General features: G+C 41.6%; 2 protein-coding genes and 1 long non-coding RNA gene across 4 annotated transcripts; 2 read left to right on the top strand and 1 right to left on the bottom strand.

The window, feature by feature from the left end:
- The first annotated feature begins 26,420 nt into the window (after nucleotides 1-26,420).
- On the top strand, nucleotides 26,421-32,778 carry LOC115777960 (uncharacterized). Its single transcript, XM_030725985.1, has 8 exons — nucleotides 26,421-26,470; nucleotides 27,104-27,189; nucleotides 28,340-28,678; nucleotides 29,100-29,429; nucleotides 30,167-30,268; nucleotides 31,482-31,793; nucleotides 32,095-32,454; nucleotides 32,620-32,778. Exons 1-7 carry the CDS (start codon nucleotides 26,421-26,423, stop codon nucleotides 32,442-32,444), a joined length of 1,569 nt encoding a protein of 522 aa, XP_030581845.1. The 3' UTR covers nucleotides 32,445-32,454; nucleotides 32,620-32,778.
- Nucleotides 32,779-35,704: 2,926 nt separating this feature from the next.
- Nucleotides 35,705-37,741, bottom strand: LOC115777956 (uncharacterized). Its single transcript, XR_004019718.1, has 4 exons — nucleotides 37,668-37,741; nucleotides 37,397-37,503; nucleotides 36,680-36,772; nucleotides 35,705-36,582 (listed from the first exon to the last, which is right to left on the bottom strand). It is a non-coding gene; the product is annotated as an uncharacterized LOC115777956 (long non-coding RNA).
- A 410-nt stretch (nucleotides 37,742-38,151) lies between these two features.
- LOC115777953 (uncharacterized) lies at nucleotides 38,152-54,199 on the top strand. Of its 2 annotated transcripts, none has more exons than XM_030725979.1 (9): nucleotides 38,152-38,257; nucleotides 38,356-38,506; nucleotides 39,047-39,394; nucleotides 40,100-40,378; nucleotides 40,468-40,575; nucleotides 44,122-44,448; nucleotides 47,729-48,061; nucleotides 50,562-50,888; nucleotides 53,996-54,199. In XM_030725979.1, exons 2-9 carry the CDS (start codon nucleotides 38,470-38,472, stop codon nucleotides 54,085-54,087), a joined length of 1,851 nt encoding a protein of 616 aa, XP_030581839.1. In that variant the 5' UTR covers nucleotides 38,152-38,257; nucleotides 38,356-38,469; the 3' UTR covers nucleotides 54,088-54,199. The 2 variants fall into 2 exon arrangements, with proteins under 2 accessions (XP_030581839.1, XP_030581838.1); XM_030725978.1 differs by lacking the exon at nucleotides 53,996-54,199 and adding an exon at nucleotides 50,972-52,485.
- Nucleotides 54,200-72,089: the final 17,890 nt, after the last annotated feature.

The raw sequence follows: 72,089 nt of genomic DNA, 5'->3' as shown, positions 1-72,089 counted from the left end.
ATAAAAAACAAATTCCTCAGGCAAGTAAATGTATGTAAGATAATATATATGTGGCATATACCATGAATATCCCAACACATGTCAGAAATCTCTGGTTACGATTCTCTAACTTTTGGTTTTGACGCTCCCTTTCTTTTGGTTGAGGTGAACGTGAACATCCTGGGGCGGGGCCTAAAGATGAACGATGTAACACATGTCCCTATTGGTTAGCGCTGACTAAAGCGGCAGACTCTGATCCCTCCCACCTCCAAACTTTGCCGAGAACTGCAGGGCTTGCTTTGTTTCAGTTACAGGACATCAACACTAGAAAAGAAAGGAGGTAACACAAATTTACACTGTTTAACAGTCCATCCTCTTTTCAAAGAAGAAAGTCTTACACAACTTATGAGGACAGTCGATATTATCTTGTGTGTCGCGGCATAGGACAGCATGCTAGCATCAGGTAGAGTGATTAAACTAGGCTTGTGTAATGTTCGCCTGTCTTTATGTTGAATCCGATAACAAGCGCACCTTTGTCGAGTTGCATTAAGCGTGGCAAAATACCAAATGTTCCTGGAGGAAATATGTTAAACTGTTATGTAATCAGTGTTCTAGCTAGCAGTTGATCGCCAGGTGCTGCACCGGGGGCTCTGCTGTCACTGCATTTAGCCCCCCCCCCCCCCCCCCCCTCCCCCGCTCTATAATTTTAATAGCTGGGTCAATATCAGTATAAAGTACCTTTTGGTGTCCTCATCAGAATCAATAAATTATTAACATGTTACAAAATAATGAAAATTTTAGGTATTATAAATGTGGATACAGTGACACACACACATCAGTAGAACAAGTTTCTTAAAATTAATTTGACTAATTTTATACCATTTTCTTTGGTTGGATGGATCTGTTTTTGCTATGTCCCACACGCTAGTCTGCTCCTTTCAAGCAGTGTAATAATAAAGTATTAAATGGCACAAAATGAAAATACTTTTTATATGTTCTTATTACTCTTACCAAATTCTTGGGTTAAACAGACCATTTTGATTTTTTTGTCTCTTTTTTAATTATTTTATTATTTTTATTTAACATTTTGTGCCCGTCCCTAAAACTACTGTCCACCCTGTCATCATGGAGTAACTGCCCCTTTAAGAAACCAACAAATGAAATCAGTAACATCAACAGCTTGAATCTGTCTTTCTTCAGTGGAGGTTCAAACAGCTGCTGCAGCTACAGTGAGCAGCTCCACTTATATTTCCTAATTTTCATGTGATTATGTTGGTAGTTAGATGTGGTCAACCTTAACATGTCCACCCTGTCAGAGGACAAGCTGATTAATAGAAAAGGTTTTCAGAAAGTTTAAATATATTTTGAAAACAGCATGTGGTCTCCTTCAATAATCAATAACTTTGGTAGCTGATGGTCCACCATGTGCTTCTTAGATATTAAATTACTCCAAAAATGTCCACCCTGTCACCAAATCCTGCATGACAGGATTTGGTGACAGGGTGGACAAATCCTGCATGACAGGATTTTATTTATTTATTTTTTTACATATTTTGATGAGATGATGATAATTTAAGAGTTCTTTGAACTTTTTTTTCTCACATAAGTCTCATACTTCTATAAAGATCAATCATTGGTGAGTTTTGTGTTGTCTTTTTAGAGCAATGAGTCCAGGTGGAGCAGAGACAGCACGGCAATGTTGGGAACACCAAGATGCCCCAGACAGAGGAAGAGATGAAGACAGAAACACTGGAAAGAAGAAGAAGAAGAAGAAGAAAGGTATCCCTGAGCCCAGTGAGACGGGAAGGGGGGGAAATGGAAAAAAAAAAGAGAGAGAGAGGGGAGTATCCTGCTGCCTTAACTTGCTGTGGGAGACATGCATCAGTACAATTGAGATTTTTTTTTTTTTTATTTTAAAGTAACATCCTTGTTGCTACAAGATTCCATCCATCCATTCTCTTCCACTTATCCTGTTCAGGGTTGCATGACATAGGGTGAGAGGCAGGGCACACCTGTACAGGTCGTCAGCCTGTCGCAGGGCTAACACGGAGAGGCAGACAACCATTCACACCTATGGGCAATTTAGAGTGACTAATTAACCTAACCCCAGTAACTGCATGTCTTTGGACTGTGGGAGGAAACCCACACAGACACGGGGAGAACATGCAAACTCCACACAGAGAGAGAGAGAGCGAGGGGCCAAGGTGGAATCAAACCCGGACCTTCTAGATGTCCTTCTAACTGTGAGGCAGCAGTGCTAACCGCCACTCCACCGTGCTGCCCTCTGAAAGATTATGTTAGTCAAATGGCAACTGGACACAAGCAAACAGTCACACAACTTAAGACAAAAATGCAGAGAGTTTGTGTGCGATACAATGAAGAACTTAGGAAGTGACTCCCAGAGAAGCAGTTTGTCATACACTTCCTTTTGCCACCTTAGACCCTATTATATACGTTAGTTGTGATGCAAAAGCTTATGAATGTTCATATTTATATTTTGTAATGCTCACTTTTGTTGAGAAAGCTCTTAATAAATCTATTCATGTCAGCAGTTAACACATTTTTGTCCACCCTGTAATTTTTCAGTTTTTTGAAAATAATCAAGTTATCGTCACAGGTTAGTAAAAGCTTTTCACGTGTTAGTACCTACAATAGAACAAGTCCGCCAGACCATATGTTTACATTTTTACATGCTGTAGTGCCATTTTTTTGGACTATTTCAACTTTCTATACATCAATAGAATCCTTACATCCCAAATTTTAATAATATGTATGAAATAAATCCATAACAACTACAGAAATTAGCTAAAAAGTGCACTAATCCACAAAAAAATAAAAATCGTTTTTTATTTTTACATATTTTTCTAGATAAATTAAATCCATAGCTGTATCCCTCAAAATTGTAAATGAGAAAAAGTTGCACAGAGGTCTAGATTTATTTGGAGTGCATCCATAACTTCATTTTGGAGATACACTCATTTTTATAAACTGTAGCAAAAACGAAAAATGAAATATTATGAACAATTTGCAAAAAGACAGCATGTATATCAAAAATAAACTATTTACAAAAGTGCAATCAAATTTTTAACTGTCCCAGGAATTCATAAAAAGAAAGACATTGTTAAAACTTTCCATTTCATTAGCACCAGTGGAGCTGTGATAGATTATTGAGATTATTGAAAAACGCTTATTTTTAGTGTAGCAAAAATTCACATAAAAATTGTATTGGCACAATTTGCAAAAAATACAGCATTTACGTCAGAGCAATTATTTACAATAGTACAATCAAGATCCAAGTGTCCCAAGAACTGAAATACAGAGAGGCATAGTAAAATGTCACTTCTCAGTACCACCAGTGGAGCTGTGGTAGGTCTTGTGACAGTTCCTGTCCACAATGACACACAGAGGTACTTTACATGCCTCACACATGAAGGGAGTGCACTTCCCACACAGCCTGCACTTCCTGCGCCCCTGTGTGGCCTTTTTCTGCTCAGGTGCCCCTTCAAAAATGGCAACAGGAAAATGGTGATAGCTCTGCAGGACTGGTTGTGAGGGGACCCCACAGAGCTCAGCTGTCACCAGTTCCTGGAAGGCCTGGTGTGCCATTGGTTGCTGCTTCAGTCTGCTACACAGCTGCTTGCTGAGCAAAAAGCTGTTAGTTACAGCAATGTCAATAAAATGATGCAGCACTGTGACGTACCATTTCCTGCTCTTTCTCCATGAGGAATAGGAGCCAATTAGCTGGTCTGAAAGGTCAACCCCACCCATGAAGTGGTTGTAGTCCTTTACAGCTGTTGGCACCTGCACCTCAATTGCTCTGGTGTTTTCCACCAACCTTGCATACTCTCTTGACAGTGTCCCCTGAAAAGGCAGTGTGCAGGGTGGAGCACACACCCACCTCCCTAGTGTCCATTCATTTGATGAAGATGAGAGGTCCCTCTCTGATCCACCTGATGGTCCCTCTTGGAGATTTTTTGGTCAGGGCGTTTACTTTTGTTTTTGGAATGCCAATTCTTGTGTCCCGAAATGTGCCACAGGCTCCAAATCCCAGGCCATGCAGGTGACTGAAAAGTGCTGGGCTGGTGTAAAAATTATCACAATAAATGTGATAACCAGATCCCAGGTAGCTTTTTTGGATGAGTGACATCACAGCATCAAACAACAGCCCCTTCCCACTTACCAGAGTGGACCTGCCTGTGTAAATGCTGAAGTCAACCGTGTAGCCTGTGTTATCAGTCAGCACAAAAAGTTTTATCCCCCACTTTGTGGGTTTGTTCTTTATGTATTGCTTCAGAGCAATTCGGGCTTTGGTGGCTACCATGCGCTCATCCACCGAAAGGTGTTGCTGGGGGTGGTAAACAGCTTTGAAGGCTACACGTAAGCTGTCATACAGAGGGCGAATTCTGTGCAGGCAGTCATAATTATCCGTGCATTTCCTGCTGTCATTGAGAGCATCTTCTGCAGGGTCACTCATATGGATGTTCCAGGCGATGTTGTAGAAGCGATCTCTGGGCATGACCTGAGGAGGATACGGCACACGGAAGATGGAACCGGCGCACCAAAAATCTTTGATCTTGGGCCGCTTCAGAAGCCCCATGTATAGTGTCAGCCCAATGTACTGATACATCTCAGTCTCTGTAATGTCAGTCCATCTGAATTTTTTCCCAGCAGCAATATTTTTGGCTGCATTTTTGTTTGTGTTTATACATAATGTTTTGATAGCTGCCTGATCAAAAAACTGCTTGAATAGTTCTGATGGAGCTGGACTGTCCACAAATTCTGAGAGGTGGCTGCACACCTGGCCTTCTTTTAGGCAGGAAATGTGGTAGGGGACGTGGCAAACTGTCAGGCTCGGTTTCGTTTTTCCAGGCAGAGTCACCAGAGAGTCTCTCTGATCTGGAGCGATTTCCCCGCTTTGCTGGAGGCCGACTATGGAGGACCAAAATTGACATAAGAAATAAAAGCAGAAATATATATATATAGTGTATATATCTTGTTTTTCCTTTTCCTTATACACGTGTTTTCATCAGGAAATGTATATATTTGTTTTGTCTTTTCCTTATACAAGCCTTCGTTCTTTTACATTTCCTCGTCCGCTTTTCCTTTACCACATGTATTTCTGCCTGCTCTTTTTCCTTTTCCGTATGCATTTCTGCCTCATTATGCAAATGAGGAGGGTTGTCTTCTTGCTCCAGCTCCTCTACTATTGGTCAATAAACAGGAAGGAGCAGGATCCATGTGCAGATCGATTGTGCCTTTTGGCCATATGTCTATGGCCATGGAGTTTACACAGTCTAATACGGTTTGAGGATATACTATGACATGCAGACAAGTTTTCACGAACAACACGTTCACAACTGGACAAAGGCTACAAATTCTTCATTGAACACAGGTACGTGTCTTTGTCTTTTCTAGCTGTTAATTAATAGACTAGGATCAATTTGTTTGCTAGCTAACATTACGTGACCTTTCTGTTTTGCAAATAGAACATCTTTAGGCTCTAATCTTGATTAGATCCTTATAGTATAGACTAGGGTTGCCGCCCGTCACGAAAAATACGCAATGGTTTGGTATTTGGAAGTTAAATGTGGTTTCCCGGTGCTGCCTGAGCGTCCTGCAGTTTCGGTTGCCTACAGACAGACAACTGCGCAATTTTTTACTGTCCACCCGCTACTGCACCACGTCCTAAGAAATTAAACTCTTGCAAAGATACAGACGTGAGTAGGAAGACGCTCATCCCAGGCTAATAAAATTTTACTATTAAAATTTGCAGCAGCTTGAACTATAAAAGGAGTTATTTTGCATTACAAACATGTACAGGGAGGTGATTAGTGTGACTGTCAGAGTTTGCAAGGTCACATGACATAATGAAATCTATGTTAAAATTGACATATCTCACTTTGCAGGTCCTCTTCCAGATCCTCACATCATGGCCAGCAGGGAGAAACCGAAGGACACACGTCCACAACCAGGGATATGCAAGTTGCTGCATGGAGTTGAAGGGGATGAGGAGCTTATCCTCTCAGTGAGACAGAGACTTGATCATTTCTATCATGACATCTACATGGATGTCTTCTTAAGTTGTAAACCCTGAGGAATTTAGTTTAATGTTGAAATGCAGTTGATATGCCTTTTGTAAATACATTTTCTCTGCCAATGCAAAATGGACCTAAATTGTGTATGTACTAATATATATATTTTTTACCATCACTGCTCCATGTACAGTGTTTAATATAATTAATAAATGTTTGCAAAAAACTGCCACAAACCTTGTTTCTTTGTTCCTCAATGGAAGCTTTAATTTGAGCATTTTTTCTCCTCCATGTGCTCCATTGCCAAATGTGTAAAATGTACAAAAATATGCAATTTAAATGTAAAAGATGTACATATGCATATCACTCAAGACAAGCTATTTACAAAACATTTTCCAGAATTCTTCACATCAATTCATTCATTAATAGCTATTTTTTAAAAAAAGCACAGGTTAAAGCAGCTGTGTTGATTTCCAACACAGCTGCTTGCAGTAATGAATGTTCATCCAAGAAGTGTGAGTTGTAGGGAGGCTCTGACCTGGTTTGTCTCCTTTCAGACACTGTCACACACTGTCCTCCTCCACAAAGGATTTTAAAACTTGGCCCTCATCTCTCCTGATCGCTCTCCCTCAACAGACACGTAGTTCTGTGTCCACTGGAAAATCGTGGAAACTCACTAGTTTTTTGTTCGTTATTGGAACAGCATGGCACACTGTAGTAACATCTTGATGACTGAAATGAAGAAAGCAAAAAGAAAATTATGAATCACATCAGAACATGGAAATGGTTTGGCATATAGCTTTCAGGTCAATATTTAAAAGACTATTCGAAACAACAGTGTTGGAAGATGTCACTGATTTTTACATTAATATAGAAAGTAAACCTTTTAACATTACAGCACTGACAGGCAGCAGTATATATTTTAGCTACCTGTGGCTAAAGTTGATGTTAGCTTACTTTCCAATCAGAGATTGTTTCTTTTATACGCAGATACAGAATGATAAAATGACAATGCTGGATAACATTACCACGGCTAGCTAACAAGTAAATACTGTTAGTGTTAACCTTACCTTTCGCTATATCATAAAGATGATGAGCATCCGTGAATTTTCCAGGTCTTGTCTCAGACAATTGCAGAAGAATTAAGTCACCTTGCTAGCTTAACTGAAAGCAATACTGTCAGTGATGACTGTTTATTGTTTAATGTAGATATTTTTGAATGAGAGGCTACTGCATTTAGCTGCAGACACGGATAATGAAGCTGACCCATTAGTTCTCCAGATTTTGGAGGAGGTGGCGTGTCGCTTGCACAAGTCTGTACCACACAAGAACTGCTGGGAGACCTGGATATTTGCTGCCCGCTGATGCCTTGGAGTCGTTTTTGCTTGTGAGTGTGTCAGTTATGGATATTGCCGAACTTTTCGGGGCTGCTAAACTGAAGTCAAAGGCGCAGGCATGCACAATCGATCTGCACATGGATCCTGCTCCTTCCTGTTTATTGACCAATAGTAGAGGAGCTGGAGCAAGAAGACAACCCTCCTCATTTGCATAATGAGGCAGAAATGCATACGGAAAAGGAAAAAGAGCAGGCAGAAAAACATGTGGTAAAGGAACAGCGGACGAGGAAATGTAAAAAGAACAAAGTCTTGTATAAGGAAAAGGAAAAACACTATATTTACATTTCCTGATGAAAACGCATGTGTAAGGAAAAGGAAAAAGAAAATTTATACATTTCTTGATGAAAACGTGTGTATAAGGAAAAGGAAAAACAAGATATATACACTATATATATATTTCTGCTTTTATTTCTTATTATGTCAGTTTTGGTCCTCCATAGCCGACTCCTCCGACTCTTGTCTCTCCCTCTGCCTCCCTCCACAGTGCAGGGTGGCTTAGTGCAGTGGTCCCCAACCTTTTTTGAGCCGCGGACCGGTTTAGTGTTAGAAAATATTTCCACGGACCGGCTTTTAAGGTGTGGCGAATAAATACGTCAAAATAAATGATACGACCATAACCAAGTGTGATATTTTCTACGTATAATAATAAAAAACGGGAATCCACTTTGTATTCGTATGCAACTCTATCAGCAGCGTCCTCGTAACATCCCGCCTCAACATGAATAACAGGCTCTCTGCCCACAGCGCTCCCTGGTCAGCTGTTAGAGCCATGGTAAAACATGCCTTCAAAATAAGATACACCGCAAAAACAAATACAGTAGAAATCACCTCAGTCGGATTCAAATGGCCCAGTTTGGGGTCTATTATCGAATTTCGCTGCAATGGCTTCTGCTTCATCTATGAATTTGCTTTGCAAATTTTATAATCTGAAATTTTACTCGTTAGTGCAAGTTTGTAGCTTACACTTGCCACGATTGTCCCCGGTGAAATGAACTGATATAAACACTAAAACAATTTCCAGGCGTTGTTAGTGTGTGTGTAGTTGTGCATGAACGAGCCGATGCATGGAAGTGGGCGGACAGGAGCTGAGGAGGGTTTTAGCGCTAAACTCATCCAGCTTATGCGATCACATTTAACTGGAAATTTATTACAATGGGACCAGATTTTTCATCCGAGGTAGGTCAATATCCGACGGATTTATGTGATGATTTTATTGGAATTAATGTTAGGAAAAATCAGGACCTGCAGATGCCATCCAACTAGAGCGAAAACCCGATTTGTGCGACTTCGACTTAGGTGATTTTTACTGTATAAAGCGCATGAAAAATACAACTCACCATAACACTGAATCAGTGTAAGCCCCCTGAGCTTGTTTCTCTGATACTCATTTTTGCTGGCTTCTGGTTTGACTGGGTTCGGCCGATTTCACATGGAGCGTGGCTGCAGAGCCGCGGTGTCAAGCGCTGGAGAGTCAGTTTGATGGCTGGGTCTACCTCACTGCTATCCCCGGTGTTGATAAATAAAAATGGTAAATGGACTAGTTCTTACATAGCGCTTTTCTACTCTTGTTGAGCACTCAAAAATTTAAAGAAGCGTTATGTAGGTCAACCAACCGATTTCGTTAGACAGGCCTGAAGCTTCTGGGTTTAATTTTAGCGGTGACGTATCATGTGAGCAGAAACGTCTTGACACGTCAAGAGGAAGTCATGGAGGGAAGTAACGGAGCGAATCCGCCCATTTTTCAAAATAAAATATAGTTTAGGCGCAGATAATAATTAAAACGGAAATAATTTAAGTTATTTATTCTTTATGTGCGGCCCGGTACCAAATGTCCCACGGCCCGGTACCGGTCCACGGCCCGGGGGTTGGGGATCTCTGGCTTAGTGGAAGAGGATCCATCAAATATCTCCTCCTCAACATCAGCAACACTGCACACAGGAGAAGTTACGCGATGTGTTACGCGTGTTTAGCATGAGAGTAATAAAGTAATAGTGCGTATTTGGCGCGAAATTCTTACAGTTGTATATTTTTCCTTACTTTTCTCTATCTAAAATAATAAACCCAATATTTCATGAATATATACATACATGTCATGGCACGGATCCACGCCGTCAAGGAAGTCAGCTTCATCACCACTATCAGCCGAATCCGGACCAGAGGAGTGGACCGAAGCCCCATCTTCATCCGGCGCGGTTATTAGCGCCAAAGTTTCATGTACGGAGTACCGTTTCGCGGGTCCGGTTTTCGCGGTACCATTATTTTTTGTGCGGCAGTGTGTAGTGTGTTTGTGGCAAGTTTGTAATGTGTGCGATCTATGTGTGTCTGTGTTTTTTCAAACAAGAATCCAACTACGAGGGACAGCGAGAGTGCAACTACAAGGGAGGCGAACAGATTTCCCGGGAGATGACGTCACTTCCTGTTATGTTCAATTGCGCGCCAAAAAAATCGGAGATAGTTGATGCTGACATCGTAATGACATGCATTTCAATGTAGGAAGCCCCGTGAACAGCTAATTGCATCAAAAAAGCCGCCGCGTCTGGATTATAATGTTTTTATTGTTTGCACTTTTTACAAGATTTCTACAAACCTGTTAGAGAAAAGATGCAGAACCCTGGGACACACTGAATGCACTAAATGTAAGTGTAATTCCTCTGGTTTTAGATGCAAAAAAGTGTTACTGTCTCTTTTATTTGGTTGCAGTTCTACCGTCGGTACTAAGGGGTAATCACTGCCAAATAATGTTTGAAAAAGTGATCAGATCGCAGTTTCTATAGATTTTATTTAAAAAGGAAAACAACTATCACAGATTCTTTGAAGACACAAGCAATTTGCAATTATTTCACTATTTTCAAAAGCCTTCTTTTTTCTTTTTTTCGGACGATTTACGAAATCCCAAAAGCACTTTTTGGTGATATTGACCCAGCTAAAATTTACAGTGCTGCAATGTAAAAAGGTTTACTTTCTATATTAATGTAAAATCACTGACATCTTCCAACACTGTTGTTTAGAAGAGTGTTTTAAATACTGACTTAAAAGCTATATGCCAACCCATTTCCATGTGATGTGATTCAGTTTTCTTTTTGCTTTCTTCTTGTGTCCATCTTTCTCAGCAGCAGCCCACCTAACAAGCATGGCACAGTCATCAAGCCTGTGTGGTTTTAGCTGAACATAACTCTTGTCAAGATGGCCACCCCATGGCTTGAGGTGCATGGAGATAAACAAAATGAGAGGTGACTCAATTATCCAGAGCTCTGTCTTTCTTTTACTTAGCGATTATACAAAAAACAGTGAAACACAGTGACATCAAACACACACCTAGCAATAGCTCCAGTTAAAAAAAACCAAAAACCTCCTCTATTTATAGGTTACCTTCCTTATAACTACAGGGGAGTCATTCCCAAAGATATTTACAATTATGTACACAATATCTCATAAGATACCTGTATTAAACCCTAAAATGAATAACATGAGCATCCTACCAAAACTAGCACAAATCTAAATAATAATAGAAAGCATTTTAACAAAATCCCCATGGCAAAATAACCCCCTTCCCTGCCTTCCATATCCCATGGTTCAGTCCAATCCGTTGATTAAGAATGGAAGTCAGGTGGCGTATCCTCATGTGCGCGCTTCATGAAAACACCACCCCCCACCAATCAGAAATGGACCTCAGAAGAAACAAGGGTTAATAACTGCCATAACTAATTACTTTAAAACCATCAACACCTTAAATACATTTAAATATATCAAATCAGTACTCATTCACTAGTATATGGTTTAACCAAATCTTTGAGATATCAAAATCTTCAGGCAATATCAAAGATATAAAATGATTCATCACCTATCAAGTGAAGGATGCGGCTCAGAGCTCCTTCACAAAGCCATTGCAGTGTGTGCTGCTGTTCCAAAAATAAACAAAAAACACTGTATTTGAGTTCCTACGATTTTCCAGTGGACGCAGAAATATGTGTCTGTTGGGGGAGAGCGATCGGGGGCCAAGTTTTAAAATCCTTTGTGGAAGCGCCCACGTATGCAGTCAGCACTTTGCCCCAGAGGATCTGAAAACATCAGCCAGTGGAGAACCTGGATTAGACAAGCAGCGGTGCATCTAGATTTTGCTGGATTGACTGGGGTAAAGTGAGGAGGACAGTGTGTGACAGTGTCTAAAAGGAGACAAACCAGTTCAGAGCCTCCCTGACCTTTAAACTCACACTGGATGAACATTCATTCCTGCAAGCAGCTGTTATAAATGAAAATCTCTATATATCTATCCTGTGCTTTTTTTAAAATAGTTATTAATGAATGAATTGATGTTGTGAAGAATTCAGTAAAATCTTTTGTAAATAACTTGTCTTGAGTGATATGCATGTGTACATCTTTTACATTTAAATTGCATATTTTTGTACATTTTACACATCTGGCAATGGAGCACGTGGAGGAGAAAAAAATGCTCAAATTAAAGCTTCACTTATGGAACAAAGAAACAAGGTTTGTGGCAGTTTCTTGCAAACATTTAATAATTATATTATGGTGAAAAAAATGTGTGATCACAGATAATTATCACAGTTCATAATTTAGGTCCATTTTGCATTGTCAGAGAAAATTATTTATGAAAGGCATATCAAATTCAACATTAAACTAGATTCCTCAGGGTTTCCAACTTAAGAAGACATCCATGTAGATGTCATGATAGAAATGATCAAGCCTCTGTCTCATTGAGAGGATAAGCTCCTCATCCCCCTTAAGTCCATGCGGCAGCTTGCATATCCCTGGTTGTGGACGTGTGTCTTTGAGGTTCTCCGTGCTGCCCATGATGTGAGGATCTGGCAGAGCACCTGCAAAGTGAGATATGTCAGTTTTAACATAGATTTCATTATGTCATGTGACCTTGCAAACTCTGACAGTCACACTAATCACCTCCCTGTACATGTTTGTAATGCAAAAATAACTCCTTTAATAATTAGTTTAAGCTGCAGCAAATCTTATAGTAAAATTTTACGTGACATTATGTAACTTGAACTGGAACCTAGGAACTGCAGTTTTTCTCTGTGAAACAAACAGGATGGATGGAGGGTCTTTACCCACAATACAAAGCGCCTTGAGGCGACTGTTTGTTGTGATTTGGCGCTATATAAATAAAATTTAAATGAATTGGATGGAGCAGCTACAAAGTTTTCTGTTCTTCATGTTGCTGATCAGGTGGTTGATGGAGGACCTCCAGCTGTTTGCCAGTAAAAGTTTTAAGGTGGTTACAGGAACAAGCGCTGCTGCTTTGGACATCTTTCGCTCCACCTGAGCTCACTGTCTCAGTAACGGCTCCGCCTTTTTGCGCTTCCTGCGTGTGTGCAGACAGACTTCACATAAAACAGCTGCTGTTGTGTTTTTTGCTGAAAACTGGGGGCTGCATGAGCTTAATGCTGTAATGCTTTTTATTCACAAGCATCCTACAAATTACATATACTGCAGGTCTATTTTTAATCGCTAATCAGGGATTAAAGCATAAAAAATATTATCCAAACAATCGCTAGCCCCCGCTAGTAAACTGTGGTTATAGTGATCGTTCAGGTGGCTACAGCTGACGTAAAGAAAAAATAACAGCTGACATTCTCTGCACAGCGAGCAAAACGAGCGCAGCCACACGCACACTCAGCACAGAACAATGGAGGCGTGGAAAAACTTGTCAGGGATGATCCACTCATGTTAAATCATGCCTGATCTTCATTTTTTTCCTCTTACTTTTCCTCGCGTTCATGCAGGTTGCCATTTTTGAGTTCTGTAGAGCTGAGTGAAGCTGACACCCCACCCACGTGAAAATTCCAGCAAATAGACTGAGCGGTTAGTGCTACATTACATTAGTACATTAGCAGAAGCTACATTACATTAGTACTTGTTTTTTTTCTTATTTCAGTTTTGTTCTGTGTCATGGTTTTTCTATTTAGTTCCTGTCTTCTGTACTTCCCAGTTCTCTGCTGTGATGCAATCATGGTGTTCCCCTGCCGTGTGCTCGTCTGGCTGTTCAGATTCAGATTGAGGGCACATAGAGCAGCAAAATCATAATAAATATAAAAACAAATTAAGAGTAAGATATAAATAACCAATACTACAATAAATCTGTCACATCTGTAAATCACAACCAAGTAGTAATCAGTGCAAGTTAGTGGTCCAAATAAGATGTAAGATATCAGTGACGGAGTGTTAGAGATGCACACAGTGCAAAGTGATAATGAACTGAGCACTGGAAATATATAAGGTGGGTTCAAACTGCAATGAGAGTTGATGCCAGAAGACAGATTCCTGAGTGGCAGTCCAATGATTTTTCTGCACATCGTGATGTTCCTCTGCAGGAGATTCCTATTCTGAAGACTGGTTGAATGAAACCAGCAGGTGATGGAGAAGGTGATGATATGACTGCATGATGTTTTTACTCACACCAAAGGAATTGAGCTTCCTGAGGAGATACTGTCTCTGATGACATTTCCTGAAGATCTCCTCCGTATTGGCTGAGAATTTCAAGTGGTTGTCAAAGATGGTACCCAGATATTTGTATTCCTCCACCAGTTCAATAGGCATGCCACGAACTGAGGTGGTGACCAATGAAACCAGCTCCAACTGCTTTTTGGAAAAGGTTATCACCATCTCCTTAGTTTTGCTGACATTCAGCTCAAGGCACGAGTTATCACACCAGTCCACAAACTCCTGGAGGGCTGTACCGTGGGATTGTGATGCACCCGACAACATGGATAGAAGAACTGTGTCGTCGGCATACTTGACCAGGAGGGAATTGGGTTGAGTGGATCTGCAGTCGTCGGTGTATAAGAAAAAAAGCAGCAGAGAAAGGACACAGCCCTGAAGGCAGCCAGTGGATGTGTGTCGTAGGTCAGAATAGGCCTTACTGACCAGCACTCTCTATGATCTATGGGTTAGAAAGTCCAGTAACCACAGAATGAGCTGATCCTCCAGGTGAAAGTGTGAAGAGAGTTTGTGGGCCAAGATGTGAGGCTGAAGGGTGTTAAAAGCCGAAGAAAAATCTACAAACAGGAGTCTGGCTGAAGTGTTTGGGCGTTCCAAATGTTTATGAATTGTGTCCATGATGAATACCTTGGCATCATTAACACCTCTATTCATGCGATACGCGAACTGGAGAGGATCCATCTGTGAGTTGGTAACTCCGATGATGTGGCGTTTATCAATCCTCTCCTTAGCTTTCATCACAAGGGAGGTGAGAGCCACAGGTCTGAAATCATTAAGTACTTTACCTTAAATTTTTTAAGTAATGAGCATCAGTTGAATAAGTGCAGTCGAATATGTTCACTGTACTTGAGGCCCTTTTGGAATGGAATGAAAGATCTAAGTTGAATGTACTAATAACAGAGTTTCAGTAACTGAAGATACTTTAAGTAATCATTCACCACCATTTATTTAACTCGGGTTGTTCAGTAAGCACTACTCCATTACCAACTGAACTAAATTGTATGTTCTAATTGACCAAACTTATCTTTTATAGTTCGGACAAATTAAAATATGTCCTTTAATCAATCATCCCATATATTTTCCCATCCAATCTCATCCCCTATCTTTATGTCATCCCAGCTGACATAAGGCAGGGTACACCCTGTACAGGTTGCTAGCCTGCTGCAGGGCTAATACAGAGAGAGACAGTTAACCATTCACACCTGTGGGCAATTTAAAGTGATCAATTAACCAAACTCTATTAACTGGATGTCTTCAGATCCACACAGAAGCAGGGAGAACATGCAAACTGTGCACAGCAAGCGGCCCAAGCGAAGGTGGAATTGAACCCAGATTATTAGATAGTTATTCTAGCTGTGAGGCAGCAGTGCTAACCACCACACCACCATGCTGCCTGTAGCACAGATATTTTTTACGATGTTGAGCTGTGTCTGTTTAAATTTATAGATGAACAAACATGATAAAACTCAGCCCTGCTGAACACTGGTACATTAATATTTACAAATAATATTTGTCCATGGAACAATAAAAAACTGTACAAGTAGAGAAACAGAGGGGGAACAAACCCAGACCTTTTATGTATCATTCCAGCTGTGAGGCAGCACTGCTAACCACCACGCCACCATGCTGCTGCTCATTAAGCCTGTCTGTTAAAACTGGTATCAAGTAGATTTTTAACAGGCGCAAAACCTGATGATATTCAGTTGTTTGAACTCAAACACATAATTACAATAAGATAGACCATCAAAAAGTGCAGTCTACTCAGCATTAATAAGTAATGTTGGGAAACTACAGATATTTAAGTAATATAAACTCAGTTCATTCCAGTAGGAGCTGTTGATTGGACTTAAAAACACAATTACAAAAAAAGGACATGAAACAGGCAATTTTAAGTAATATGAACTCAATATTTTTAAGTCGAATCAAAATCTGGGTTTACAGTGTGGTGGCTGTGGTTTCAATGATCCTCACTCTGCTCAGTTTCATGTCACATGGCTCACTTCCTCCTTAAAATAAAAAGTGAGCTTTTTGTTTGTGTCTTCATCCAGTCAGAAGCATATTAGCAGCTCTTTGTGCTCCTTTAGTTCCTACAGGACGATCAACATGCTGCTGCTCTTCCTGCTCCTCGTGGACGGTAAGAAGCTCACCGTGAGCCTCAAACAGGCACAAAGTCTCACTGTGTGGTGTTTATGTGATGATCTGTATGATCCTTATTAATGTGAATGCTGTCAAATACGTCAGTGCTGTCCTTCAGCACCGTTTGTGCCACACAAACCGTTCTGTATCTTCACTGTATCTGTACTTCAGCACACTTTGAGCAAGAGAAAAAAATCAAGCTTTAAACGGGTCCCAAGACTTTGAACCTTTCTTTGTTTCTGACGTTTGTATTGGTGTGTACTGGAAGCTGTTAGAGTGGTGACATCATAACTTACTGAATACTTTCAGCTCTTTTTACTCCCACAATCTTTACTCTACCCAAACAGTTTATACTTGATATTGTAGCTCTGCTTATGCTCTTTAAGAAAACGTCCTTTCCAAAAATCTGACACTTACAGGATTTAAACCAGCAGCCTCAGAGTGTCAGGTGTACCCTCCTCATCTCTCATTCACTGCAGTGTAAACGTTCTCCTCTCTTTGGAGCAAAAACTCAATTTTAGTCACATAGAAGTTAAAACAACCACATGTGCTGCTTCAGTAAGATCTAATTGTGCTCTCAGCGTAACAATACAGATCTTACATGAACTTATGAATAAGCTTCATTATTAATCTCTGACTCTATTGTTCTGTCTCTCTCTCCTCACCTCTAACTTCACTTAATGATGAGTAGTAAGATGTCCTAGCTTTATGGAGGGCTTTTTTATAGAGCAACAAACTCTTTTTCCAGGCTAAATGAGCATCTTCTAAGTTAGTGAGACACCAATCCCTCACCAGCTTACGGGTTATCTGCTTTAAGCTGTGCGTTTGTGAATTAAACTACCTTCAGAAAGACTTCTACTGTAATAAAACTTATTCCCCACTGCTGTGTAATCCATTAAAGTAAATGTAAATGTTACTAAGAAATGATCAGACAGGAGGGGGCTTTCAGGGAATACTGTTAGGTCTTCAGTTTCTTTGCCATATGTCAGGACAGGATCCAGGCTGCTCCTCCCTGAGCCTGGTTCTGCTGGAGGTTTCTTCCTGTTTAAAGGGAGTTTTTCCTTCCCACTGTCACCAAGTGCTGCTCATAGTGGGCCGTTTTGACTGTTGAGTTTTCTCTGGATTATTGCAGGGTCTTTATATTCCAAAATAATGTGCCCTGAGGCGACTGTTGTGATTTGACATTTTATAAATAAAATGTAATTGAATGAATATAGATTGGAAATGAGTCCCACAGGAAGAAGAACTCATACACCTGCACCGTCACAGCAATCGGAAACACACGCACACTGACAAATGTACAGCTACAGGTCAAAGGTCAGCAACAAACCCTAACACCTCCTGTAGATAAAGGTCAGAGGTTATCACACTAACAGGCTGCTCACCACACAGCAGGAACAGAGACAGGAGCTGCACATGGACATGTCCATCAGAAACACCTCTGTTGTTCTGTATTTTATTCTATTCTATTGTGGTCGCTGTTTTGGTATCTGCAGGTTTCTGAGTTGCTCTCTCAGCTCTTGTGCAGCTGGTTGGAGAAAAACATGATTTACTTCAAACACATTGAATCATCAGAACCAAACATGTTTTTCTGGACTGTTTAAGGCAGCCTACTCAATAATGTTACTTCCTGATACTGATCAGGTCTCTGTCTCAGTTGATCATGTGATCGGTTCACACACAGCTGATTCACATTCGTGTCTTTGTGTCGTCTCAGTGTCAAAACAAGTAACCAGTGTAGAGGTGTACGAGGGGGCGGAGTCAGTCCTGCTGCCCTGTCTGATCCCATTTGTTTCTGGACCAACCACAGCGGTGTGGAGCCGCTATGACCTCAATCCTTCAACCGTCCACCAGCGTCAGCAGCAAGAAGATCAACTGAAAGATCAAAACCAGCGTTACAGAAACCGAACATCCATGAAGGCTGATGCTCTGCAGACTGGAGACTTCAGCCTCACTCTGAGGAAACCCCACCTCTCTGACAGCGGCAACTACACCTGCACCATCAGAGAGTTTGGAGAGGAGCCGAGACTGACAACTGTTCAGCTGCAGGTCAAAGGTCAGCAACACATGCCAAACCATAGTCTGATTGATTCAATTCAATTCAATTTTACATGAATATCACTCAACAATCAATAACTAATGATTAAATACAGAGTGGGGTATAAACAGAGTAAAAAGATGTGAACAAAAAAGAAACACTGTGGGGGTGATACGGTCCTCTGAGGTCTTTAAGACATGCTCTCTTTCTAGTCCCTGTCAGTACTCTTTGGGACAGCCTGATAATAATGAATTACAATAGTCCAGCTTAGAAGTAATAAATGCATGAATTAGCTTTTCAGCATCACTCTGAGAAAGGATGTTTAGAAATATTGCACAAATGCAAAAAAAGCAGACAAATGCGTTTAATATGTGCACTGAGGGACATACAGTCACCCAGTAAGTCTATGACCTGCATTAAGTAAGGTTATGGAAACAATCCCATACAAGCAGATTAATTCTGTTTCACTGAGAATAATGTAAGAACTGAATATCAACACTCTTATAGAACGGGGCGTTCTACAGATACAGCTGTAACTCAAAGGACAGATGATTGGTTAAAACGCATAGAAGAAAAGAAAATGGTGTCAGTTGGATTTTATAGTGGCATTTGATATAACTGATCAAAGAGTAATTGATTAAATAAGTTAGAATGCTATGGTTTTAATCAAAATGCACTGCTGTGGATGAGGAGTCATTTAACTAATCAGAAACAAACAGTGGTCAAACACACCTTAAACACAATGCTTGGCAGTTGGAAATAAACCTGTAAATAACTAATATGGAAAATTCCTTCATATTTATACAGTAGATTGTGCGGTGTTGTTACAGTGGATCTAACCCTGGTGTTGTTGTTTCTTGCAGACACTCTTCCAGGTGAAATCTGGTATCGTCTGGCTTTCATGGCTGTTCCAGTTGTTGTCATTGTGGCTCTTGTATTATATTTCAGGAGATTAGTCATCAATTGTGTGTCGTGTGTGTGTTGTATTTGAAAAAAAACAAAAAACGCTTAAGAAAAACTCAACACTACAACATGAAGTGAGTGCAGGTGGAGGTCAGGTATGGAGGTCAGCTGTGGCAGAAAGGCTGAGGAGGGGGAGTGTGTGAACCAAACACTGTTTCTGGCTGGAACACCAGAATCTACAAGGCTGGAAAACACAGTTGATAACAAGACCCGGACAGAGAGGCACACAGCAAATCCCAAATTTCCCCTCTGTGGGACAATAAAGGCTGTTTCTTCTTCTTCTTCAGCAGGAGGAAAACCAATGAGGCCATTGTTGCGTCTTATTTTTACTCTTTTTACTTAATGGACAGAATTATAATGCTGTAAAATTCCAACAATTGATTAATTTAATAATGAATCAATTAAATGATTAAATAAATGGTGAATAAATCAAATGATTACATTAATAGTAATTGAATCAAATGAGTAATTAGCAGTTGACTCAAAGCTCTAAACAGTAGTTGATTAAATGATAAATTAATCTTTGGATTAAATAATGTATAATCAGTAGTCGAATTAAAATGATCAAATAGTGATTGAATTAAAATAACTAAATAGTGGCTGAAGCAGTGGTTGAATAAATAAATCAATAAATTAAATAGAGGAGCAGGATGACTTCACGGCTTCTGGGAAACATGTTAATCTTATTTATGGCCTTCCCGGGCTCGGGGAAGAATATGTTTATCTTATCCTTGAAGGTTTTGACAGTCTGTGCAGTTCGGTGTACAGGAGAGTGAGTACACGTCTCCATGTCCTGTTACTAAGCAGGATAAACCTGCCTGGTAAGGATCAGGGAAACGTCAGAGCAGGAAGTGCTTCTTTTACAGAACTTTATGGAAGAAATCTGAGCCATGAGAGTCAATGAACCAATGATGAAGGCCAAGTTCTCTGTATCTGTTTTTGCTTGCAGATAGTGGTAGTATAAAATGTTATGCTTAGCCTAGAATTGTTGCTGTGTTGGGAAGGGGAGTCACAGCCAGCTGCTGGGATGACCTGTGAACTCCTGAACCAAGAGCCCCCATGTACATGTGATCCTTCTGATTCTTTGTTATAATAAATGTTCACATTTTAAACTAAACTGTTTAAATGTCTTCATTCACAAATAAAAAACATGACATATCACCACAAAGGATATGGAAAAACTGAGACAATATTTACACAGCAGGTGATGAGAAATAGGAAACAGCTGGGAGGGAACCAAAGCACAAAGACTGAAACTTACCAAAACAGGAAGTAACCAAACAGAGCAGGACCAGGAACCATGAATGTGACACAGGGACGGGGGATGAACGATGAAGAAAAGCAATGAGAACAGAACCTCAGGGAAACAAAACAAAGGCCCAGCACCAGGCCTCTGAAGGAGATGGAGGCGTAGGGGCCCACTTTCAGATATACATCTACTGCAATTAATTTATTCCTCAGGGCTGTGCAGTCCAATAAGGTAAATTTTAGAGTTATTAAGAAATACGTAGAGCAGGTTTTCAGGAAAAAAACTGTTAAATGTTCAGTGTCTATGCCAGAGAAGCCAACTGAGTCCAGGGCTGGACTGATAATCTGCCCGGTGGGCCGACAGTCCTCAGGGGCCGATGCTGTTGGATTTTTTTTCTTTCCTTTATTCTAAGAGACCAGCCCACAGTTTAGAGGGGGCGGCCCATTGGGCCATCTTCAATATAGACTGAACTATAGTGGACTGAACCATCAGGATATAGGATGAAAACAGCCCCACCCTCTCTCTGCGTGGTCCCCAGTAACTCCCACTGGTAGTTTCAGTGTTGAGCACGTGTGTTAAAGGAGCAGGAACATGGAGAAACTGATGCAGCAGAAAGGAGGTGCGAAGAAAATTAAGAGTGTCGATGTAGATGCTACAAAGTGTGTAAAGATCACAGACATGTTCGCTGCTGTAGCCTCCACGTCCTCTGGAACAGCAATGCTGCAGCAACAGCAGCTGTAGGCAGAGCCGGCCAGAAGCATAGGCGACAAATGCGGCTGCATAGGGCCCCCTGATCACCAGGGGGCCCTATGCAGCCGCATTTGTCATGAAACCTTTTGGTTTGTTTTAATTTTTTACATATGCCAATGTCCTAAAAGAAAGAAGAGACTATTCTAACTGTCCAGATTTGTACACTTGTAACAACACTAATTTAATGAGTAGGCTACACTCTAATATTTCTGCCTCAGACTGATGCTAAAAAGCTGATTCATGCATTTATTACTTCTAGGGTGGATTATTGTAATTCATTATTATCAGGCTGTCCTAAAAGCTCCCTGAAAAGCCTTCAGCTGATCCAAAATGCTGCAGCTAGAGTACTGACAGGGACTAGAAAGAGAGAGCAGATTTCTCCCATATTGGCTTCTTTTCATTGGCTCATAGTACCATATCACCCCAACAGAGCACTTCAGTCTCAGACTGCTGGCTTACTTGTGGTTCCTAGGATACTTAACCCTCTGAACTTGTTCGTTTTTACTACCCTTTCAGCTTGTTCGTGGCCAAAAATTGCCACTAACAAACAGAGGGCATAATTTTTTAATTTTTTCTTGTTTTTTGATTTTTTTTTTGCATAACGTTCTTAACTAACATCAGTTCTTCACGTAAATGTAAAATGTTCATTCCTTTTTTATTTATTAACCCTTCAAATGCCAGCTTGTTTGAACAATGCACTTGTTGGCAAATTACCTCAAAACTGAGTACTTCATATATTCGCAGTGCTATGGGATTCTCTTGTATTATCAAAAGTACAGCCTGAGATATGTAACTGATTAATAAGAACACTGATTATTATGCATTAATATTTTTTTGCAGGGAAGGCAAAATTGAAGAAACTCCCTTTCAGCTTGTTCGTGGCCAAAAATTGCCACCTCATGTTTATATTCAAAAAATGTTCTAAAATTAACATTTTTTAACCAATTTTCACACTTTCACAACTTGATTTTTTAAATTAGCATCAGTCCTTGTCATTAGAACCAAAATTTGATTCAAACTCTATATTTTAACCTTTTAAATCCCAGTTATATCATGTAGTCCTAATAATTTATAAAATGAGAAAATTATAAATTTACATTTTTTTACCAAATAACACATGCAACCTGATTTATTTTTTTAACCTTCATTGCAGCTAAATGCATGTCAATTATCAGCAGTATCATTGATTTTTATGAATCATTACTTTTTGTGCAGTGATGAAAAAACCTAAAAACTCCCTCTCAGCTTGTTCGTGGCCAAAAATGGCCACCTCATGTTTATATTCAAAAAATGTTCTAAAATTAACATTTTTTAACCAATTTTCACACTTTCACAACTTGATTTTTTAAATTAGCATCAGTCCTTGTCATTAGAACCAAAATTTGATTCAAACTCTATATTTTAACCTTTTAAATCCCAGTTATATCATGTAGTCCTAATAATTTATAAAATGAGAAAATTATAAATTTACATTTTTTTACCAAATAACACATGCAACCTGATTTATTTTTTTAACCTTCATTGCAGCTAAATGCATGTCAATTATCAGCAGTATCATTGATTTTTATGAATCATTACTTTTTGTGCAGTGATGAAAAAAACCTAAAAACTCCCTTTCAGCTTGTTCGTGGCCAAAAATGGCCACCTCCTTTTTGTGCTCTAAAATGCTCTAAAATAAATATTTTTTAACTGATTTTCTCACTTTCAAAACTTGAATTTTAAAATTTGCATCAGTCCTTGTCATTAAAACTAAAATTTCATTCAAACGCAGAATTTTAACCCTTTAAATCCCAGTTATATCATATAACTGCTATAGGCTTCCTCTATTCCCCGTCGCTGACCGCTGGTTGCCTGGGGTTTGTGCACAAAAGAAGCACATTCTTCCCTCGCTTGGGCATGTAGGATACTGCCATGTTAGTTTTGTGAAAAGAAAGACAGATGACAGAATCTTGTGCTGTCACAGTTGGAGGAGGTGGGGAGGTAGCTCTGGTTTGTTTCTCCTTGATTGTACCAACCAGAGCCAGTTGTCTTCTGAGGAGTTCCAAGAAAAATGAAGTAAAGATGTTTTCACATGTGACAGTGTGTCCTTGTAGCTCCTGTCAGTTGGAATGTGACCCTCATTCCATGGTTAACTTCCCAAATCAGAATTCCAATGTAGGCTCTCATCTCCACTTCATCCACATCCTTCCAAACCTCACACCTCCTCCTCCCATGCAGGTTTGTGTGGGTGCACAGAAGATGAATGATCTCTTCTGTGACAAACAGGTCAAAGGCAGACTTCAAGTTGCTGATGTGGGCAATTGCATACAGGGTGGGCCCTGGGGTGAGACCAGCAGATACTGGATTGTAATGCAGGGTCTCTTCAGCAGTGGGAAACCACATAAGTTTCCAATCATGAGACATCCACTGATCCAACTGCTGTGTCTGTATTGTCCTCACGCCCTAAAGAAGTAGAATCAGGCACTGGCTGGTACTCTTCATCATCAGTGCTGATGCTGTCAACCTCTGAGGAAGGTGTGCCCTCATCTTCAGGAGTTGATGTGTCTTCAAGTACAGAGGATTTCTCCCCATCTTCGCTCTTTGAGCACATTACATAGTCAAGTGCTTGAAGCAGTGAATATGACCTTCTTGCTGGAGAAAATACGATCTTGAAGCTGCTAAGTTTACTTCTGGCAGCAGTCTTTGCTGCACCTGCACAAACTCCGGGACAGATTTACAAACAGTGCCAGAGGTTGTTGTTGTTTACCCTGCAGCTGCAACTTTGAACTCTGCAAGATGGCCAGTGAATTTTTTTTAAACTTTTTTTAGAGGTTAGATATTTGGGTGTGGTATTTTTTTTAATGAAAAGAACAAAGCTACAAGTGCTTTGAACATGTGCATCAAAGCCAAGTTTACCTGGGAAACTCAAAGCTGAATAGCTGGTAACTTGGAGGTCATAATTTATTTCAGTCTGTCTTTCAAATACATATTTCTGCTAGAATGTCACATAAAGGAATAATTATTTTCATGCACACACACAAAAAATTATGTGACATCACTCCTATGTCAAAATTGTGTGATTTATTTGCTCCACTGGAGTGTAGTAAGCCATCATACGCCCCATTGGAAACTAAGAATATTACATAAAATTGCCTGCTCAGCAAAAAATTAATAAATTATCTAATCTGGTAGAAACTGTTAAAAATTACAAATTCCATGTCTTGAGTTTAGAATGAAAGCAGTTGTGCCCAAAATGCATGCTTTTATGTTGCATATAACAAGAGATTTAAAAATGTAGTTTTAATGGGTTTTAATGGGCCAAAAGTTGCCACGATAGAGCCAAGAGGAACAATTTGATGTACACACTACATTATTGACATATTTCAGTAGTTGAAGTGGAAAATTAAAAAATCAGAATGAAATCTAGACCCTTGTGAAATTTTATTCCATATGCATTAACACAGTTAAAATGGTTAAAAAAAGAGAGTGAAGTGGCAGCAAATGGCCAGCATAGAGCTCAGAGGGTTAGAGTAGAATGGGAGGCAGAGCCTTCAGCTTTCAGGCCCCTCTTCTGTGGAACCAGCTCCCAGCTTGGATTCAGGAGACAGACACCCTCTCTGTTTTTAAGATTAGGATGACCTTACAGTATAAAGTGCCTTGAGGCGACTGTTTGTTGTGAGTTGGTGCTGTATAAATAAAATTGAATTGGATAATTGAATTGAAAGGGCTGAAACAGTAATGCATCTTAAAAAAATTAATAATCAACTTTAACCCTCCAGCATTAATAACGATTAAGTTCAGGTATGAAGGGGGCCCCAAATCAAACCTTATTTAGGGCCCCTTCAAAGCTTGGGCCGGCTCTGGATATATATACCTTTTTATATACATTTTGGGTTGTTCAAAAGAAGCCAGATTTTATATAAAGTAAAAAAAAAAAAACAATAAGTAATATTTCCCAAAAATAAAACTGCATTTCCAAGCTAACTACACAAATACAGCAGACCAACAAAACAATCCAACACGTCTTACCGGCTTCCTTCTTGCATGACACCGGGCAGAGTTTTTAATGGCTGCTGCCTTTTCCAGAGCGGAAGCTGCGGCGGACCGTCTCGTAGGTTTTGCAAGAAGCTGGAAAACATTTTTGTACATTGTAAATAAAGAGCATAAACACAGTGCATACGTAAACAATATTCAGGCAAAAAAACACACAAACAACACCAATTGATACTGACACACAATTATATCACGGTCCACGCATTAGAAACACTCGCATTGTGAGACGAACACAGTCTGTGGAAAATAAAGGTGAAAATAAATAAGAGTAAAAACATTTTAAGTTCTTCTCTCCTCCACACATTGAATACTGCTGCTTTGTTTCTGATTCTTACCTCTGCAGAGGATCATACCGGCTTTTAGTGGATTCAGAGTTGTGCAGGCCGCGAACTGCTTCCTATAAGATGAAACCAAATAAAAATAAGAAACCAAATCACAATAAACACAAGTACAAGTACTTCTACTTCTACTTAAGTACAGAATGTCAGTACTTTGGCCACCTCTGTGTAAAGCACAGTGCTTTGGTGTCAGCAGAAAAACTTCTCTTGGAAGAGTGTACAGCGGTGCCTCTGTCTCCATCCCACCACACAGTCTTAAACGAGGCTGACGGGCATGCATTGTTGAACATGTATCATCAGATGTTCCCTGAAAATGGTCTCACTGATGATGCCATGACAAGCAACAGGGTAACACATCAGAATGTGACTTACATGATTCAGAGCAGAAAGGTCAGCACATGTAAATGCTAAGTGGTGTGGAAACACTAACAGTTTTGAGGAACCAGTCATTGACCCTTTAGCAGAACCACGGCCAGTCATTATAAAGCAGTTCATAGTTGTCAATGTTGTGTCAAAATGCAGCACATTTAAACATGTTGCACAAGTTTCTTTGCTCAGTCCCCACAGACAGACATTTTTATGTTGCAGCCAGTAGAAGTTTGGAGCTAGCAGGGAACAGAAACCTCATTCCCAGCATCATTTCTGCCTGCTGAGCGCTTTGCTGTACACACATCCACAAACTCCATGACAAAGGCTCACAGACAGAAGCTCACAGACAGAGGCTCACAGACAAGGGCTCACAGACAAAGGCTCACAGACAGAAGCTCACAGACAGAGGCTCACAGACAGAGGCTCACAGACAGAAGCTCACAGACAGAAGCTCCCACAGTCCAAAAACATGCAGTTACGTGGGTTAGGTTAATTGGTTACTCTAAATTGCTGAAAGGTGTGAATGTGAGTATGAATGGTTGTGTGTCTCTCTTCTGTGTTAGCTCTGCAACAAGCTGGCGACCTGGACAGGTGTACCCTGCCTCTTGCCCTGTGACAGCTGGGATAGGATCCAGATACCTCCAAGAAAAATAAGAGGGTCAACAAATGCTCCAGAAGAAGGTCACAGAGAGGAAACCAATGGTTCGACTTCAGAGGTGAGTCTACAGGAAACACTGTGACTTCGTATTTAATTAACACTACATGATGTGCCAACATCTAAAACAACACAAAGATTTAGACTACAGTATTTTCAGAGTAAAGCAGATCATAATTCTCTGAGACATTAAACAATAAACACAGTCAAAGTGAAATTATTACCCAAATACATTCTTAATTCTCCTCCCACATAAAAAGAAGATGATTCAAAACAGTTTTTATCACAAACCTGACACTTTAGTTTGTTACACTTCCTCGTTTTGTGAAGCACATTATATGCTTTTATGACTAGATTTACCAAAATAAAGTTAACGTCAGGTATTAAGCTGATATTTTAGGTTGTGAGTTACATAAGTTCAGCTAAAACTGGCAGAATCTCCAACTTCCTTTTTTAAAAAAATCTAGATTTCACAAGAAATAGGAACAAAGAGTCGAGTAAACATTTCCACCTTAAAAAAAACCCTTTCATGCTGGTTCTTCATTTAATAAGTGTCAGTATGCTGATGAGCCGTGATGAGAGCACTGAGCTGGTGGCTGTTTATTAATGATCCTCACTCTGCTCAGTTTCATGTCACATGGCTCACTTCCTCCTTAAAATAAAAAGTGAGCTTTTTGTTTGTGTCTTCATCCAGTCAGAAGCATATTAGCAGCTCTTCGTGCTCCTTTAGTTCCTACAGGACGATCAACATGCTGCTGCTCTTCCTGCTCCTCGTGGACGGTAAGAAGCTCACCGTGAGCCTCAAACAGGCACAAAGTCTCACTGTGTGGTGTTTATGTGATGATCTGTATGATCCTTATTCGTACATGGAATAGAAAAGTTTAGAAACTAAATTGAGGTTTATAGAAAGCTCCAAAAGACAGTTTTTTGTTTATGATCAGAGGTGGCAAAAGTAGACATTCTGTACTTAAGCAGAAGTACAGATACTTACAAGCTGAAATACTGATTCAGCTTCTTTACTTAAGTAAAAGTGAAAAAGTAGAGGCTCTGTTGTAGTGGCTCAGCGTGTGTTGTAGCTCCAGGAGTTTTTTTTGTGTCAGGCTGTGATCAGCAGCTGCTGCTCTGTGTGCATTTACACAACTGAAGTCAGCAAAATGCAACCCAGTATTTCACCAGCTGTCTCAGCTGATACCATCCCCCACACTGACAACAGGCTGTTTATGCTGTCTCTGTACTGACAGTATGCAGTTAGTGTGAACATGAATGAATCTCATCTGAAATTGAAATGAATCTCTGCTGCACTGTAACCTGTAACTCTGTCCATGAACACCACAGCTGCTTTACACACGGAGCTTCACTGTAAACTCACCACAGTTTAACCTGTTTATCCTGCACTAAACTGCAGTATTTTTATGCAATTATGAAGAGCATAATAATGAAGGAATTAGATCCTTAAACTTAGTTACAGCACTTTCAGAAAGACTGTGATAAAACTTATTCCCCACTGCTGTGTAATCCATTAAAGTAAATGTAAATGTTACTAAGAAATGATCAGACAGGAGGGGGCTTTCAGGGAATACTGTTAAGTCTTCAGTTTCTTTGTCATATGTCAGGACAAGATCCAGACTGGAGGTTTCTTCCTGTTAAAGGGAGTTTTTACTTCCCACTGTCACCAAGTGCTGCTCATAGGGGGTCGTTTTGATTGTTCAGTTTTCTCTGGATTATTGTAGGGTCTTTACCTTACAAAGTAATGTGCCTTGGGGTGACTGTTGTGATTTGAATTGTGATGTAACCTTATGTTGCAGAGTTGTCCACATCAGTGAAATGATCTGTGACATTCAGAGGTGCCACAGAGTCATCACAATATCTTTATTTTAAAGGTGGATCCATGTCTTACCAAGTTTATTATTTTTACTCTGTTTCCTCGCAGTTTCCCAGCATGCCTCAGGTGTGGAGGTGTTTGAGGGGGTGGAGTCCGTCCTGCTGCCATGCCGGGATTCTTCTGTACCTCGGAGCCACACGCTGGTGTGGCACCGCTACGACCTCAATTCTCCAATCATACATCAGCGTAGCAGAGCAGGTGATAAACTGAGTGATCAGCACAGACGTTACAGAAGCCGAACATCCGTGAAGACCAACGCTCTGCAGACCGGAGACTTCAGCCTGACTCTGAGGAAACCCCGCCTCTCTGACAGCGGCACCTACACCTGCACCGTCACAGCAATCGGAAACACACGCACACTGACAACTGTACAGCTACAGGTCAAAGGTCAGCAACAAACCCTAACACCTCCTGTAGATAAAGGTCAGAGGTTATCACACTAACAGGCTGCTCACCACACAGCAGGAACAGAGACAAGAGCTGCACATGGACATGTCCATCAGAAACACCTCTGTTGTTCTGTATTCTATTCTATTCTATTGTTCCACAGTTAAAGTGGGCATATTCAGATCATTTACTAAATGTCCTGAGTTGGACTTATAAACAGGATTTATATGAAACAACCTGAAAGTGAACAATCAGATGTTAAATAATCAAACATGTAATTGTGGAGTTAAGGCAGCCTACTTTGTGGTGTTAACTTATTATTTTCACACTGACAAAATCTACTGCAACTAGTTGCTAATTTCATGTGATGCTCAGATCACACAAACAGCTGATTCACATTTGTGTCTGTGTGTCCTCACAGTGTCCCACCAAGTCTTCACTGTGGAGGTGTACCAGGGGGCGGAGTCAGTACTGCTGCCCTGTGAGATGCCTTTTGTAACAGGACTCGCCACAGCGGTGTGGAGCCACTACGACCTCAACCCTCCAACCGTCCACCAGCATCAGCAGGCAAGAGAGGAACAAAACAGTCGTTACAGCAGCCGAACATCCATGAAGATCGACGCTCTGCAGACTGGAGACTTCAGCCTCACTCTGAGGAAACCCCACCTCTCTGACAGCGGCACCTACACCTGCACCATCAGAGAGTTTGGAGAAGAGCCGAGACTGACAAATGTTCACCTGCAGGTCAAAGGTCCAACTCTTAATTCTATTAATTTTTATACCACAGTTAGTTTGTCCTTTCATTTGACAGGTGAGAAAGCCAGCACTGATGGAAAAGTGCACTCTGACACCGATTGGTTCTTTGCCATTGGTGTGGTGGGTTCCTGTTTGTGGGACACCACTTGAAACAGATCCAGTTTTCATGTAATCTGTTTAACTTCCAACTGAAGGCCTCTGTGCTGAAACTCATTTGAGTCTTTTAAGTTAAAAGTGACTCAGTGATAGAAATTAAGGCATTTATATTTTTTTAACAAAGAGAGTGCCTTTGAGCTCCTCGATGATTTAGACACCTCACTGTGCACATTAGTAGCTGTGATTACAGAGAGTGAACAGGTGCAGAGTCTCTGGAGGCGGGCTGCAGGCTGCTCTTAGGATCAGACTTTGGGAATAGTGCTGATGGTTTCTGTGGTGCTACTTTGGACTAGTCTGGGTGGGTAAGAGAGCTTGTTTGGGTGAGCTGAGCCCACACCTGACCAGAACCGGCCTGATCAACCAGAGCAAAGAGTGATTCTTTTAGAACATGGTGTTTGCACTGGAACAAAATGTCCTGGTAATTTTCTGCCAGAATATTTTCTGGAGCGTCAACAACACCCTAAACCACAATGGAAATACTGAAAAGACCTGTAAATAACAAGCTCCATATTTATACAGTACATTGTCCGGTATTGTTACAGTGGATCTAACCCTCGTGTTGTTGGTTTCTTACAGAGCCGTACACTTTTCCAGCTGAGGCCTGGTGTCTTCTGGCTCTCCTGGCTGTTGCACTTGGTGCCATTGTGGCTTTTGTATTATATTTAAGGAGAAACAAAGGTATGTTGTGTCTGTATTACTTAAGAAAAACTCAACACTACAGCATACAGTGAGAGGAGGTGGAGATCAGGTGTAGAGGTCATGTACAGCTGTGGCAGCCAGGTTGAGGACCCCAAAATCAGGACTCGAGAGGGAGTGTGTGAACTCAAAAAAAATCAGCTTTCTGGCTGGAACACCAGACAGAACCAGACGGGGCCAGCAGCATAAAATAGAAAACACAGTTGATAACAGGACCCGGACAGAGAGGCACACAGCAGGAGGAAAACCAACAACATCACCACAAGGGATGTGGAAACACAGTAGACAGAGCAGGTGATGGGAAACAGCTGAGAGGGAAGCACAGGAAGCAGAACTAAACCCAAAGCACAAAGACCAAAACTTACCAAAATAAAACAGGAAGTAACCAAACAGACCAGGACCAGGACACACTGAACACATGAACATGACACAAGGACAGGGAATGAACAATGAACACACACACACACATAACAAACTCAGGACACAGTAGAAAAGCAATGAGAACAGAACCTCAGGGAAACAACACAAAGGCCCAGCACCAGGACTCTGAGTCATTTGGGGATTGAAGGAGATGGAGCATCTTTCAGATAATCATCTACTGTAATTAATTTATTCCTCAGTGCCGTGCAGTCCAATAAGGTAAATTTTAAAGTTATTAAGAAAAACTTAAAAGCAGGTTTTCAGGAAGAACTGTGTGTCAGGACAAGAGCCAGAGTAACAATGAGTCGACTCATTAGATTTGGAGAGAAGCCAGTTGAGTCTAATAATAGATTAAATGAAGTGCTTCATAATGACCTTCACGATATTATTTCCTCATAGCTAACTACGCAGTTAGGGACAGGTAGGCAGTAGATAACAAGCAGAATTAGTTTGTGAGTTTTCAGTTAGGTGAAGTCAGGGTTTCTAACCGTCATCCTCCTAAAATAAAAGTCCTTTTTTCAGGTTTTTTTTTAAGAAAACACAAAAACTGAACCAAATATTGAAAATATGATGATTTGGGCAAAAATTACATTTTCATTAAAAACTGAGTCAGGCCATTATTCTAAGAGGGTGATGAAAAGGTTACTTGATGAGCCAGAGATGAAGATGCTGCTTCTCACAGTTCCTATAAACCCAGTCAAACATGTTTTAGCACTAACGTGCTCAGAGCTTCTGCTGTCTGTGCAGCTCATGCTGTGCTCTGTTGTCCTCTCAGTTAGCAGGATGGAGGTGGAGTCAGGGGTGGAGACAGTTTACCTACCTTGCAAAACCACAGGTCACCTGCCTAAAGATGCTAAAGTGGAGTGGACAATACGTTCCAGAACAGTCCACGTGTATCAGAACGGCTCCGACCGACCCGAAGAACAACCCATTGATTACAGAGGCCGAACCAAGATGAACCAAGACCCGCTGAGAACTGGAGACCTCAGTCTGACCCTGAAATACCCCACACATGGAGGGACCTACATCTGCACCGTCTACAGCGGAGAGGAAAACATTCTCAACAGGGTGGAGCTCAAGGTCAGAGGTCAGTGCCACAAGTAAGAGCATGCTTTAAACTGATTACAGCTTCCTCTGAGTGGGAATCATCCATTTTGAAACAGCGACTGCTGTCAGCTTAAAGATGTCTGTCTTTATTGGAGGGTACAGTGAGAGAGAGACAGGAGAGCAGGGAGACAGGCTGAGGACATGCAGCAAAGGGCTCAAACTAAAGCCAGGCTGCTGCTGTTGGAGCTTCGCTCTGCTACATGGGACACATGTTCATCATAACAACCTTTGTGCTCAGAGCTGCTGTTGATGTCATCATGTTGTGTTTGTTGTCCTCTCAGTCCCCAAGGTGGAGGTGGAGGAGGGGGTAAAGTCTGTCCAGCTGCCCTTCAAAACCACAGAAAGCCTGCCTCAAGATGCTAAAGTCCTGTGGTTTGACAACAGTGGTAGGAGGGTCCACGTGTATCGGAACGGCTCTGACCAGCCTGGGGTGCAGGACAGATGTTACAGAGGACGAACGGAGATGAATGGAGACCTGCTGAGAACTGGAGACCTCAGTCTGAGCCTGAGACAGCCCACAGGGAGAGACACAAACATCTACACCTGCATCGCCTACAGCAGGGAGGGAAAGATCCTGATGAAGAAAGAGGTGGAGCTGAAAGTCAGAGGTCATTGCTTTAGATACACCTGAAGGGTCAGAGGTCAGTGCTATAGCTGGCTCATATTTTTTGTGCCTGAGCTCATCGTTTCCATTCTTGTTAAAGTGTATTGAGTTCTTGGTTCCTGACATGCAGGAGTTTATTCTATAAAACAGTTTAGTGTGAGTCTATTTTAAAATAAGAAAACCTTCTTGTGTTTTCTTACAGATGCCTGAGTCCAGCTCTTTGGACAGGAAACAGTTCAGAATGACTAAAGATGCAGCTGGAAACATGAAAAATGATCAATTCAAAATGAAACCCTGAATGAAATGATTGACAGTGAGCTCACAGTACATTCATATCCAACCACAGCGCACTCACAACTACACACTGTTTTCACAATATATAAAAATCAATATCAAATTCTTATCGCATCATATAATCAATAAAAATGTTATGTCTCAGACTCTGAAGTCTTTACTGGATTCTAATTTTAGTCTCAGTGGATTCAGCTTGAAGGGGGCAAAAGATCTACACAGACTTTATTTTACTGTCCATGATTTCATAAGTTAAACTAACGTTGAAGCCACATGATCTGAACTGCCTGTCCTCATCAGTGTTGCGTGGTGTGTGTGTGTGTGTGGAGGGGGGGGGGGGGGGGGGGGGGGGGCACAGGCTGGTCTTTATTCATCACATTCATTTGGCTGGAAAACTGCTCGAGCAGACGGAGTCCACAACCTTCCAGAGAAGGAACAGCAGGATGTGTGATAGGAGGTCATCCAGGTGTGTAAAGCTCTTCTTCTACAGGCTGAAGGTAAACTAGCAGAGCTCATCATCACCTGGACCCCAACATCATCATCATCAGTTCAGCTCTCAGATCAATCGTGATGCTGTTGGCTGCAAAAAAGCTCTGTTTATAAAGAGAGTCATCAAAAAGCTCTGAAGATGGCAGCTCTCAGACTTCAAACCCAGAAAATCAGAGTAGCCCCCCCCAGCCCTGACTCCAAGATGGCGGCAGCGTGTGTGTGCAGTAAAACTGTTGTCATGACAATTTGGCAATTTTCAACTTGAAAAAATACTTAAAAACTCAAAATAACCTGTTCAGTTACCTGCGGAAAGCACATTAGGATTCATGTTTTATGTAATACACATGCACCATTAATATGACGTCATGGTCACAGTTGCGGGTCATATCTGAAATTTAGCGAAGAACCTGGCAGCCATGTTGGTTAAGAAGGACTGTACGTTATTATCAAGTATTTTATATTCAGAAGCATTAATCATCCGTTCTCTGTCTCAGTCACCACAACCTTTAATACATATTTCATGTTCAGTTCATTGTGGCTATTGGCAGTAGTTTGTGCGCTGGTTAGCTAGCTTGCAAAACCTGTTGGCTTAATGTCAGCAACCACGGTTAATAACTGGTCACAGCTCAGAGACATAAAGTCTCCTTCAAACAGCTGCTGAGATGAACCCTGCTGACTGCACTCATTCATAAACACACTGCTCCACACACACAAGCTCAACCTGAGCCTCAATGAACATGCCCACCCTATCCCAGCATCCTCCTCTGTCACACCAACCCTCTGCATGTCCTCCTTCACTACATCCATGAACCTCACCTGGGGTTCCTCCTGCCTGCAGCATCTTCACGCTCCCTCCTCTGCACATGTCCAGACCATCTCAGCCTCTCTGACTCTGAGCTGTCCCTCTGATGGAGTCATTTCTAATCCAGTCTATCCTTCTAACTCCCAGTGAAGATCTGAACCTCTTCAGCTCTGCCACATCCAGCTTGGCCTCCTATCTTTCTGTCACTGCCACCATCTCCAAATCATCATGTCCACCCACTGCACCCTGCCTGCACTCTCTTCTTCACCTCTCTGTTGCTTTGGATGGTTGAGCCCAGGTGTGTGCACTCCTCCACCTTTTTTACCTTCACTTTTTCATTGATCCTCGAGCCTTTGACACCAACGATTCTGATCATTTACACTTTGCTTTCACTGAAGTGTTGCACAGACACACAAACACCATCCATCCATCCATCGTTTCTGATATGTTTGATGTATTGACACAGATCACACTCAGAATGAAAGGAAGTCTCAGTGAGCAGTGAATAATATTCAGAGCCTTATAGTTTCATACATTCTTATTTTGTACAATGCTGATAACGACTTTGATATGTCAGTGTGTTGTTTGAAATGTTCATCTGTAATCAAAGCAGCTGAAACGTTGCAGAAACTCTTTTGGTTTGAATGCTTCACATTTTTTCTGCATTCAGTGGCAACAAAACATCCTTTCAAATATCACACAACAAAATTTATTTGGATCATCTCCAAAAAGAACAAATGATACCAAATGACTCCAATTACAAAGATCATGAATATAAAGAAAAAGCTGTGGACCAATCAGGATCCTGGGATCCCTACATGTGACCTTTCTAAATGCTGACACAGTGTGGGTCCTTCACACACATTGTTGTGCATTTTCCAAGCAGCAGTGAGCTGCAGCTCGGATCCCAGACTTCTCCAGTGTCCTCAGTGACTGATCATTGATCATTTCAGCATCTCCATCACTGCATCAGCAGCAGCTCTATTTCTCCTCAAACCACACTGCTGTTCCTCCAGTCACTGATACCGATCAATAAACAGATCCAAGTGTTTCACAGATCATCTGTCTGAGATCTGTGAAACACTCATGAAGGAGGGATGCTGCTCACTTCACTTTCACAGCTCTCTGCAGGAAAAAAAGTGGATTTTTCTGTCTGTGTCCTCTGCAGACCTTCAGTGATTCACAGCTTTTCTTTCTCCTCATCTATAACCAACGTTTCCTGATAGGACAGAGTTGATCCTGTCATTCACAGAATGGATTGAAATCCACTGCATGATCAGAAACGTCAACACACACTTCACCCCACACTGTAAAATTTGACAAGTTGACCTTACTTAAGAAAATCTTGGAAACCGATTGCCCTGAACAATGTAAGTAAGTATAACTATTAAGTCTTATGTTTGTTTACTTAACATATACTTGTTCAGTGTACTTAAGACCTTGTTGTGTCAACTTAATCGTGTTAAGTTAAATTAACTTAGTATAGTGAAGTTGTTTCAACTCAGAAATAGCAAGTAAATTGACCTGTTCTAAACTTAGCTACATCAAGTTAGTCCAACTTACATGAACAGTACAGTTTACTTAGTAGACTCTAGGAAACCGATTGCCTTAAATGAATGAAGTAACTACAACAAAACATGATAAGGTCACAAGGTTCAATGTTTTATTTTTAACAAAATACTTTCCTTAGCTTCTTAACAAAAGGCCAATGTGGCCACACATGCACAAATACAAAACTAATCACGTTTTTACCCTTCCACAGGGCTCAATAACTAATACCAGAAAGATGCTTAAGTAAGCTTACAGGCTGAATGAGCAGCAACTAAAACAGTTTATTTTGAACTGTAACAAGCAGGCACTCTAGCACTGTAACATTTTTTAAAAAAGTGATTTAAGTAGTTCAATATGGAGGACAGATTCTGACATACTTGGCAGTAAACAGAAATAAATAAATAGCTTGATGAAGTAATTCATGGGCCAAACATTGCATCCAACAAATACAAAATAAGAACTTTACCAACTTATTTGATAATACAGTGCGAAAAAAAAAAATCTAATTAAAATATGATAGTAAGTTAAAAAAAATATATTAAATGAATACACAATAAGAAAAAACATAGAAATACAAGTAATGGCATAAAAAAAACCAGACTGAGCATCAGTCTCTGAATGAAGTCAAAGGTGCTTTTTAGGACTGTCAGGATGGAGGGCATAGATCAGTCCAAATATGAAGGGCATAGATCAGTCCAAATATGAAGGGCATAGATCAGTCCAAATATGAAGGGCATAGATCAGCCCAAATATGAAGGGCATAGATCAGTCCAAATATGAAGGGCATAGATCAGCCCAAATATGAAGGGCATAGATCAGCCCAAATATGAAGGGCATAGATCAGCCCAAATATGAGACAAACAGCTTGATGGTGGCGTTCAGTGTCAACCATGACAATTGTACCTTCCAGAATGATAACATGCTGGATGGTTCAAGGTGAAGAGCATTCGGACCTGGTTGCTGACTGACTTCAGGAATAACAGGCAATAATCCCACAGGAACCTGGGTGAAGTCTGCCACAGCATCTGAATCCTGTGGATATTAAGAAAAAAAAAGAGAAAAAAAGAATGGGGTGAAAATCTTGATTTCCAAGTGCAGAACCTCTAACAAACCAAATTGCAATACGTACAAAAGAGGCATTGTAGAAGTCTCTTTCATCACCCCCGAGGAAAACCGAGAGACATCGCAGGACAGCAGTCCTCATGGCAACAACATCACTGGTCTACAAGAAGGGAAAAACAATAAAAGTAAGCAAAAGCATCTTCTGAAGAAAATGAATCACATTCTTCACAATAAGTGATACAAAATAATTGTTCAGCTCGTTGAGAGCACTTATTTAGTGGAATGCATTGTATTTTTTTCTTCCATGCTTCCATGTCCAGAGCATTATAAGCAAGCAAAGTCATAAAAAAACAAAGAACGGCTCTCACTGGCCGCTTTTCCACCGACGGGGTTCTGGTGCCAGTATTTGAACCGTTCAGCAGTTTTTCCACTCGAGGCTTGTTCCTGAACGTCACATTACCCTCCATGACCGAGTGAAATTAAGGCTACACGAATGTTAGCAGGCCTGGTTTACGCTTACAAACATGCTAACGTGCTGCATTTGAAATACAGGTAATCAATGTTAAGAGCTCTTATCATGGACAAAACATTAAAGGCTCTCAAGTAAAATACAGTACATGGCAGTTTTAGCTAATATTGGCCCCATAAGCCCATGCTAACATTAACATTAGCATTAGTCTGCAAATACGTTTATGCATCATCATGCAAAACTAGCCTGTAACAATACATTGAATAATAAAGTCATACATGACACATAAAAATATATTGAAGATGAACAGCTCACCTTTAGAGAAGATCAGCTTCTTCCAATGTGTAAGTCCACAGGGTTTCTGGAAGCTTCCCGCACTTCTGTACTGCGCATGTGCACTGCTGAACTCACCCCAGCATTCACTCCAGTAACAAAAATATTCAAGTCCAGTTTACACACTAGAACTTAGTCTTGTACCTTTCTCAGGCTAAACGTGTACATTACTCACATTGCTTGAGTTAACTCAACAGTATAGTGAGACTTAAGTACAGCACACAAACGTAATTTAAGTAAGAATAGGTATTACCTTTTAGAGTGCAGTAAGGATCTGTTAGCTCCACCTTTAAGGCTTCACTTCTTTCTGCTGTCATTCAAGTCAGTCTGCTCTATTAGTGACACTAAATCTCAGTGTGTTAATCTCAGTGTGTGAGCAGCACAAACAGAATCAGAATCAGTTTGTTTCCCCTGCAGCTCTCAGTGAGCTCTCACTGAGTGCAGACTGCCACAGAGCCCTGCTGAGGAAAGAGGAGGCGTTCAGGTTCCTCACAGGTTCACACCTGCATGAAGCAGCCTCACCCTGACAGCTGAACCTTCCAATCACCGCAGCTGTGTCAGCGCATCACTTCCTGTCCTCATTCTCTGCTGTGATTGGCTGAGCTTCAGGCCTTCTCTCATTGTAAACTGTAAACAGGGACTGAGACAGTGTGAGGCTTTGTGGAGGCCACAGTGCTGTAATGAATCCTGTGGTGGAACAAGTTCCTCTCACACTCTTCATCCTGGAGCTGCTTTCTGTCCATCATCTGCATGGAAACACATCTATGGAGAGGAGATCCAGCCTGCTGAGGCTCCATCTGAATCACTGCAGCTACAGTGGATGTTTGAGTGACAGGACTGAAGGTGGAGCTTTGTGTGTGTGTGTGTGTGTGTGTGTGTGTGACAGGGTGGGGCTGCAGCAACCTCACCCTGACAATTATATGACACTCCTCTTTCCTCAGCAGTGATGTGGGGCCGGCTGGACTTCATTCCACAGACGAGCTCTAACAGAGTGCGGAGCTGAACTCTGAGCAGTGTGAGAGTGTCAGCACAGTGAGAGCTGCTGACAGAGGAACATGAAGATGTTGGTGGTGTTTGTGATCCTCCTGCACGGTAAGATCTCCTTCCTCTCTCTGCTCTCATCACATGATACAAGTGAAATAAAGCAGTGCAGTCGCCAAAGAAGCATTTCAAAATTATTTAAAACAACAAGAAAAAAAACAGCATTAAATGTTTATGTAGACATGAAAGAAAGAATCAGGAAATAGTGCTGATGTAGCTACAGATCACCTGTTGGAGGATCAGTACAGCCATAGACTGATGTTCTGGTCCACTGATGTAAAGTTGTTAACCGTGACATGAGTTCCTTTGCAGGTCAACGTCTTGTCTGGTTTCCCATGATGACTCACTCAAAACACTCAATATAAAGCTGCAAACTGTCCAGGTCTTCATCACCGTCCTCCAGAGTGCTAAAGTTAATAGAAATATAGCTAAAAATATATATTTTTATTATCTTTAGGGCTGTCTTGTAGTAAATTAATGTCACACTGCCATGTTTAATACTGCAGAGATCCACAAAGTCTTGCTTTACTACAGCATAGCATCCAACATCAATCACAGTTTTAATTTGTGTGTCTGTTTGTGTGTCCTCAGTTTCCCAGCATGCCCTGGCTGTGGTGGTGGAGGTGTATGAGAAGGAAAGGTCTGTCCTGCTGCCCTGTCAGTCCTCAGGTTCTATGTCTGATGGCCCCACAGTGATGTGGACTCGCAGTGATCTCGATCCCAAATCTGTCCACCTGCTCCGAGAAGGAGGAGATGATCTTAGAGGACAAAACCAGCGTTACAGCGGACGCACATCAGTGAGGTCTCATGCTCTGGACTCTGGAGACTTCAGCCTCACTCTGAGAGAACCACAACTGACTGACAGCGGCAGCTACACCTGCTCCATCAGTGCTGGAAGACAGGAACAGAGACTGACAGACATCCAGCTGCAGGTCAAAGGTCAGGAACAAACCCAAACACCTGCTTTAATTACAGGTCAACAGTGAGTACCATAGACAAAAGGTTTCCTAAATTGTTCTGACACACCTGAAGAACTCAGCAGCAACATTTAGCACAGACTGAACCTCAGCGTGAACAACAAATCAGCACAAACTTTGTATTCTCTCTCTCATAGTTTGTGTTTAGTTGTTGTGTGTCTGCAATCCATTTCTTTACTCTTTCCCTTTCACTCCTTATAGGAGCCAAATATGGGTGTGTCTGTGCACTTTATTAGTTCTTGGCATTGTGTGTGTGTCACTGTGGGTGTGTTTTGTGGTTATTTGTAATTGTGCTCACCTGGTCAAAGGGTAATGGCTGCAGTAATGGTGTGGGGTGAGCTATGACCGCTTTTATACATAGGTACTGTATTTTGTGTGAGTTTTAATATTTGTATGAACATTTTTATTGGCGTACCCTCATCACAGAAGATAATAAATATATCAAACAAACACAGCCTTAAGTGTAGTTGTATTTGGTGTGCGCATCAGCAATTTTCACCCATGTTTAGCCCACGGCAGCTCATCAGTTTTGAGGGTCATTACTGAGCCGCAATCCTCCCAGTCTTTCAGATGGCCACGCCTCCTGATCCTGATCCTGTTTAGTTCCACATGGTAACTGGGCTCCAGTTACTATCGTAGTTGATATTGTGCTTTATTGTCCTCTCAGACCAGTACGTGGAGGTGAAGGTGGAGGAAGGCTCAGAGTCTGTCATCCTGCCCTGCAAAACCACACCTGACCTGCCCGAGGACACCAGGGTGGAGTGGACTCGCTCTGACCCAGAACCCGTGTACAGAATCCAAACAAAGATGAATGAAGACCTGCTGAGAACTGGAGACCTCAGTCTGACCCTGAAACAGCCCACAGAGAGAGACACAGGAGGATACATCTGCACCATCTACAGGGACAAAGACATCCTGAGACAGAAACTAGTGCTGCAGGTCAAAGGTCAGAAATGTAGAAGATCAGAAGTAAGTTTTGTAGATGGACATCAGAATTTAGAGGTTACATTGTTGTTTTTCAATGTTTCTCCACAGAACCATTTCCATTCTGGGCCAAAGCTCTCCTGGTTGTCCTGGTTCTCCTGGTTCTTCTTCTGGTTTCTGGAGGTCTTTTATATCATTTTTGGCACTATTTCATGACAAGTGAGTCTCTCCTCTTACACTACCCATAATGCCGATAGTTAGCAGGTGTCCTCTGGGGGCTCCTTGACTGTGGAGGCTCAGTGTGTCTGTTCTTCTGCTCTTCATCCAACATGTCTGCAGCTCTTTACTGGACGCTGTGACTAGTTACCAAAGAACGAGTCAGGAACACATCAGGAACAAACTGACACACAATCTGAGACTAGGAGGAGGGGACAGGGAGGTCATGTGACCATCAGACCTGCTGATGATGTCATCATGCAGTAACATCTGAGTCCCAATGACTAGAACATGATTTCTAGCAGAGATGTGAAAATCTCCATATCCTTTCTGCATGTGATCCTCCATAGCTGTGTGAAGGTTCAGAGCCATGCAGTAACAGATAATTTCAGTGTGCTGCTCTCTTCCTCTGACAGCTCCTAGTTCTCCGTTTCACTTTATTCCACTGATTTAGGCTGACTCTCTTCCACAGGATGTCTTTTCTCTCCCCTCAGCCCCCTCACAGCAGATGACCCCCCCTCCCTGAGCCTGGTTCTGCTGGAGGTGTCTTCTCTTTAAAGGGAGTTTTTCCTTCCCACTGTCACCAAGTGCAGCTCATAGGGGGTCGTTTTGACTGTTGGGTTTTCTCTGTAATTATTGTAGGGTCTTTACCCACAATACAAAGCACCGTGAGGAGACTGTTTGTTGTGATTTGGTGCTATATAAATAAAATTGAATTGAACTGAAATTTGGGGCCCCCTTTGTACCACTTGATTGTTGATTTTTTTTTTTTAGGATGCATCACTGTTACAGCCTCATGTACTTAAGTATTTTCAATTTAACTCACTATTTATACAGCCCAAAATCACAATGAACAGTCACCTCAAAGTGCTTTATAGTGTAAGGTAAGGAGCCTACAATAATTACAGAGAAAACCCAACAATCATCCTAATCTTAAAAATAGAGAGGGTGTCTGTCTCCTGAATCCAAGCTGGGAGCTGGTTCCACAGAAGAGGCGCCTGAAAGCTGAAGGCTCTGCCTCCCATTCTACTCTTAAGTATCCGAGGAACCACAAGTAAGCCAGCAGTCTGAGAATGAAGTGCTCTGTTGGGGTGATATGGTACTATGAGGTCTTTGAGATAAGATGGGGCCTGATTATTCAAGACCTTGTAGGTGAGGAGAAGGATTTTAAATTCTATTCTAGATTTAACAGGGAGCCAATGAAGAGAAGCCAATATGGGAGAAATCTGCTCCCTCTTTCTAGTCCCTGTCAGTACTCTAGCTGCAGCATTTTGGATCAGCATGAATTAGCATTTCAGCATCACTCTAAGGAAGGATGTTTCTAATTTTAGAAATATTGTACAAATTCCACAAAAGCAGTCTTACATATTTGTTTAATATGTGCATTGAAGGACAAATCCTGGTCAAAAATGACTCCAAGATTTCTCACAGTGTTACTGGAGGCCAAAGTAATGCCATCCAGAGTAAGTATCTGGTTTGACACCATGTTTCTAAGATTTGTGGGGCCGAGAACAAGAATTTCAGTTTGATCTGAATTTAGAAGCAGGAAATTAGAGGTCATCCAGGCCTTAATGTCTTTAAGACATTCCTGCAGTTTAACTAATAGATGTGTGTCATCTGGCTTCATGGACAGATAAAGCTGTATTTCAGTATGATACACACTATAAAACTATGTCATGTCCATGACACTGAGGAGGGTGGGACAAGTATCAATGCAATCTAGAGGACATAGGCTTTTTAGGAAATGTGCGATTAAGGGTGTTTGACCTGGTTTTGGACGTGTTTTCATCCAAAAGATGTTTATTTTTGCTTAACTATTCAAATACACCTAATTACAGAATAGTAAATAAGCCATTTATAATATGTAAATAATAATTATTCAGCATACAGAATTGCTGAGAATGAATGGAATAATATTGAACACAATTTTATTCCACAGTGCTGTAAATATGTTATTATGATGTTATACCACATAATGGCATGGTGGCAGTACACCAAGGGCACAAAGACATAAAAGTGAGGTCCACTAGTTTATCCATGCAACCTGACTACAGTGCGAAAACAACACAACAACAGGAACAATGAGTAAAGCAGTCAGATTAAACCACCACAGCTCACAAATGCAGTTATGTCTGAACATGCATGTATGAAGCCAAGATTTGCACAGTTAGCATCTCCCATCCACTGAACCACTACCTGAGTGAGACTCAGGGCTGATGGTTTCACCTTTGTCTCTGCTTTAGTGCCTCTCTTTGCTGTGAGCAGCCTCTCTCTTTATTTCTGAGCTTTTTATTAACTGATGCTCTCAGCCTTTGAACGTGGAGAGAAATCAGTCAGAGTCACGGCTGCATCAGAGTGTCAGATGGAGTTCTCCCCGATCAGCTGGATTATTTCTATAGCAGCAAACAGCAGCTGATAAACGTCTTTGTCTCTGTTAGCAAACCAGTCAAGAACATCCAGACTAATCAGGAGCCTGTGGGAGCAGGAGGTGGAGGTGACTTCGTAGAGTTGAGTGGCCTTTAGAGACATGAAAGCCATAAAACAGGTGTCGCTGGATTTAGCGACTTTGCAGACCCCCCCCAGTAACTTTTGTTTTCCCCCCAAAAGTGAGTAACGACAAATTTAGGCACCTTTTATAGTGATGTCGGCGACTTCTGGAAAGTTTTGGAGACATACTAGAAACCTGAAATCCTCCACTGTTTTGTGTACATACAGCCTTAGTACTGCGTCCCTTCATACACTTTGGTATCGCCTGGACCTCGCTTCAGCGCCGAGCAAATTGCAAATTGGGTGATGACATCATACAGTGACTTCTAGTGACTTTTAGCAGCCAATAGCTACTTTACTTCCTGTGGAGTTGGCAACAACGTGTAAAACAGGCACGGTGAACATGGCTAAAGTTAGCGGAGAATAATGTCTATTAGCAAGTGATGGTTAAATGACACTGAAAGGTTTCAAGGACGGGAATACCAGCTTCAACTCTGTTGAGCAGAGGGCTGAACTACGAAGCAGATTAACGTGTTAGTGAGGTCTGCTGAGGCTGGAGCCAGAGTTTGGACTGTGTCACTCCTGATAGGTCAGAGCTGGATGCACTTCTGAATGTTCGTCTTGTGTGCAAACAGAGCAGCATCAGCAGGCAAAGGAGTTTGAGTGAGTTGTCGTGGTAACAGCTTCCACTTCCTGGCCAACATGTGTGATGTAGAGGAGTCAGAGTGCAGCATGAAGGTCTGAATCAGTCCTTCAGCACATGTATTAACTGTGTAATAAGTAGCCAGCAGTGATTTTTAGCTGAAAACGCTCAGTTATGGTTGGGACCTTGCTGCGTGGCCGTGATGCTGGATGGCGCTCTCAGCTAAAACAGCTACAGTGGAAAAAGTGATTTCATAACAATTCAGAAGGTTTTAAAATAAACTTAATCATTGTTTTTTTTTTCCTTTTAATTTAAATTTTTACATTTTTTTATTTCACTTAATGAAAATGCCTTTTCAATTTCAGTTTTCATTATTTTGTTTGTTTTTGTTATTGATAATAACCTTGTTGTCCTCTCAGTCCCCAAGGTGAAGGTTAAGTCAGAGGTGGAGTCTGTCCAGCTGCCCCTCAAAACCACAGTTCAGCTGCCTGAAGATGCTGAAGTAGAGTGGACGGACATAATTGGCAGGGAGGTCCACCTGTATCAGAACAGCTCTGCCCAGCATGAAGAACAGCACAGACGTTACAGAGAAAGAACAGAGATGAATGAAGACCTGCTGAGAACTGGAGACCTCAGTCTGACCCTGAAACACCCCACAGACAGAGACACCTATACCTACATCTGCACCGTCTACAGCGAGGAGGGAAACATCCTGCTGAGGAAAGAAGTGGAGCTGAAAGTCAAAGGTCAGTGCTGTAGATTCAGGTCAAAGGTCAGAGGTAATGTAGGATTTTATTCTCTAAATGCTTTTAGTTTGAATCTATTTTAAGTTCCTTCAAATAATCTAAATTCTTTGCTTTTTTCTCTAAAAGCCAAAAATGTGAGGTGGAGCAACTGTGCATTTAAATGAACAGAAGACGATTAAATATGCAGTTTAAATGATCAGAATTTCAAAATAAAATCCTCTGGCATGATTTTAGTTTGGATCACATCAACAGTTTTGTTGAGTCCAAATCAGTCTAAATGTATAAGTACCAAGAGTTTGAAAGCTGCTGAGAGCATTCAAACACTTTGATCCATCATTTGGATGGTGTCAAAGGTCGGGGTGGAGCATCCATAAATCTGAGGCTTTTATTGTGAAGTCCAACAGTAATGAGAGTGAAAATGATGTTTGCTGATCCAGAGGAGCCCATGGAGTCTTTGTGGCTGGATGCAAAGGTTTGTAGGTCTCCTTCTAAAGAGAAGCAGCTTGAAGCTCCAGAGGAGCTGTCTGCTGAAGAAGGGATCTGCAGCAATGGGCCAGACAACCCATACTCCCACAGCACCCCCCACAGGATACCACAAGGGATGCAGTTGAATGTCTTCTCCAAATTTGCAAAACACATGTAGACTCGATGGGCAAATTCACATTCACACTTAAATAGCTTAGAGAGGATGAGGAGCTGGTCGAGCATTCCACGACCAGCATTGTTTTTCTTGAATCCGAGATTTGACTAAGGGACGGACCCTCTTTTCCAGCACCCTGGCATAGACCTTGAGTCTGACTGCCAGGATAGTTGAAGAACACTCTTCTTAAAGATGAGGACCACCACCCCAGTCTGCCAATCCAGTGGCACCGCCCCAGATCTCCACATGATGTTGCAGAGGTGTGTCAACCAAGACAGCCCTAAAACATCCAGAGCCTTCAGGAGCTCAGGGTGAATCTCATCCACCCCAGGGACCCTGCCACCAAGGAGTTGTTTAACCACCTCAGTGACCCTGAACAGGATAAGCGGAAGAGAATGGATGGATGGTTATCAAAGAGCATCAAAACAATCAGGTCCAAATGAACAGAATCAGTGTGGATGAAGAGAAAATCCATCTCCAGTGTGATTTAGGACTACTTCGTATATAATTAGTGGAATCCAACAAGAGCACAGACAGTCAGAAGATGAGTGAGCTGACATTTTAGAGCTGATGATCCACACAGGGCTGGATGAAGGAGTGGGAGTCCATGATGGCTCAAAGTTCCTGAGCCTCTCCCCTGCCTCCTCTTTGGGTGTTATACACTCTGTGTCATCGCCACACCATCATCTCTTTCTCCTCTTCTTCATCTGCCTCCTCCACCACTGCTCTCTCCTTCCTCATTTCCTCCTCCTCTTCCTCCTCAGCTGAAGCCCCATCTCCTGAACTGAAGTCAGAGCTCTAACATGAGCAGACTTGCAGAAATATACAGAAATGATTGAGTCAGTGTAGAGGAAGGAAAATCTTCCCACCTCATGTTTTCCTGTGTCCCAGCTGATGGTCTAATCCTGGCTGTCACTGAATGATCCTCCAAAGGTGGAAGGAGGAGCGCAGTTTGATTCTTCAGCTCCTAACCTTTGAATTCAATCAGCTGAGTGGAAAAACTATGAGATCCTCTGAGCTATTAGGGCTGCTCCATGATGGCAAAACCCCAATCAAACTGTAATCTGGATGATTTAATTAGGTTTTTCATGAAATCAGCAAACTATTTGCACTTACTGAGCTTTAAAATGTAACTTTTTCCAGGGGAATTCCCTGAAATTTAAATCTAATTCAAATAATAGGAACTAAAAAGGCATGGTTAGGTCCAGCCTTGTCGCTGTTTCCAATGTAAAGCACATGTTGCAGCTGCTCCTTACTGGCCCACAGTCTCCGCTGAAGGATGCGTCAGCTCACTTGTATTGTATCCACAGGGAGAGTGATGGAGAGACGGAGCTGACAGCCAGAGGTGGAGGGCCATTTGTCTCAGTAGCAGAGGGGCAGGTTTGCAGAGACTATTGGACTCTAAGTGAGCAGCAATGATCCATGTTGGACTGACGAGCAGATCATAAAGTCCTCTGTGTGCCCATCGGTCTCCCCTGCAGCCATGCCTCAAACCACACCTCAGCACCACAGAGTGTAGTGCAGGAGGTTTAACAGAGCAGGGCCCATACAGACTGATGGATTATTGTAACATCACTACTGGATTCTTCTATCAAACAGAAGAAGAAGAAAAGTTCTCTGCAGTAGGTGAAGTCAAAGGTTAGAGGTCAGTGACTGGAAGAGAAACACAGTTCATGTGAATGAAGTCATTTTGCTGCCTGTTATTTTCACTCATTAACGCGTTAAAGCAGCAGCTTTTAAGGTGACTGTTTTCTTGTATGATAATTTGAATTGAATGTTTCTGCTAAAAACATCAAATCATTTAGAATTAAAATCCTGACTATTAAGAGCTCTAACAGAGCAGATGTAACCAAAGTAGATGGAGGCAGCAAAGAAACTGTTAGAATTGAATATTTAATAAATTGGATGACACAGTAGATTTTCTAGACTTTGCACAAACTGTCCAGCTGAACATGTTTTAGTGTAGAGTGGAACTGAACAATCGGCACTAGGAGCCGGGGAACATCACTCAGTGACGGAGCGGTCAGCACGTGTGGGCAGGTACTGGCAGTATTTCCTGCATGGTTATTCTGAAATTCCTCACCATGGTAACTGATGCTGAGCACATCAGCTGGTCTGGAGCAGGTTCAGAGTTTCAGCTTCAAACTGGCTCAGAGTCCCATGTTCATGGATTCTTTTCCTGACCACATGCTTCCAGTGTGATACTGTATGGATCCTCTGCTGAAGGAATCTGCTTTCTATCCACAACCTGTTGATCCATCTGTGACTGACAGCAGGAAGGAAGCCCTGCAGGTAGAGACAAACTGTCTGAGTCACAGTGTTGCTGCAGTTTACCTGCAGCTGCTGATGGAGACAAAGTCTGTGTGTTTGTGTTTGGTCCTGCTGTTTGACACAGTTGGATCTGCAGCTGATAGATTACAAAGTAGAAACTGATCAGTCTATTGATCCCAGAATATTCAATTATTAGAATTCATCTCACTTTGTGTTCCTCTCGGCCTCATTTGCAGCTCCGCTGTTGTTTTTGCTGTTGTTTTGGCGCCACTCCATCACTTCATTCTGTGCACAAGAGTCACATGATGCTGATCTGTGAGCACCAATCAGACTCTGTACAGCTCATGTTGTATTTGTTTGTCCTCTCAGTCTGTAAGGTAGATGTGAAGGAGGGGGCGGAGTCTGTCCAGCTGCCCTTCAAAACCACACAAACCCTGCCTGGAGATGCTGCAGTGCAGTGGGAGCGTTATCAACCTATACCAATCAAGTGGGTCCACGGGTACGAGAACAGGTCTGACCAGCCTGACAAACAGAACCAGGTTTACAGAGGCCGAACCGAGATGAATGAAGACCCGCTGAGAACTGGAGACCTCAGTCTGACCCTGATGTACCCCACAGATGGAGACAGTGGGAGATACAGATGTGGAGTCTCACTTGATAACTTCCAAATCACAGTAAAATCAGTGCTGCTCAAAGTGAAAGGTAGGTGTGTGTGTGTGTGTGTGTGTGTGTGTGTGTGTGTGTGTGTGTGTGTGTGTGTGTGTGTGTGTGTGTGTGTGTGTGTGTGTGTGTGTGTGTGTGTGTGTGTGCATGTGAGACTGTCTTGTGCCTCTGCAGGTCCAGGATGTTTCTTGTTTGTTCCATTGTTTCATGTGTGTGTTACAGACCCATTCCAAAAAATAAGAATATCATGGAAAAGTTGATTAATTTCCATAATTCCATTCAAAAAGTTAAACTTTCATGGATTATACATTCAGGGCCCACAATTTAAATGATTTCAAGTATTTATTTGTTTATTTTTTACATAATTTGGGTTTCCAGCTCATAAACCCCACAAAAACAGGATTTCAAAAAATTAGAACACTGTGGAGAAATCCGCCCAAATTTTGCAGAGCATGAATATTATAAACTGAGTGTGACACACTAATCATCTACTAAACTCAAAGCACCTGCACAGGTTTCCCCAGGTGCCATTAAATTGCTTCAGTTTGGTTCAAATGTCTCAGTTCGGTTCAATATGGGGAAGACTGCAGTGACTGAGCTAGTACGTGACGTTGAGAGATACTGGCTACATATTGTCGGTCTCAAGTCAACATATGGCCTGGCCTCCTGTACAGAGGCTGGACTTGCACTTCCTGTCTGGAGTTGCACTTGATTTAAGGCAAGCTGGGGTGGTTAGCCTTGTATGACTTCAGCTTGTCGTCTGTAGTTTTCATTGGTGAATGAGGACTTGCTTCCCTGCGCCTTCGGTCCAGGGAACAGGTCCTGACTGTTGTTTGAGCTTGTCCACCAAACGACAGTTCGGAGAGCATCCTTTCCTGTCATCATTTCTTCAGCGCCAACACAGTGCAGAGCAGCTACCTAAACTCTGCTCCCAGTGAGGTCGATTATCTCCTCAATAGTTTTACATCCTCACTGCGTACGACTTTGGATACTGTGGCTCCTCTGAAAAGGAAAGCCTCAAATCAGAAGTGCCTGACTCCGTGGTATAATTCACAAACGCACAGCTTAAAGCAGATAACCCGAAAGCTGGAGAGGGAATGGCGTCTCACTAAATTAGAAGATGCTCATTTAGCCTGGAAAAAGAGTTTGTTGCTCTATTAAAAAAAAGCCCTCCATAAAGCTAGGACATCTTACTATTCATCATTAATTGAAGAAAATAAGAACAACCCCAGGTTTGTTTTCAGCACTGTAGCCAGGCTGACAAAGAGTCAGAGCTCTGTAGAGCCGAGTATTCCTTTCACTTTAACTAGTAGTGACTTCATGGATTTCTTTACAAATAACATTTTAGATATTAGAGAAAAAAATAATCAGGAAGGAATAAACAGGGACAGCACAGACACCAGAACAGCCTAAACACAGGGAACTGGACACATGAGGAAGGAACAGTCAATAGGAAGCAAACACACAGTTAAATAGCTAAAACAGAAAACATACAAAAACACAACATTAGCGTAATGCAACCCACAGATTAGAAAAAAAAAATATTCATAAGCTTCTCAAAGACATCTTCATGTTCAGTAGACTCTCTCTCCAACTGATCATTCTGAGGTTACTTCCTCCAAACCATCAACATGTTTGTGAGATCTCATTCCTACTACACAGCTCCCAGCGTGGATTCAGGAGACAGACACCCTCTCTATTTTTAAGATTAGGCTTAAAACTTTCCTTTAGGATCAAGCTTATAGTTAGGGCTGGATCAGGTGACCATGAACCCTCCTTTAGTTATGCTTCTATAGGCCTAGGCTGCTGGGGAGTTCCCATGATGCACTGAGTGTTTTTTTCATTCACCTCTTTTTTTTCTCTGTTTATACCCCACTCTGTATTTAATCATTAGTTATTATTAATCTCTGTCTCTCTTCCACAGTGGGTCTTTTGTCCTGTCTCTCCCCCCACACAGCAGATGACCCCCCTCCTCCCTGAGCCTGGTTCTGCTGGAGGTTTCTTCCTGTTAAAAGGGAGTTTTTCCTTCCCACTGTCACCAAGTGCTGCTCATAGGGGGTCGTTTTGACTGTTGGGTTTTCTCTGTGTTATTGTAGGATCTTTATTTTATAATATAAAGTGCCATGAGGTGACTCTTTGTTGTGATTTGGCGCTATATGAATAAAATTGAATTGAATGTTTCTGCTAAAAACATCAAATCATTTAGAATTAAAATCCTGACTATTAAGAGCTCTAACAGAGCACATGTAACCAAAGTAGATGGTTTGACACTCCTGCTGTTTGACACAGTTGGATCTGCAGCTGATAGATCACAGAGTAGAAACTGATCAGTCTATTGATCCCAGAATATTTCATCAATAGAATTTGCAGCTCCACTCTTATTTTTGCTGGAATCATTATTGATCTCCATGAGCTGTTTCTGCCTGAAGGAGGCGCCACTCCATCACTTCATTCTGTGAACAACAAGAGTCACACGATGCTGCTCTGTCAGCATCAATCACACTTTGTACAGCTAATGTTGTGTTTGTTGTCCTCTCAGTCTGTCAGGTGGAGGTGGAGGAGGGGGCGGAGTCTGTCCAGCTGCCCTTCAAAACCACTGAAAACCTCCCTGGAGATGCTGAAGTGCAGTGGTGGTGCGTTGCTCCATTAAAGTGGGTTCATGTCTATAAGAACAGCTCTGACCAGCCTGACAAACAGCACCAGGATTACAGAGACCGAACGAAGATGAATGAAGACCTGCTGAGAACTGGAGACCTCAGTCTGACCCTGGATCAGCCCACAGAGAGAGACAGTGGAGAATACAGATGCGGAGTCTACATTGCTGGTGACATACTGAGATACAAAACAGTGGTGCTCAAAGTCAAAGGTTTGTTTCGTTGTTTAGTGTGTGTGTGTGTGTGTGTGTGTGTGTGTGTGTGTGTGTCTGACTGTCTTGTGTCTCCTCTGCAGGGAGAGCTCAGGTCCAGGATCAAACAGGGATCATCAGGAACAGAAGCAGCTCCACTGATCCGACTGCTCTGATGGCTGATCAATCAGTTTGATCTATCTGTTCTCTGATTATTGATCAGTGATGTCAGAGTGGAGTCAGTGTGATGTTGTTGTGTGTTTGAGTCTTTTAGTGTCCATGAAGGTCTCTGCTGCCGTAGATCCTCTGAACTATGACAGAGGTCTCACTCTGGAGGAAACTCTCAGCACTTTCCAGCAGCTCCTCCATCGTGGAGGACGTTCCCTCACTGGAACAGGTGGAGGAGAGAGGAGAGGAAGCACAGGTGGATGCTCTGAGGAAGAGGAGGGGATTTATGTATCTGGTTTGTTAATAAATTTAATTTTGTAATCTTTCTTCTGTAACTATGAATCCATGGGTGAAGGCAAATGATCCACTGTGGCAACTGCAGAATGGAGGAGCCGAAAGAAGATGATTTACTTATGATTTTACTTTCACTCCTATTTTAAGGCTCATCTCAAACAACCCAGACCTGTGATCACTTTTTAACTCAGTATTCTTTACATTTATCTTTTGTTGTAAATTATCATGTGACCTTCTTAGGGACTACACATTGAAATGAACAGCTTAACAAAAATCTGACAGATTTATATCTTATATTTTAACATGCACTGTTCCTGTTAAAAAATTTAAAATAGGGACAGCGCTTGACTGGGGTCGTGAATCGCCACTTTATCGTGGTGGAGGGGTTTGTGTGTCCCAGTGATCCCAGGAGCTATGTTGTCCAGGGGCTTGTCCCCGTAGTAGGGTCTCCCATAGCAAATTGGTCCAGGGTGAGGGGCCAGACAGCGATTGGAAAGACCTCTATGGAAGGATAGGGTTACCAGGGCCCCACCCTGAGGAGGGAGCTCCAGGAAGAGCGTGTGGTGAGAGTGAAGAGAAGACATGAGTCCTACTCTTTCCCTCCAATAGTGGTGGATATCTGTAACTATATATATTTCACACACTGCCTGTACTATTTTGTCCCTAATAACCCCATGTACTCTTTGTGCTTTCTCTTCCCTTATACTGTCGATATTTTCTCTCCTCCTTCTTCTGCTTGTACTTCTTCTCTCCCTAGCTGTCTTTATCAGCTTCTTATATGGTCTATAACTTTTCCCCCCACATTTAGCAGTAATTATTCTGCTCCTCATATGTAAGTATGGTTAATGTGGTCTCTTAACGGACCTCTACTTTGTCCTTACTATGTGTATTATTGTATGGGGATATATTTACTCGTATTGTTTATCACTTATACTTTGTAGTGTCATTAGTTTTATTACATGAGCACTTATTATTCTTACTAGGGATGGAACGATACCACTTTTTTTTTATGTCAGATACCGATATTTTACATTTGGATATCGCCGATACGATACCAATCCAATCTTTTTTGTATTATTATTTTTTTAAATTGTTTTTAAATGCCTGCATCAATTTTACATAAGTCAACAGTCTCACACACAACAAAATCAAAATCTTTTAGTTGTCCCACATAAAAGACTATGAACCAGGGAGGGGCAGAGCTTTTCAGGCAGTGGTGCCAAAGCTCTGGAACTGTTTACCACTCCAGCTCCTTTTAGCTGACTCTGTGGAGTCTTTTAAAAAACAGCTGAAAACTTTTCTGTTTAACCAGACTTTCTGTTGACTTTATTTTTATTCTTTTTCTTTTAAGATGGTAATGTTATGTTTTAACATGGTGTTTTATCTGGTTTTTTTTGATGTTGTGTTTTAATTATTGTACAGCACTTTGTGACTTTTTGTCTGTGTACAGCACTAAATAAATAAACTTTACTTACTTACAACAATCGCTCTATCACCTGAATCCTGTTGTTTCTGTGTGAGAAGGTGATGCATTGGCTTGCAAATTTCATTAGGGCTGTACCTATCAATTATTTTAGTAATCAATTATTCTATTGATTATTCCATCGATTACCTGAGTAACTGGATAAGAAATACTTTTTCACATTAACAGTTCATCTGCATATTTTAACTTCCGTAATGCAGTTTTTCCCTGTGTGAAACAAACAGGGTGGATGGAGCAGCTACAAAGTTCTCTTTTCTTCACTTATTGATCAGGTGGTTGATGAAGGACCTCCAGCTGTTTCCCAGTAAAGTTTTAATGGAGGTTACAAGGAGAAAACTTTCTTCTGCTCCATCTGAGCTCACCGGCGCCGCCTCTTTGTGCTTGTGCAGACAGACTGCACGTAAATCAGCTGATTGCTGTTGTTGTGTTATCAGTGTTTATGTTGAAAAACTGGGGGCTGGGTGAGCGTAATCTTGTAATGCTTTATATTCACAAGCATTCTCCTAAATACGTTTCTACTGCAGATCAATATTTAGTCACTAATCAGGGATTAAAGTATAAAAAATATTTTGACGGTGAAGGGCTGGAGCCAGCTCTCTCCTCACATGGAGGATTTGGACTTTCTGACAAACTCTCCCTTTAAAACATGAGAGCACACAGAGGATGAAGCAGAGGCAAATACTGCTGAGCTGAACATTTAATGGAACCAAAGCAGCAGCAGCTTCAACAACAAGCCATTCAAACACAACAGAAACACTTTGAGATCAGGAGATCCAAACAGTCCACGTTAACATGAGCCCTTCCTCTTCTTCAGTCCTCATTATTGGATCATTGTGCCCAGTCTGATCCAGTCAGCCCAGCAGGGGGTTTGTGATCTCCCAGGGTTGGTGCAGCTGGAGCTGCTGGTTCCTAAACCAGGAAGGAGGATGAGAGTCTTCAGATCTGAGTAGAATCAGAGTCTTTGTGAAGGACAGATGCTGCCAGCACCTTCCAGCAGAGGGATTAATGAGCTCTGTTCCAGCCGATTTGATCAGAGATGAACTTTCCTCATTCCAGCTCCACAGCACTGCTGCTTCATGGATGTGTGTTTGATGCTGGGACAACCAGGAACCATTTGCTGTGTGTGTGTGTGTGTGTGTGTGTGTGTGTGTCTGTGTGTCTTTGTCTTGTGTCTCCTCTGCAGGGAGAGCTCAGGTCCAGGATCAAACAGGGATCATCAGGAACAGAAGCAGCTCCATTGATCCGACTCCTCTGATGGCTGATCAATCAGTTTGATCTGTTTGTTCATTGATTATTGATCAGTGATGTCAGAGTGGAGTCAGTGTGATGTTGTTGTTGTGTGTTTGAGCCTTTTAGTGTCCATGAGGGTCTCTGCTGCTGCGGTAGATCCTCTGAACTGTGCCAGAGGTCTCACTCTGGAGGAAACTCTCAGCACTTTCCATCAGCTCCTCCATCATGGATGACGTTCCCTCACTGGAACAGGTGGAGGAGAGAGGAGAGGAAGCACAGGTGGATGCTCTGAGGAAGAGGAGCACAACATGATCACATGATCAGAGGGGTGTGGCCTTCAGTGGTCCTAACATGCCATCGTAGTAATAAAGGAACACACCACATGTCCCACTTTGAAGGCTGTTCCTGTGCCCCTCCTAGGTTACAGGACTTCTTTGAGCCTCTGCAGGGCCTTCTCTCAGTGATGGCAGAGGTGAATAATTTGCTGTCTCCTGGTTGGTTACCCTGAAGAGGGAGGGGAGGGGCATAAAGGTTAAAGAGAATTGAGGGTTCAGTTTGGACCTTCAAGGACTGCATGGTCCATGCTCATTGTCCAATTTATTAGGAAGTCCTTCCTCCGTTAAAGCTGAAGCTGAAGACTATGATAAAGTAAAAATATGACAACTGAAAATAAAAACTGTCAGCCCACTCGACCAGCTCTTGTAGTGAGAGTTTAATTCTTAAAGGAGGAGCAGTCGCTCTCAGCTCAGGCATCAGTGAACGCACACCGGGCCGTCCCAGCAAGTCACTCTTTATACAGTAAATACATACAATAAAACTGCCCAGCCTCAGAGCCAGGTAAAGACAGAAAACAGGCTCCATGACTTCTCACGGGACTACAATGGGATGTTTGTCTATTAAATTCCTATCTCTGGAAAGGCCATTGAGACAGGAACAATTTAAAGGTGGTTTACAGCTCACTACCCTGCCTGATGGGTGAATGGAAATAAAAATAAACCACATATAGCTCCAATAACACCAGTAATATTCCCTCCTGCTCTCTGACGGAGACGGTCGCGTCCTATCTCTCTCCTGCCTTTCTGCCTTCCCCCATCTCTCTTGCTTGCCACTTGCTGTAAGTGCCTTTCTCACACAATGACCAAATAAGAACAAGATTAAGAAGCAACATGGATCTGGCAAACTGGGCCCTCAACACCATTGATTGTATTTTCTCCAGTATGAGATCGGGGAAAGGGGAGCTTGCTTGTCCTAGTGGTACTGAACCCGTCAGATATGTCTTCGATTTGTGGAGCACATGGAGACCTGTGTGTCTTTCAGTGCTAGGGGTTGAGGACGTGGAAGGCGTCTACATATTGGGCTTCTTGCTAACGGGATCTCGTCCGTTTGGGCTCGGAGGATACCTGATTTACTGGGAAATTAAGAAAATCTGGGCAGCAGTTCAGATCCTGACAACCAGATGGGTGGGCTGTGCAGAGCCGTACAGACACAGACTCAGAGCCTGTTGGACCTGAGCCGCAAGCTGGATGCGTAGTCCAGCTGAGAACGTGCTCGCAGGCGGAAGGGATTAGATCTGGAGATAAGCTTCGGTTCCTGCACGGCGAGGATGGTAACAAAACAATTTGGATTATTGGATTTACTGAGTGGGTCCCCCAGTGAACTGAAGGCTGCTGGAAAATAACAAGCAGGAATCAGGAATTTGGCTCTGTAGCCGGCCTTGAGGCTGGTAATCATAGCTCTCCGGGGCAGTGTGTGACAGATGGTCTTCCCCACAGCCCTCTCTGTGAATTGGGTGAGCTGGATCTGGGATACCACGGCCACTGACGAACATCCATTGCTATCAGCGAACTGTTTTGGCTGGGAACTGGGGTCTGGCTCCACAATGCCCTGACCCTCGCGTCTCCATCTCTGGTGCTCAATATGTTCACAGTACTAGATGAATTTTTTTAACCCAACCATCCTTGTTTCTTTCTTCCTGGGATTAATTGTGCTGGCGGCATCCCGACAGTGGCTGCTGACACCCATCTGCCCTATGTTAGTCTTGTCTGTCCTCTGGGATGGTTGTTCTAAATGGAATTTCATTGTTTGTATAATGACAATAAAGTTCTATTCTATTCAATTCTATTCTATTCTATATTAGTGGAATATAGCACGGTAGGACCCAAATGCAAGATGCTGAGGACAAAGTCCAAAGAACAAACTGCACTGACCTGAACTCTGGGATTAAAATCTATCAGTTAGACTCAGATATGAAGATCTGAGCTTGGACTCAGCCAAGAACATCAGTAAAGTGGACACAATTATTCAGATTCTGACCTTGGACTGAAAGATAAACATGTTACATTAAAATGTCTCATTGCTCTCTGTTGTGGTTTGCTCAAAAATTTAATATATTTTTAGAAAAATATAAATTAATTTGTGAAAAACAATATGGCTTTAGAGCAAAAAGATCAACAGCTTTAATTAATAGGAAAAACTGGGGGACTACAATTCTATAAACTATTCACATAGTCTGGGAAAGAACTGCAGCTTTCATACAAAGATTGCTAGAGCCAGAAAACTAAGAATAAAACACCATATCCACGGGTTTCTGGAAGAGCACACGTAGGCTGCCGTGACAGACGGCTACTTCCGCTGTTCGGTTTTATACTCCCGGTTACCCAAAGTTAGAGTCAGAGTTAATGAGAAAATTCGGTTACTTTGTGCTGTAACAGGCGACTTTATTAGTTCGGAAAAAACAAGGTAACTGATAATGTCGATGTAGCTGACTTAAGGCCATAGTTTCTTGTCATTTACACAAGTGACGGGTGAGGCCCTGTTACTTCGCTGCTTTTTAAAACATCCTTGCAATGTATCCACGTCCGATGTGGTACCATTTAGGCCAGGTAAAAGAAACTGCAGTGTCAAAATGTGTGTAAGCCCGCAATCGTAAACAACAGCGCAAACGGAAGTAAACTACTCGTTTCCGCTATGAATTATGGGTAGTGGCGCAAAGTCAGGAATACTAGACTGTCAGCAAATCGTCCCCTTAGAATTATCCACAGCGTTCCTGACTTCCCGCCATTACCCCTAATGCATAACGGAAGCCGGTATTTTACTTACGTTTGCGCTGTTTAGGGATGCGATTTGATGTCAAAAACATGACAATTTGGCCCTTTAAGTTACTTTTTTGACATGTGGGCTAAAAATGTGTCTGCATACACCTCAGAATATATATAGCTGCGCCCCTTGGGCTAAATGGTAAATGTATTTATACATACAGCCAGTTTGTAAGCAGCTTTTATTTAAAGGAAAACACTGTTGCCATGGTAACAACAATGTCACCATTGGTCACAGCCCTCTGGAATGTTACCATTCAAACCTGTGACTCATCTGTGAGGTCACACCAAAGCCTTTGATGTTTGGAATCTTCTGCTCTTAAACCCTTAAGTAGGGCCAAATCTCTCTTATGTGTTACACAGCACAGTCTTGCAAAAGTAACCAAAGAATTTGATTACAGAGTTAGTGTAATATCTACAGGACTTGCTTGATACGCAAAGATGCCAATTATGATTTTGACGTTTGATGTGATTCCCTGGGTTTGTAAAAAAGCTGGACAGCTCATCAGATCAACCCTGGGACAATCTCAGTCACCAAATCCTACACAAGGTTTGGAGTCCCTGACTGAAATTCAGCAGAACACAGCTGAACAACACACCTCTGTGACTCACAGAAATGCCTCGACTCAAGCTGAGTTAGGTGATAATCCTTCTGAGGCCAGAGCCTTGGAACTACTGAGAGAAACTCAGAACATGGCAGACCAACCTACTTCTGTGACTCACAGAAATGCCTCGACTCAAGCTGAGTTAGGTGATAATCCTTCTGAGGCCAGAGCCTTGGAACTACTGAGAGAAACTCAGAACATGGCAGACCAACCTACTTCTGTGATTCAGAGAAAGGCCTCTAGACGTACAGAAACGTCTTCATCTACAGTTAGTACAACACTTGCAGCTGTTTATTCAGGAGCCAGTGCTGTGGCTCAGTCTGTGGGCAGAGGAACAATTTCTATCCTGAGGACATTGATCAACTGCGTGACTGCAGGTCTAACTCTAAAAAACCTCAAACTAGCTGCTAAAATTTGTTTTTATGTTGTCAGTTGTCTTGCAATTTTAGATGCAGGCCACATGTTTTTAAGTATTGTACAAACATTTAAAACACATCCATGGATACGCATCTGATATTTGTAATTCTACTACGAATAATACAAATAACTAGCGTAACAGAGAAGCTTCTCAGAATAGCAGAAGATCCATTTCAATTGATGTGTTCTAAATTTTAAGATGTAGTTTTTATAGAACCAAAACAGCAATTGCCCCAAGTACATTAACCCAACCTGTCGTGACAGATGGCTGCCCCTCCCTGAGCCTGGTTCTGTCGAAGGTTTCTTCCTGTCAAAGGGGAGTTTTTCCTTCCCACTGTTGCCAAGTGCTTGCTCATAGGGGATCACTGGATTGTTGGGCTCCTCTATAATACTGCTGGAAGTATTATAGAGGTTTGGGGAAATTGCTGTTTTAAACTGAAGTTACATAAATAAACTTGAAATGTAACATTATGCAAGAGAGAACAGTTATTTTTTGTGTCACTCCTCCTGGTGATTGGTCTCATGTATTGAAATCTCAGTAAATGAGAAATGTATACGTACATATTCATGGTGCAGAAGAACAAATGAAAGTGCCCCCCCCCCCCCCCCCCCCAAAAAAAAATAAATAAATAAATAAAAAAAATAATACCAAACCAAACCAAAGGCAAAGCAAAACAAAGACCCCAGGTTTAATCCTGTTCCACACTCTACCTAAGTAAACTGAGAGAATGTAGCATTTTATGAGAAAAAACAGGTAATTTTGAATTTGATGGGAGGAACACTTCTCATAAAAGTTGGGACTGGGCCATGTTTCCCACTGTGCAGCATCCACTCTTCTTTAACAACAGTCTGTAAAGATGTGGAAAGCGAGGAAGGCAGCTGCTGGACATTTGGGAGAGGAATGTTGTCTGATAGAGGATGAGTGTCCTCGTTCACTTTTAGAGTTTTTGAACAGATTCATTCATATGTGATATGTTGTATGATGTTTTTAACGTTGTGAAACATCTTGCAAAACAAACTGATTGTTATTCAGGCTGCATGAAAGCACACTTGTAAGTGCATCGCTAAAGTTGTACTACTTTTTAAAAATGAATACATACATCAATTCAAGACCAGTGTCATTGCTCTCTCAGTTTTCTAAAATTCTTGAAAAGTGGTTTGCTCAAAATAAAATATATTTTTTAGAAAAATATAAATTAATTAAAGCCGCAAGTGGCGATGATCGGGCCCTCGCGCCCGGCGCGCGTCGACCCGTGGCGTGCTCCAGCCGAGCCACGCTCGGAGGTTGTCGCAGACTGGAGAGCAGGGGGCTCACCCAGCTGCTGACAGCTCGGCAGGCAAGCCATACTTTGCGCCATTCTGCAGCCGAATGTCTCCTGCATCCACTAGGTGGCGTGGGTGAGCGCCCACTAATTAAAGTGCCATGATGCTCTATGTAATGCCTGCAGCCATCAAATAAGTTGCAATGATCATATGATAAGGATTATTAACATACTGAATATTTCCTGTCAACACTAGGTGGCGTTATGAGTGTGAATCGAAGCTGATAGATGGGTGTGTCCAGTCTCCCTTACCCTCCCTTTAAGCCTGTGAAGTTTGGGACAGATTGGACAATGTATGTTAGAGAGGTGACAATTTGGTGTTCTGTAGTATATGATTAAAATCCCACGTTCAGAGGGTTGCTACGGCACCACTGTTAAATATTCTACAAAACCATGAATAGCCTGTATATTTTCAGATGTGTAGATAAAATGTAGCTCCGGGGCTGCTCAAAAAAACTGCTATTTTATGATATTTCCAGGTGCCACTAGGTGGCGCTCTTACGTTTATGGACTTTATACATATTAATGTGTTCAGGGCAGCAGGCTTATCAAACCACTGAAGTTTGAGCCAGATTGGGCAAGTTGGCTTTGAGTTACAGCCATTTTTGTGTTCATGGCGAATCATCAAACTTTGCCATCCCGCCAGGGTCACGCCCTTTGGCGAAAAGTCACAGTTTTGAAAACACATTAAGTCCAGCTTGTTAAGGCTTTCCAGGTGAAATTTAAGATGGTTCTGCTCAACCACCTTGGAGCTTAGATTAAACAAACTAAATATGAAGTTGATAACATCTAAAATCTCTGAGTTATTAGAAAAAGTGTGAGGGGTGCAAATCGCTAAATTTGCATAATTAATTCAAAATGGCGGACTTCCTGTTGGGTTTAGGGCATGGCTCCAAGAGGATTTTTTGCGCGTCTGGATATGTTACATATGTGTATGAAGTTTCATGCATGTACGTGAAACACAGCGGTGAGGCTCCAGTTTAGGGGGCGCTAGAGAGCAATTTTGGATGGCCCTTGTCCAAAACCATTAAAATACTTACATTTTCACCAGGTGTGATGCATGTGTAAAGTTTCATGAGTTTTTGAATATGATAAAGCCCCCAAAAAGGCAAATCATTTGCCTGAATAATAAAAATAAATAAATAAAATAAATAAACAAAGCAATTACAACAGGGCCTTCGCACGTTTCGTGCTCGGGCCCTAATAAGAAACAGTACGATTACAATAGGCCTTCACAGCGCTTTGCTGCTCGGGCCTAACAAGGACTCAAACAGCAGGACTCAGGAGCTAGCAGCAGTTTTCAGATCTTTTATTTCAAAAAAGCATCAGAGTTTAATACAGTAACAGGGAGTGGGTCTCCCTCACAGCTGAGAGGGTCAGATAGTGTTCATCTGCACTTTATGTACCAGAAACTGATCTTTAAGAGACATTTTCAGACAGAGCTTTGAAAAACATCAGCAGACTGAAATAATAAATGTGGTTATTGTTGTTTCATCATCACCTGTTGCTATTTTTATGTCCAGCTGCACGTCACACTGTTGTGAGCTTTAATGCTGGACTCTTGCAGTCTCTGTTCTGGCTCATCCCAAAGGTGTCTGATGGGGTGGAGGTCGGAGCTCCGTGTGGGTCAGTCCAGCTCTTCCACCCTCGCCTCATGCAGACAGCCTTACTCTGGTGCTGGGCCAGAGTCACACTGGATTCCCAAACTGTTCCCACACAGCTGGAAGCTCAACTCTGGAGCAGTAACATTTCCCCTCCTCAGAGGTCCACAAAAACTAAGAGTGTGAGGTGTGTCCAAATACTTTTGTCAATGTTGTGTGTTTCTATGCACAGCTGTGATTCTCAGTGTGAGTCTTCAGCTGTTTGTGTGCTGCAGCACAGACTCTAACAGGTGACCATTTGGTAATTTCTCCACTTCTGGGAAAACAAAAGTATTTTCTGTTTGATATAAATGAGCTCCATCCGTGCTGGACGTCCTCTCTTCCAGCCTGATGTCTCTGCAGTGTCCCACAGCTGCTGGAGAACCTGGATGTTCTTCTGCTGTGAGTTTCTCTTCTTGCTCTCACTGGTCAGCTGCTCCTCATGCTTCCTGCTGATGAACAGCATCTGTGATCAATAACATCAGAGGATGGAGGCAGCTCTCTGGGATCTACCCTAACAGAAACATAAAGAGCTGATTACTGCCTGGTACCAGATTCAGTCTGAGGGTGTAATACAGGAACAAACAGCTTCAGTCATCACTGCATCAGGACACTGAGACTGCAGCAGCAACAGGCTGAACAGGTGTACCTAATAAAGTGGCGGGTTACTGCATCACAGCAGCTGAAGCTTCCGGTTATTCCGCTTTCATAAAGCAGATTTTTGATGAGGAGGCTTCAGTGAAATAAAGCGGCTTCAGCATGAAGCTGATCCGCAGCTCAGGTTCATGTTTCAGGCCGGGAGCTCCACAAACTGCAGCACCGACACTTCCTGTGAAACCGAAACTAAACTGTCAGTGAGTCAGCAGCTGGAGGCTGAGGATGAGAGTGGGAGCGCCTCTTTTTTCGGGTTTAACGGGACTTTGTGGTTTTAAAGAGGATGAAGATGCTGCTGCTGCTCCTGCTCCTCATGAACGGTAAGAAACTCTGAAGTGTTTGAAGCAGCAGCTGCGCAGCGAGAGCGTCATCAGGCAGAACAGCGATTTAATGATGAGCGTCTTTATGTGTAATAGAGTGAGACACAGAGGACGCTGCAGTGGTGCTAAAACAGCTGATTCACGGAGAGCAGCGGGTGTGGCTGCGCTCTCAGCCTGCAGATGAACCGCTCACACAGCTCTCAGTTTTCTAACGGAGGGCACGGGAGGACCGTTCCTGCTCTTCCTGCCGTTTCGAGGCGGTAACATCGAATAAAAATGCAGAATTTTCGGTGATGATGGTTTTATGTGAAAGAGGCCTCACTGACTAAACCTGTCAGCTCAGATTTTAGGCTGTGATAATTTCGTCCTCATTTCCCACACATGATGCAGAGCACATATCATTCTCAGCTCTATTAATAACCGGATCCGCCCGGGTTAGGCCGACCACAGGCTCCGTAAAGGATCCGGCATCGGGTCTGATTACAGGTGGAACAAATCCGGATCAGAACCGGATCCACTTCACTGTAAAACCTAACAGTATATCTTAATAAAAGAAGTCAGTTCATTTAACTTAATCTGCTGAAAAAGTTGGAGCCACTCATTCCCATGAATTAAACAGAATTATTAATGAATTGTTGAAGTTCTAACTCAGTTGTTTTGAGTACACTTAAATTTGTTGAGTATTTTAAGTTGTGGTAATATATTTACAGTTAGCTCCACTGACACGTTTTCTTGGAATTTACCTTATATCATTACAAAAAAAATGTAAACACCACTTCATCGTTCATCTTTCAGCTGTTGTTTCTATTTCAGTCTTTAAATAATCACATAAAAAATATGTAACGATCCCCCAAAGTGTAAAGATTTGATGTTGGTCGTATCAAAAAGATAGAATATTTAAACTGTTAACTGTTAAATAAGTTGATTCACAGAAAATTCACTTTTTTAACAAATAATGTTTGTACAAGTACATTTGTAGATCTAAAATGAAGAGGTGCTCATGAGCACCGGGGTGGCTCAGTGGAAGAGCAGGTGAACAGGTATACCACATGTGCAGGTTCACATCCCATCCTGCGTGACGTTCCTGTTTCTCTTCACCGCTGACCCCATGTTTCCTTTTAATCAGATCAGAGCATTTTGGGGTTTATTCAGCCAAGCTGCTTTAACACAAAATATCTGAGTTACGTTTACTCACAATGAGTAATTTTTTCATGCTTTAAATGTTTGAGTTGATGAACTTAAATGATTCAATGCAATCGGTTTCCTCAAATACTTTGAGTTGAACTAACTCATCGGGTTTTACAGTGTTCAGATTATTGTTCTGCTCCATTTTGGATCCGTTCATCTCGGTTTATTGTGGCCTGATGAGATCCGTGTTCCTTCTTTAAAGTGTCTCGTCTCATTTTTTAAATGTGTTTTATGTTTTTAGGTAACTGTGAAAGGGTGAAGGTGGGTTTGTATTAACAGTGACTCAGTGAAACATCTCTGCTGAGACTCGTCTCTGAGTGAAGCTGAGATTAGATCAGATTAGAAACATTAAAGCAGAATTTTTCCTCTCAAGCTAAATTATCAGTTTTATCCAGTAAAGCAGAAATAATGAAATCCTCTAAAAGCTGTGCAGAGAGTCTGGGTTCCTCTGCTTAGGCTGCTGCCCTTATGGCAGGATAACTGGAAGAGGATGGATGGATGGATGGATAATATTCTGGAAAGCTGCCACAGAAAAACAAATGTTTTTTTTCTTCCATAACAGCAAGTGTAACATAAAGATTGGGTCACCACCAGAAACAGATTTGTTTGTTTGTTTGTTTTTGGTCTGTTTATTTGTGATGCTGTTTCCCAACAAGGAACTGGAACACAGAAGAGAGAGAGCACATTACTCCTGTTTTATCCTCACTGCACTGGCTGCTTTTCCATTTTAGAGTTCATTTTAAACTTTTTTTTATTTGTTCTTAACTCCTTAAATTGCTCCATCCTACCTCTGAGTTGCTGCACTTACACTCCCTTCCCTTTCACTCAGATCAGCTGACCAGCTGCTCCAGGATGTGCCGAGGACACAGCGGAGGATCAGGGAACAGAGCTTTTTCTGTGGCAGCTCCTAAATTGCGGAATTTGCTGCCATTACACATTAAACAGGCCATTTTTAAATCTACTCTTAAGACCCAGCTCTTCCACTTGGCTTTCAACCCAGTTTGAGATGTTGATTTTATTTATTAATTTATCTATTTTATTTTATTTTTTATTTTATTGTTTCCTCCTGTTTTAATGTATTTTATTGATGCGTTGTAATTTTCTTTCAGTCTGTTGTATTTTCTCTTGTGCTGGTGTCTTTGTTCCCATGTTCAGCACCTTGGACAGTGGCTGCTGTTTCTAAAGTGCTTTATAAATAAAGTTGGCTCGGCTCCAACAGGATAACAGCTGAAAACACTCAGGAATGACTCAGAATGAAACATTAAACTATTCTGAAGTGGCCTCTTTGAGCCCTGATCTGAGTACTGCTGAGCATCTGTGAAAGCAGCTGAAACCTGCAGTCTGGAGAAGAAACCTGCAGACCTGAGACAGCTGGAGCAGTTTGGTCATGAGGGGGGGCAGAACACCTGTGGACAGGTGCAGAGGTCTCACCGACAGTTACAGAAGTGATTGCTTCAAAAGGTTGTGCAACTAAATATTAATTTAAAGGTCCATCATTTTTATCCAGGTCAGATTCATAAGATTGTTTTTAAAATCTGTAGAATTCAAAAGGAACATCAAATTTTCACGAGTTTATGTTCATTAATTTTTATTTATTATTTTTCTCAGTTTTCTTTCTTTAACACAGCAGCTTTATCCACATCTGTAAGTTCTCCAATAACAGTCTGATGTTAAAATGTTGACTTTCAAAGTATTTCAGTGAGCATCCTATAAAGGGTTAACCTTTTAAAGCTGTTAGCTAATATGCTATAAATTAGCTGAAAGCAGCTACCTTCATTATTTAGTACAGGTATTAGTTACCTGAACAGGTAACATGAATGAAGTACAGCTGCTGAGCCCAGAGCTTTCTGTGTGAGAGCAGCTGGTAAAATGTGAAAATGAAAGAGAGGGAAAAAGGCCTGTTTGCTGAGTGGGTCCACTGTGGGTCCACTGTGGGTCCACACTGAGTGGTTGATGGTGCGCCCTCTGTAGGTGGCCGGGTCCTGTCCAGATGGCTGAAATGAGTGAGATAGCAGGGTGGATCCTCCCTGAAATCTTTTCACTGGGAAGTGTTTGGAATGTGTTTGGAGCGTCCAATCACATCCATATTTACACTGCAGGACTTCACTCTGCAAAATCATTTTCAGAGGGCATTAATATCTTTAAAAGATCTATTTTTGGAACACAAAATAATTTCAGTTTCTTTTAAATTTAAATTAAATTTGGTCCAAATTATTTCATTTTGTCACTTCATTCCATTCAGTGAACCATAAATATGAATATTCTTGTTTTACTTTGGTTATTAAATTTTGTAAAAACAGGGAGAACAGAGTACGGGCAGGGCTCAGCTCATTTACATTCAGTTCTGTATAAATGCTGTCACTTATGTCCCAGTTACTCTTAATCCACCATTTATGGAGATTATAATGCTGCAATGGTTACAAAGTGTCTGACATAAACAACAATAACATTGTATAAATGTAACATATAATTCTGGAGCTTTAAACAACATTAATGAGTTCAATAAACAACATTTCTTCAGCTGACATTTGCAACAATTTTGAATGTAAACAGATTTTTATCTGTATCAGCTTTGAGTTTGGTACTAAGATCATACAAAGAACTTTTCAAGAAAAGACAAGAAAACTTTATTGTCATCATACATACAACAAAATTAATCATTATACATACAACGAAATCACGTTGTATGTATAATACATCAGCCATCCAAGAAGACAGACGAGACTAACATGCAGGGGAGATGAAATCAAAGATTTTTATTTACTTGGTTTTGAGCACGTTTCATGTAAAGTGTATCAGCCCACCTCTGAGTGGAATTTGACTGTTTTATTCATATTTAAGACAGAACAATAAAAACTGTCAGCCATAAAGACCCCACAGGCTCCTTGATACTTAATAATAGTGAAAATGATACTTTGTTAAGTTCACAGTAAAATTGTCACATCAGTGTCAGAGGACAAAGTGATTTTTAAAAATGAGCTCAAAAGCTTTATAAGTTTTGTTTTTTATAGAGCTCTTAACTAATGAATTAGACCACCTGTCATAAATCCGGGCTGCGTACCGCTCTGCTGGGCCTTTGCCTCAGTACCTGTACAGCTCAGGTACCACCTGTCCATAGAGCCCAGTGACTTCAACCACAGCAGGCTGCTCAGTGCAGGTCGTGCTGCTGACTACATGGATCCTGGAGTTCTTGCTGTAAGTATTTATTATTTAAGAGGAGTATCACTGAGTTAAGTGAAGTATTATTGCTAATTAAATTAAGAAAAGCAGGGTTAAAGAAGCCCGTGTCCTAAGAGCAGCACCAGGCTTACACCCATTTCCTCTAACTATCCAGGTAGTTCCCAGACTAGATGTAGAGACTGGAAAATGATTACAAGGTGTAAGTTCAGAGTGTTTGAAGAACCTGCTTTGTTAGGATTGAGCTACTTTTTAGAGTTATTATATGTTCTTATAGTTAAAGCTGTGTGAATGAGTGGAGATGATCATGGAGAACAGTGTGGAAGTTTCTGCCAATACCAAGAATGACTCCTCTTTGACTATTGGTCAGATTTTGGTGATCACACAGTGATCAGCTGATTGTCCTTCATCCAAACTGTGCTCAAGGTCACATCTGTTGTGTTACTGTCAGTAACCTGTGAACTGTGATGTGAACCAGGTGAACTGTTACTGTAGATCATTGATGTTAGGACAGTAAAACATGCAGTGTGAAACATCACTACTATCCAGAGCTATCTTACAAAGGTATCAGGGTCCAAATGACAGTACTGAGTTTGTCATGTTTATCTATATTCAGCTTCATGGCTCAGAGACTTCAACCCTTCAGCTCCCTCAATGCAGTGATCACTGTCAGAGGAAGAGCAAAGGTAGGATCATAGTTTGCATGTATTTGTAGTTCTACTGAAACACAGAACATTTTAAGTCTAAGTTAGCGTATAGACCTGGGAGCTGTTTGAGAGAGACCCGCTTTAACAATATTTGTTGTTGTGTCCAGATGAGGGACACGTTCCACAGCTGGGCTTTGGCTTCTGGTCCCATCAGCAGAGACCTTCATCTTCTCACAGTCTGGAGAAGTTTCTGCAGAGTAAACTTTTCCTCAAAGAGTGACTTTAAGTGATGTTGATCTTCTCCCTGCTGCCCATGATGATGCAGCAGCAGGAAGCACATCAGCAGGTTCATCAGAGGAAGGTGAGATTCAGTTATTCTTTGCTGTTTGTCCCCCTTTACCCCTGAATCCTCCATCCTCTGTGCAGATTTTAGCCCTTCAGCATGCACCTCTGTGCTGTGTTATAAAACTGAGGTTTACACAATACAAACCAAATTTTTCTTTCCTGACTCTTCATGCTGCTTTACACAGGTTCCTGTGTGATCAGTAAAACAAGTGAAACAGTTGAGAACGAGGATGAAGGAGACGGGAATCTAGCTCCCGATGTCCCATTGAGAGGAGGTCCATCTGCTTTTCCTTTGTGAGAAAGAAGCTGAGCTCACACTGCAGGAATGTAACATTATTTTGAATATGTGAATCATCCATCAAAAGCAGTGCCTCCTTCATTTGTCATACCCACATATGAATTTGTCCTGAGACCAGTCTCTGTCTTTGCAGATGATTCTTTCACCCATCACCTGGTCCACTCTGTGTCCTGTTATAGAGTCTGATGATGATGAAGGTGATTTTCCTCCTTACTTCAGGACTCTTATTGAACTTGGTCAGTTTTATTTTGCCTTTGAGCTAATCGTTGCCAATTCCACCTGTGAACAGGACTAATTTGATTCCCGAAGAGAAGATATAGGCCCGCCACCCACAGGAGGGGTTGTAGGAGTCGGGTGCAGTGTGTGTCAAGTGGCGGCCAAGGGTGGAGGTCCTGGCAGAGAGATCTCTATCTATCGAGACTATTGGGACATGGAATGTCACCCCTCTGGTGGGGAAGGAGCCCGAGCTAGTGCGTGAGGTTGGGAGATACCGGCTAGATATAGTCAGGCTCACGTCAACATACGGCCTGGGCTCTGGAACCAGTCTCCTGGAGCAGAGTAGGACTCTGTTCCAGTCTGGAGTTGCCCTCGGTGTGAGCTGGGACAGGCATCCTTGTATCCCCTCAGCTAGCTGCCTCTATGTTGAAGTTTTCACCGGTGAATCCATCCAGTGATGCCATCATCCTGCTGGGAGACTTCAACGTTCACGCGGGCAATGACAGTGAGACCACAGAGACTGAATTACACAAAAAGTCTTTTATTTTGGCTATTGCATTTAATTTTGCTGTCAATAATTGTTTAAGGTTTTAAAAGTTTAATAAATATTACAAAAAAATGAATTATGTATAATAGCTGTAAAAATCATTCTTGTTCAGAGCTGACACAGTCTGTCTCACCACACCTCAGTGAGGTAACACTTGGTAGCATAGCTGTGGTTTCCACTCTGTGCATCACAGCCTTTATGGTCCCACTGAACCAAGAATCCCCTGGATTTAAGGGACCCCTTCATCATTCTCTGCCCACTGTATAGTACTGTGAGTTTTATGTTTGCTATTGTGGCATCCAACCTTTTATTTGACTGTACAATCACTCACTCACTCACATGTTTTTATCAGCTCTGCTCTCTGTGCTGAAATCAATCTGACTTTTGACAGTTTGTAGGGAGGAGCCCAAAGGAAGAAGGGTCCTCGTGTGATTGGTCACTTTCAAAGCAGTGACACCACGACCTCTGTGACTGACAGGTTCAGTTTACAAAGAATGGAGAGCTCTGTAATTTTTATTATAGGTACACTTCAACTGTGAGAGGAAGAATCTAAAAAAAATCAAGAAAATCATATTGTATGATTTTTGAATAATTCATGTGCATTTCATTGCATGAAATAAGTATTTGATCACCTACCAACCAGCAAGAATTTTGGCTCTCACAGACCTGTTGACCAGCATGACAATGACCCGAACACACAGCCAGGAGTAGCTCTATAAGAAGCATTTCAAGGTCCTGGAGTGGCCTCACCAGGCTGTAGACCTGAACCCAGGCTCCAGACCCGTAGAAGACTTTTACATAATCAAAGATACAAACTTATAAAACTACAAACTGTTAAAAAAATTCTAGAAGAAATATTTCAGCAGAACAGCAGGTGTTGTTTGGTGTTTCTCTGTCATCAGCAGATCCAGTTATACAGTTATAAATGAAGCTTATGATTCAATTCAGTAATGAAGATCAGTAATCTCTCATCTGTCTGCTTTCCTGAGTCTTCAGGTCCTGGTCTATTATTTACATCACTTCCTCTTTCCCATGCTGTCAAACTCAATGCTGACCTCAGTGCTCTGGTCTAAGCCTTCTTCATCCACTTTGCATATTTTAAATTTCACTGCTCCCCCTTTCAGTCTCTCATTTATACAGTGGTGTAAACAGTGGTGTATACAGTGGTGTAAACACTGGTGTATACAGTGATGTATGCAGTGGTGTAAACAGTGGTGTAAACAGTGGTGTATACAGTGGTGTAAACAGTGGTGTATACAGTGATGTATGCAATGATGTATACGGTAGTGTAAACAGTGGTGTATACAGTAGTGTAAACAGTGGTGTATACAGTGGTGTAAACAGTGATGTATGCAGTGGTGTATACAGTGATTAAACAGTGGTGTAAACAGTGATGTATACACTCCTATCTTTTCTTGTGCTTTTGATCATGTCTGATTCTGTTTGTGATGTGTTCAAAGCTAACCCTGATCAAGATCAGCCTGAGTCATCTGACTCTTCTCCTGAGTGCCATTCCAGCCACTCCACCTGTGGCATCATCAGGAACCCTGTTTCTCTACACCCTAAACTATCTTCTCTGACTCTGATCAATGTGGCTGCTCCCTCTATGCCTCCTAAATCTGCTCAAAATTGGTTTGTCCTCACATTCTGAGAAGCAGATCTGAGCTGCTTCCAAAAACTCAGATCATTTCTGTATAATAACCTACAGACAGCAATTAAAGAGCCACATCTGGTGTCTCAGTGCCTAAGAAAAGAGTGAAACTAGTTTTCTTATCCTTTCATAATATCAGTAATTATAGTGGGTGATTTGAAAATGACAGCCTCAACACTGCATTTAAGCTATTATTAGATTCAATTGGCTTCTCTCAAAATGTAAAGGAACCCACCCACCACTTCAATCATACTCTGGATCTTGTCCTGACATATGGCATAGAAACTGAAGACTTAACAGTATTCCCTGAAAGCCCCCTCCTGTCTGATCATTTCTTAGTAACATTTACATTTACTTTAATGGATTACACCGCAGTGGGGAATAAGTTTTATTACACTAGAAGTCTTTCTGAAAGTGCTGTAACTAAGTTTAAGGATCTGATTCCTTCATTATTATGCTCTTCAGTGCCAACACAGCGCAGAGCAGCTACCTAAACGTAAGCTGGAGAGGGAATGGCACTAAATTAGAAGATGCTCATTTAGCCTGGAAAAAGAGTTTGTTGCTCTATAAAAAAGCCTTCCGTAAAGCTAGGACATCTTACTACTCATCATTAATTGAAGAAAATAAGAACAACCCCAGGTTTGTTTTCAGCACTGTAGCCAGGCTGACAAAGAGTCAGAGCTCTGTAGAGCCGAGTATTCCTTTCACTTTAACTAGTAGTGACTTCATGGATTTCTTTACAAATACAATTTTAGATATTAGAGAAAAAATTATTCATAACCATCTCAAAGATTTATCTTCATGTTCGGCTGCTTTCAGCACTGCTGGTATTTGTTTAGACTCTTTTGCTCCAGTTGATCTTTATTAGATCCCATTCCTACTAGACTGTTCAATGAAGTCTTTCCAATTATTGATGCTTCAACCTTAAAAATGATCAGTCTGTCTTTATTAGTTGGCTATGTACCATTAGTGTTAATTTTGACAGCAAATTTTGATTTTAGTCATAGTCTTTTGATGAAGATGTAATTTAGTTTTAGTCATAATTTGGTCATCTGAATAGTTTTAGTTTTAGTTGACAAAATTATTGTAAGAATATAGTCGACTAAATCTACAGTCGATTTAGTCGACTAAAATATAAAGGGTGTAAAATGTAAATGGTTTTTCTTCACTTCCCTTGAATTAGTCATTATACACACAAAATTAAACATTTATTAAAGTTATGGAATATTATTAATAATATTAACATTAGCGTTTCACCTGCTTCCCACACACCTGATCATTAACACCACCTTACTGAGATAATAGGAGCGTTTTACAGCAGGACGCTCTGAAAGGTACAGGGCAGTGTTCAGGACTAAGATTATAAAGGCTGATCCACCGCGGGGTGGAGATTTTCTCTAAACACAAACTGGGAAAAACACTTTACCCTGCATGACATTAAAATGCTGACCTTTGCATGGAGATCTGGGTGACTGGTTTGCAGATGTCGTTTAAGATTTGTCGTGTTTTTACCCGAGATAGTCGCCCCACATGGTTTACACATCGTTTTCTTTGTCACAACATCAAAGGACAAATGTGTCCAAACATCGGCTCTTCTCTTTCTCCCTGCTGACATTGTTTACATCACTTAGTTCTATCGGAAGGAACGACCAATCACAGGCTAGTTTGGTCTTCCCAGGTTTAGAGCAAATTTGTGCAACTCTGTGCTTGATTGGATGTTTTCCTAACTTGTCCCGCCCTTTCACAAAATTAAATAAGTTCTGATTGGATTTCGTCCCCGCCAAGCATTTTTGTCTCGTTTTCATTCGTTGACGAAAGTGTCAATTAATTTAATTATCGTTTTCGTCATTTTAGGTAGTTTTTATTTAGTTATCGTCTCGTTATCGTCATGAAAAAAAGGTTCGTCGATGAAAACTATGACGAAA

The sequence above is a fragment of the Archocentrus centrarchus genome, unplaced genomic scaffold, assembly GCF_007364275.1.
Source record: "Archocentrus centrarchus isolate MPI-CPG fArcCen1 unplaced genomic scaffold, fArcCen1 scaffold_89_ctg1, whole genome shotgun sequence".
NCBI classification, from domain to species: domain Eukaryota; kingdom Metazoa; phylum Chordata; class Actinopteri; order Cichliformes; family Cichlidae; genus Archocentrus; species Archocentrus centrarchus.
Note: the sequence above shows the minus strand (reverse complement) of the source record. Positions and strands in the feature narration are given on the sequence as shown.

Excerpts from the sequence above, each read along its gene's own strand:
- LOC115777960 (XM_030725985.1), top strand. The coding sequence starts at position 26,421 with ATGCTCCAGAAGAAGGTCACAGAGAGGAAACCAATGGTTCGACTTCAG. Across the intron at positions 26,471-27,103 it reads CCAATGGTTCGACTTCAGAG|TCAGAAGCATATTAGCAGCT; the intron begins GTGAGTCTACAG and ends GTCTTCATCCAG. Across the intron at positions 29,430-30,166 it reads TGTTCACCTGCAGGTCAAAG|AGCCGTACACTTTTCCAGCT; the intron begins GTCCAACTCTTA and ends GGTTTCTTACAG.
- LOC115777953 (XM_030725979.1), top strand. The coding sequence starts at position 38,470 with ATGAAGATGTTGGTGGTGTTTGTGATCCTCCTGCACG. Across the intron at positions 40,379-40,467 it reads ACTAGTGCTGCAGGTCAAAG|AACCATTTCCATTCTGGGCC; the intron begins GTCAGAAATGTA and ends GTTTCTCCACAG. Across the intron at positions 44,449-47,728 it reads AGTGGAGCTGAAAGTCAAAG|TCTGTAAGGTAGATGTGAAG; the intron begins GTCAGTGCTGTA and ends TTGTCCTCTCAG.